This window comes from Miscanthus floridulus, chromosome 4 (genome assembly GCF_019320115.1).
Source record: "Miscanthus floridulus cultivar M001 chromosome 4, ASM1932011v1, whole genome shotgun sequence".
Taxonomy (NCBI): domain Eukaryota; kingdom Viridiplantae; phylum Streptophyta; class Magnoliopsida; order Poales; family Poaceae; genus Miscanthus; species Miscanthus floridulus.
In genome coordinates, this window is record NC_089583.1 from 95,933,727 (window position 1) to 96,005,815 (window position 72,089).

General features: G+C 45.0%; 2 protein-coding genes across 2 annotated transcripts in view; one reads left to right on the forward strand and one right to left on the reverse strand.

Moving 5' to 3' along the window:
* The first annotated feature begins 35,869 nt into the window (after positions 1 to 35,869).
* Positions 35,870 to 38,176, forward strand: LOC136552203 (thaumatin-like protein 1). The gene is made up of 3 exons (XM_066543739.1): positions 35,870 to 36,198; positions 36,315 to 37,005; positions 37,455 to 38,176. Exons 1-3 carry the CDS (start codon positions 36,123 to 36,125, stop codon positions 37,630 to 37,632), a joined length of 945 nt encoding a protein of 314 aa, XP_066399836.1. The 5' UTR covers positions 35,870 to 36,122; the 3' UTR covers positions 37,633 to 38,176.
* Positions 38,177 to 71,664: 33,488 nt separating this feature from the next.
* Positions 71,665 to 72,089, reverse strand: part of LOC136552204 (protein NUCLEAR FUSION DEFECTIVE 4-like) — a 3,548-nt gene continuing 3,123 nt past the window's right edge. Inside the window, exon 2 of the mRNA XM_066543740.1 lies at positions 71,665 to 72,089. This exon is cut by the window's right edge and continues 223 nt beyond it. Coding sequence (XP_066399837.1) covers positions 71,835 to 72,089 — 255 coding nt within the window. The 3' untranslated portion in view covers positions 71,665 to 71,834.

Below are 72,089 nucleotides of genomic sequence, written 5' to 3' on the forward strand. Positions count from 1 at the left end.
CATAAGTATGATGCTCATGCAGTATTTTAGCAAAAATAGTACAATGTAACTCTGGGGTGTTACAAATCTATCCCCCTAAAACAAAATCTTGACCTGAGATTTCGTGTGCCTAGTGTGAGAAGGAGATAGAAATTACATTTCAACGCAACAACTAATTATCAGAACCAGAGAGAAGATGGGGGTAATGCTTCAATAGGTAACTCTCTTGCTCCCACGTGGCTTCACCCTCAAAATGGTTTTGCCACTGCACTTTGTAAAACTTTACCACACTGTTCCTGGTTACTCTTTCTTTCTCATCCAAGATTTTTACAGGGTGCTCAACATAAGTCAAATCCGGCTGGAGAGGAAGTCCTTAAATTTCCATAGCTTCATCAGGAACCCGCAAACATTTCTTCAATTGTGATATATGGAATACATTGTATACTGCAGATAGAATATCTAGAAGCTATAGACGGTAAGCAACTGGGCTACACTGCTTCAAGATTTTGTAAGGACCCACATATTGGGGAGCTAGCTTGCCATGGATACCAAACCGATGCACCCCTCTCATAGGAGACACCTTGAGGTACACATAATCTCCAACTTCAAACTCCAAAGGCCTTCTACGCTTGTCTACATAGGCTTTCTGTCAACTCTGAGCTGCCTTCAGATGACTCTGAATACGAACGACTTGCTCATGAGCCTCCTTGATAAATTTTGGCCCAAAGTATCCATGGTCTCCCACTTCAACCCAACTAAGTGGCGTCTGACATTTCTTTTCATAGAGAGCTTCAAATGGTGCCATGCGGATACTTTCTTGGTAGCTATTATTGTAAGAGAATTCTGCTAGCTTCAAGCAGGCATCCCACTTCTCAGGGAAAGAAATGGCACAAGCTCTTAACATATCTTCAAGCACATGATTTACCCTTTCAGTTTGGCCATCAATCTGGGGGTGATAAGCTGAACTACGGAGCAGCTTGGTCATTGGCTGTGCTATCTTGGAGAAATCTGAGATGAAATGCCAGTAGTACCCAGCAAGGCCAAGGAACTGACGAATCTGATGCATAGACTTGGGAGACTTCCAACCCAACACATCTTGCACCTTGCTGGGATCTACAGAAACACCTTTAGGTGTCAACACATGCCCAAAAAACTACACTCGATCTAACCAAAATTCACACTTGCTGAATTTAGCATACAGCTTGTGCTCCCTTAGTCGAGTCAGTACTATCCGATGGTGTCGAGCATGCTCTTCATCATTCTTGGAATAGATCAGGATGTCATCAATGAAAACTACCACAAACTTATCTAGCTCCGGCATGAAAACTGAATTCATCAAGTACATGAAGAAGGTAGGAGCATTGGTGAGACCAAAAGACATCACTAGGTACTCATATAGCCCATACCTAGTAGAGAAAGCTGTCTTTGATATATCATGTGGCCTGATCTTGATCTGGTGGTAGCCTGATTGGACATCAATCTTTGAGAACACCTTGGCATCGGCCAGCTGGTCGAACAAGGTATCTATGCGAGGCAAAGGATACTTGTTTTTAACTGTTACCGCATTAAGGGGATGGTAATCCACACACATCTACAGAGTACCATCCTTCTTCTTCATAAAAATGGCTGGGCAATCCCATGGTGAAGAAGTAGGACGGATGAAACCTTTGTCCATCAACTCTTCTAGCCGCTTCTTCATCTCTGCTAGTTCCCATGGAGCCATGTGGTATGAGCGTCTAGAGATAGAGGTAGTACCAGGCTCTAGCTCAATGGAGAATTCTACCTCTCTGTTCGGTGGCAACACATGAAGATCTTCAGGGAAAACATCTGGGAACTCACATACTACCGGAATAGAGGTAAGATCAGGAGAGGCTTCAGCATGGGTAGCAACAGGTAAGACTGGATCTAAGGGTATAATAAGAGACATCCTATCCTCAGAAGAAGGAAGTCATAACTCCACACTTCTCTTCATATGCAAGACTACCCCATACACCCGCAACTAGTTCATTCCAAGAATAGCATCAATGCCTTGCCCAGGCATTACCATGAACTATAGGCGGTAAGTGTGGGTGGCTAATACCAAACTTACTGTATCTGTGTGGGTATCGATGAACATTTGTGAACCCACTGTACGAATCTTATAGGCATAAGACATAGCAATAAGTGGTAAGTTGTGCCATTCTACAAACCCCATGCTCATAAAGGAATGCGATGCACCAGAATCGAACAACACATAAGCTGGATGGGAGTCGATGGTAAACATACCAACCATCATTGGCTCCTGCTACAAAATATGTTTAGCATCTATGAAATGCGCCTGGCCGGATCTGCTGGGCACTTTCTTCTTGATTATGGTCCTCTTGACAAGCCTAGAGTTCGCTGATGGTTGAGTAGACTGAGCTGGCTAGTTCTGGGGACAAGCTCGGGCATAGTGGCCATCTTTGCCACACTTGAAGCAAGCACCTGGCTTGTTCCCAAACCCCTGATGAGGTGGGACCTACTATCCCTGAGACTACTGGGGCTGCACCTGCTGCGGGTATACTAGCTAGCGAACCTCCTCCTTGACCACACCTATTTCATCATCGCCTATGAAGTACATACTACAAACTCTATCAAAGTTCACATAAACATGCTATAGCATTTTTGTTTGATAAAAATTTGCTTAGAATACTAAACGATATTATGCGACATGAAACGTAACATTTGTTTCTTGTTTCAAATAAATGTTTCAAGTGTCAAACATTGATTTATACTTCATGTTACACACTATTGCACATAAGTATGATGCTCATGCAACGTTTTAGCAAAAACAGTACAATGTAACACCGGGGTGTTACAGAGCTCTTCCTTGGCGAGCGTCGTCCCATCAAATGATGCCTCAGGCGCCATCGCATACAGGGGAAGCATGCTCCTCATTAGTGGTGCCACCCTCCTCATGTGGTAGGCACCGATGATCCCTGACCCCTTCACACCCTTCACCTTCAGGATTCGAATGGCGATGAGATGGTCCCGAATCCTCTTCTTGTCTTTCTCTAGGACTTCCCACTTCCTCCATGAGTCCAGGACCTCTTCGATGAGGTGCCCGGTAAACTCTAGTAAGGGGGCGGCTGCATCGTTCTTGATGTAGAACCAATGCGAATGCCACCCCTTGTTGGAGGTCGATAGACGCATCAGCGGGTACTCGCTGACCCTAGTTGTTGCAGAGCTAGATGCCGGCACATCCCATCGGTGTGTTCAACTCCTGCTTCTTCTCACGCTTGTTCAGGAGGGTGACGGTGAAGAAGTACCACCACAGGTCAAAGTGGGGACTACTCCCTAGGAATTCCTCACATAGGGCGATGAACGTCGCAATGTGCTGGATTCCATTGGGGTTAAGGTGCTGCAGCTCTACCTTGTAGTAGTGCAGCAGCCCCCGAATGAACTTGTGGGCGGGGGTGGTGAATCCCCGCTTGTGGAAGTGAGCGAAGGACACGATGTAGCCATCGGGCAGCGATGGCACGTCCTCCTCGCCGGGCAGCCGCCACTCCTCAGCGTGGTCCGTGCATAGGGAAGACCGCGGCGGACAAGGCCTTCCATGCGCTGGATGGTGATGTCGGAGCAGCACCCTGGCTCCATTAGAAGATGGGGGTGGGAGGATTTGAACTCAACGACATCAAAGACATGGATGCGGGGGGCTTAGGCGATTGGCGATGGAGGTTGCAGATGCGAAGGCAAAGCATGAACCCTGGGGGCAAACCCTTTGGTTTTATAGGGGCGACGGATGCGAGGAAACCAACCGTCCGCCTGGATCTCCGCACTTGCCACTTTCTATCGCAACATCATGCCATGGGATATGCGCATACAATCCCTATCCTTTCGTAGTAAAGCTTACCCTGGTTGAATCCCTGCGAACCCCGGGCAGACCAGGACTCATTATGAGTAAAAGGAATATAGATCAAAAGCGCATCTATGGCCTGTCTGGGCCTATGAGTCCGACAGTTGGCCCATCAATGGGTCCAACAGCCGCTCCAAACACCCCTACAAAGGGTGGAAAGAGCTAGGCCCCGCAAACGGCTAGTGCCTAGGCGCACAAGTGCCACAGGCATATCGGCCCATGATTGAGTCTCAGTAAAGCTTACCCTGGCTGAATCCCCACGAACAAGATGCCAGGACCCAAATTGAACTATCCAGCTAAACAACCATCAAAACTCATGACCACACCCGCGAAGGGTCCAACTTTGGCAAATGGGGAATCACCATCCCTAGGGAATGTCATGGGCGACAAGAGAAAGCCAAGGCCCAGAGTCCTCCCTTTCTAAAAAACCTCCAAAGGAGTATTCTACTCCTCTGTAGGCTCGGGGGCTACACCCACCAGGTGCACTCGCGTGCACCCGCTAGCAAGTCAAAACATCCCCTAGATGATTCTACTCGAATCGCCTGGGGGCTCAAGGGGTACTATCGGGGACCAAAAGTAGGGTACCCAAAGAAGAGGAGTTGATACCTATCAACGCTAATTCATTAGAGCGATCAAGAACGCAACTATGTTTCCTAGTAGGTCCCGCCTCGTCCAAACCACCAAGGCTGCAGGCTCTATTTCGTTCAACGTCCGAGGGCTGGCTCCACCTCACTCGACGTCTAAGGACAAACTCCATCTCACCCAACCCCCGAGGGCTGGCTCTGCCTCGCCCGACGTCTAAGGACTGGCTCTGCCTTGCCCGATGTCTAAATGCTGGCTCTACCTTGCCCGATGTCTAAGGGCAAACTCTATCTCGCCTGACCCCCGAGGGTTGGCTCTGCCTCGCCCAATGTCTTAGGGCTGGCTCTATCTCGCCCAACGTCTGAGGGCAAACTCCATCTTGACCGACCCCCGAGGGCTGGCTCTGCCTCGCCCAGCGTCTGAGGGTTGGCTCCATCTCACCCAATGTCTGGGGACTGGCTCCACCTCGCCTAACATCTGGGGACTAGCTCCGCCTCACCCGACGTCTGTGTGTTGCTCCTTCATAACTACGTGCATAGATAAGGCAGGGCACTCAAGTCAACCACAATACCGAGGACCCTACCCTGCACGCCTGCAAGAAAGTATCATCAGGATGTGACAAGACGGGCACTTTAAGCCCTTGCAGGCATGTCAGAGCCCGAACAGTGTTGTAGGCACCGAGATTTATCTTATGGTGTTGTGGGCGCCGCCATTTGTCCTCGGGCGTGGATCTTGATGGAAGATCATGACAACCACTATGGTCCAAGAAGAAACTCGCATCACCTAAAGTAATGGACATGCGGTCTCTACACTGTCTGCTCCCTGTATGGTCACGGATCAGCACCGTGGTCCGCCACGCCACCCGCTAGGGCAGGATGGGATGTGACAACTTGCTGACCACGCCAGGACATGATAGGATCAGTGGACATGCTCCCAGCGTGGGGCTATCCCTAGCATCGCCTACCATGTCACCAGGGCTCGCACAAAGGAAAAGGAAGACCTAGTACCTTTGAAGGATCTCCTTTCCCTCTAGTTTTTCTTCTTTCTCCCATATGTAATCCCTGCTCTCCCTTGGCCTATAAAAGGGACGGCAGGGCACCCCACTAAGGGATCGATTCAAGACACCATGCATCACATCACACATAGCTGAGTAGTGACCAATCTCTCAGCACCCATTCGACCTTTCCATCAAAGACTTGGGACTTGTCCCTCTCTCCCGTTTGTAACCCCTACTATGAACTTTTTAGTGCTAATAACACGAACAATAGCCACGAACTGGATGTAGGGACATTCTGCCCGAACCAGTATAAACCTTGTGTCTTTTTAGCATACCATCTAGGCCAGACGTGCAATAACACAAATTTACTCGTTGGTGTTTACTTGAAACACCGACAATATATTTCTAAATTAATTGCTACTATCACTACTTGTCGGTGTTTTATAAACCGGACTAGTGAACTTATACGATTGTTATGCTGCTCTAGGAAGATGATGGTAGCATCCAAAGGACACGAGGATTTATACTAGTTTAGACAAGAGCCCTACATCCAGTCTCAGAGATGATCGAGTGCGTGTTCCTCGCTTGAATGCTCTGAAGTTCTTATAATGGGGGTGCAAGAATGAAGGAAGAGGTAGGAAAGATAGAACTAGGAGATGGGTTGCCCTGAAGGGAAGCTTTAGGAGCCCTTCTATAGTGTAAGAATGAATGAATGAATATTGGATCAATGTCACACTACTACACTTGCACCTTTCACAGCCACGTCGTAACCCCATCGCAGTCCAATTTCGTCCTCGGTAGTAAGCTGTCGGTAGTGATAGTCGTAGTCATCACCGTCCCTATTTGAGACCATCTGTGGTGTACACCCTCACCACCATATTGGCTTGTGATCCGTCCATGATAAGGTCCTTACTTCCATCATATTGGAGCCCAACTCGGCTATGTTGGTATACACTAACACCACCATATTGGCTTATGATCCGTCCGTGATTAGGTCAGTGTTTCCATCGCATTGGAGCACGATCCACCTGTGTTGGTGTACACTAACACTGCCATGTTGGCTTATGATCCGTCCATGATCAGATCGTTGTTTCCATCACATTATACCACAACCCGCCTATGTGGGTGTACACTAACACCGTCATTTTGACCAATGATTAGGATCACAGTCGGCTTGCACAATGACCTGATTGTGTGTAGTGCATGTTCACCATCGCTTTGGTGCCTGATGCATCTATGTTGAGGTGGACATCACTGTCACTTCAGCGTATGAACCATCTGGTCATAAAAAATGGTCATCATCGCATTGTAGTATGATTCGGCGGTGATACACTATTGACCCCTACCGCATGAGATGAATAGAGGCGGTGTTGGCCATCTGCTTCACCAACGGCGAGTGTTACAGTGGTGATGACAAAATAGACAACGACCCTTACATCCGACAGTGATAGAATTACATCTGGTTTTTACAATTTATTTATGAATTCAGATGGACCTTAATAATTTACTGAATACACACCATACATGTATAATCATTACACACCATTCATCATGTCCACAACAAAGAGTAGTTTTTATAATAAGAAGCGATACTAACATAACAATTGTGACAACTCAAGAATTAACACAAGCGGTACATAGATAGGAGTATAAAGGTTCTGCTCCCTATAGACTTACATAACAAAAACGAGGTAGATGTGCTCCCCTTTAGATTGGCACTCTTGCTTGCAAGGCAAAACTTCCTTCAGCTTGGTAGCCAGTGCACCATGGAACCCCTCTTCTTCTACCCTTAGCCATTGTAGAAAAATCATTCAAAAGCACTTAGACTCCACAACTTGCACAAAGCAGCAGCATTAATAATATTCAACATACAATTGCTTTAGTTACCAAGGTAAAATTGGATTGTATATAGAATCAAAACAACTCCCTACCTATAGAAAGAACAACATATGCAACTTTACTACTCTCCACTAACTCCATGAACAAGGAAACATAAGGAACATGGTGAGGTCCCTCCAGACATAGGCACTAGGTAGGTCTACGATACCACATGCCCTGGGTAGGGAGGACAAGAACTTTTCTAAGGTTCAAATCATATGCGATCAGTTTTTTGTCCTCACCAACAAGGGAAATCAAATTCTATTCCAGGTGAACTGCAATCACTCTATAGTCTGCATTGCAAACATTGTAACCAAATTGAATATTGTCCTGTCCAAATATCTCTAGCATGGTCACCGTATGCTTCAGTGTCCAGTTATCAGTACCATAGTCTTATAGGATCCATAATGAAAGCCAATACTTTCTGAACATACTAGCAATACATAAACACAACTGACCCTATGCCTCATAGATGGAGATTTCTTCACCATGTAGCCTACAAAGTTTTCTCCATGTCTTTCCCTGCATATCAACAACAATTATCTAGGACAACTCTAGCTAGTGCATAGAACCATTAAGGAACACACTTGTCGAATATGTGCATACAACACCCTTGCCCCATTCAGATTCCTTAAACATCCATGCTGCACTCTTAGATGAGTAGATGCTCACACCTATGGACTCACCCACCCTTTTCTTCCCATATTCAATCACATGGAAGTGCGAGGAGACTGTCGAATCGAACCCCAAGCAAGCTAAACCAAAAGAATCGTTGTTATCCGGCAGTAACAACCATTTGTTAGTCACCGGATTACAGACAACATAGCAAAACCCAACGCACTAGCATAGGATGAGTCCATGACAGCAATCTAAGATCACAACATCCTCAATGGGGAAGGATAAAAAGGTCAAGGAGGGGTATTCACCGTCTATGCTGATGACTTGCGTTTTCCTTTCCAGCTACAATAGAAGAATCCAGCGACAATCTGGGGTAGCTCCTTATGGTACTCGGATTTAGAGATGAGGCGGTTTCAGAAGCAACAGACACACTTGTAGCTAGACAAGGTGCGGGTGGTGAGGCATTGGAGGATGAGGATGAAGACATGGTCTATGAGGTTGGCCACTTTGTTTCTCTTATTGGGGGCCTCCTCCTCCATCTTCAGTTCTTAAGTAGGATCTGGTGGAGCGGGGCCGACAATGGAAGCGGTTGTGCTATCGCCTGAATCAGAGAAGGAGCGCCTATGAAGATTGGATCATGAGCTCCTTAGTAAACAGATGAAAGCTTGTTTCGTACTCAGATGAGTGAAGTGGGGAATAAAAATCCAATAAAGATGGAGGGAAGTGTGAAAGAATTACCATTGCCTTTGGACCTTGCGGGATTGGTGGCCATGGCGGTGACTAGTAGCAGCCTAGTCACCGGTGGATCTGTGCGGGCCCTACCAATGAGACATACTGCCATGGGGTACTAGCTTGTCGATGGTGAGTCACACAGTTCAGCACTGGGGAGCAAGGATTGACGGTGAGTAGTGGCTTGCACCACACTGAGTAGGGGTGGTCACGCAGTTCATCACTATGGAGCAAGGAGCGATGATGAGGAACAAAAGCTATGGGTGAGGAGAGAGACACAGGGTGGGGAGCATGCTTTGTAAGCAACCCTTTTAGACATAGGAATGGAAATTGTGCACAACTTTGTAAAAAATGCGCGGGCTTGGAAATGGAAGAAAGTATTACCAACCAGACCATATGCAGGCAGTGGTGAAGGCTACCGACAGTGGTGAATGGGTCCTGCAAAGGTGTTCCAGGAGCCACCGTGCCACTATCGCCGTGGACGACGGCGACTACTGCCTGGTTGATGGCGTCACTCGTTCTACCTGATTGTAAACCATCACTCGTTCTACCCGACTGTAACTAGAAAAATATTAGATTAAGGGTCTATTTGGTTTCCTTGCTAAAGTTTAGAATGAAACTCTCCATTGAGAAAAGGTGTTTCATCCATATTTAATTTTATTCTACATGACATGGCCATCTTGGAAATAATGTAATGAAAGTCTCCACTGAGACTGGTCTAAGTATGAAATAAACTAGAACTGAGTACAACATTAAACAAAAAATCTTCCATTAATATCTTATACCCTACATACAATCTATGGGTCTAGGAATTGAAATACAACATTCCAAGGATCCTCATAACTTGCTTTGCTTTGGATAAGGGTCATTTGCATCTATCTCCTTAATATGTTCAATCAATGATGGAGCTAGATGCAACAACATTCTTCCATTTGCAAAGACCTTACAAGTATGGGGGTAACCCATACCTGACTAAATTAAATAGGAGATTGGAGATGGGGAACAACCTCATGAAACTTCCTCTAACATCCCCTTAGGAGCAGTGGGAGGAAGAGGAGAAGCATAGCAACAAAGATATCTATTCCCACATCTAGATTGCATTCATGAGCCAAAACTACTCTGGCTCACGAAACCAATCTAGATGATGCTTGGGCCCTTGCTCCAGTGAAAGCTCCAAAAGATCCACCGTTGCCAGGGCCCTTGCTCCAATGAAAGCTCTCCATGGTTTCAATTCTGCATGCTCTAACCGTGGATGGCGATCAGTAGCGGGACCGTAACATGGAGGCATTCCTCCCTACCTTCGCGAAACATCCTCTAACACCCAGGATGAGCAGACATAGCCACGCCTAGGTGATGGTGGAAGCTAATCTTGAAGGACTTCTCCCTACAGCGCTGGAGTCAATGGAGGTCTAGGGTAGCCATGGTGACAGGAGACTAGGAGCAACTGAAGGGTTTCTCTAGTTTGTCCAATGGTAACTAATGATGGTAGTTATCATCCATCATAAATCATTAACTTAACTTGAATAAATGAATAAATAGGATCACCAACATAGATTTAGGGGTTTAAACTAACAATTTTCACAAGTTTTGGTGAATCTATGTGTTCAGCAGGGTTTATCTAGAAAACTATCAAGAGGGGTCAAATCATCAAATAAAAACACGCTTATCCACAACAAAAACTACCCTAGAAGGTTCTAGAAGACTCGAGAAGACACCACACCAAAGCAGAGGCTGAGGCGCTATCATGTGGTGCCAGTCGGCCCCACCTATAAGTCGGCCGCCCCCCTGTCCCTACATGGCAGTATCTCCTTTGTACGTTGGTTCTCCACCACCTTAAGGATTGCATCTACGCTGCTCTTTCAAGTCATTTTGATCCGAGGGCTCAGGATTGATGCTCCGGCCTATATAACCAGCCCCTACCCCCCCTCCAGAGCACGCTGCCATAAGTCAAGATCAGACCAAAAATTAGGGTTTCTAGAGAGAAGAGAGCTCTAATTCTTCAAGTTTCTAGTATAGGCTAGCTAGCAAGGTTCAAGTAGAGTATGGACTATTTCTCAGGATTCTGGATCTACCTTCTAGAGACTGTTATAGCCATTGTATCTCTAAATTTATGACTTTGTACTACTTCAATATTATGTTGCTATTTATTATGTTCCTAGTTTGCTCTAGTTATATGCTTAACATAGTTATGATTGATGATGAATTTATGCATATGTTCGCAAAGCTCTTAGCTCAGTACTCGAGTGAGTTAAGTGGTCAACACTATGTAAGCATGGTGCTTAGATATTGTTTGCCTGTTGATGCATTCTACACTCTAGGTCATGTGATAGATTGTGGATGTGACACTACCATTGAGTGCTTTGTAGTCCACTTCCCACAAGTAGAACAAGGTTGCAAAGGGAGACAAGCTTTGTCCTTGATCTTCCTTAGTAATGTTCCTTATGCATAGATCCAAAGTTAGTTATGCTATAGATGAGAGTGTATATACTAGGGTGTACAAAAGACTTAGTAAATAAGGAATGACTTAGGAATATTTTACTCTTTAACGAATCTCCTGTTTAGCCGTACTATATTTTATGAGTCTCTATTTCTATCTCTATAATACCACTATTATCTTACACTTATTATTTATTTATCATTTGTCTTTTCCCTGCCATAGCATGAGAGTGGTTTTATCATAAGTATATATATTTGTCAATATCTCTATGCCAACACAACTCCATAGCTCCTCCCTATGGATAAAATATAGTAACAATACCTAACATACTCTCAAGTGAAATGCTACAATGGTATATTATTTGTGCGCTTGCAGATACTTTAATATATATATATATATATATATATATATAATTTTCCTCTAAGTTTTTAAGTGTCATTTATTTACCAACAATGCATTTCTAGCATCATGCTAGGGATGACAACTTAGTAAAGAGTGATGCTAAGAAATGTCAATAGTAATGGAGGTAGAAGGTTGGGATCAGAGTGCGCATAAGAGGCTCGACTTACCTTTGGTTAAGTATCCCCACCTCAAGACACAAGCGGGGAAGGAACCATCAAGATCCACGACTTGTGCGGTTACCCACGTGGGTCATGAGCGATGGCGCGGTGAAGATGATGGGAAGTGGAAAACGAGGCAGTTTACATTCACCTGCACATTTCAAACTATCCCCGCTCATTGGATCTCGAGCGATCTTAGTGGAACATTCATTTTCATTAAATAGGCCGTGTCTCAGTGGGACTTTCATTTTCATTAAATATGCTGCATCTCCCATGCGATCTTAGTGGAGCACACTTCTCCCGAAATGATGTTGGAAGTTGGATGGAGAAAATTGACTGCACCACGTGGCTAGTTGCGAGTTTCCTTGCCACTTCGCAGAGGGTATTTAGCTCCCCACTCGGCCGCCTCCCCCACCTCCTCCTCAATCAACATACTACATCGATCGCTCTGCTTCACCTCTCTAGCCCTTTGGCTCACCACCATCCACATGCCATAGCTCCATCATGTAACCGCGTGAGCCCTTAGTTGGTCTCGTCGTGCTCCACAACGTGCGACATCGACACCGGCAATCATGGCGATGAAGCGGCACCGCATGTTGCTGATAGTGCTCCCTACTGACCTAGCCATTGAGATCGTCGGCCACCTTGCTATGACCTCGGAGTGACCCATGGATGACCTCCATAGCCTAAAGGCGACCTGCTCATACAAGTGCAGCATCTACAGCAACCCTATTGTCGGTCAGCGTCTATCACTAGTTTGGTTCAGATGCAGGATGACGTGGGGTGACCCCATCGACTACAAAGCCCTCCTTGCTAGCCTGACCTAACTTGACAACCCACAACCCCCAGTGATTCCTTGATGATCTCACCCACGACACCGATGGCGGGCACAATATGGCAACCTATTTGATCGCCCTATTGCTCTATAGACACAATGGCATTGCCGACGACATCGACACTGTGAGGCGATACATGAGACGGGTCAAGGGCAAGGAAGGGTCATGGGCAGCAGTGGCGGTGGTAGTCCAACTAAGCAATAATGGGTGTGTGCTGTGCCACCGCCCGATCACCCGACCATCAAGCTGATCTACCAATCGACGTGGGGCATGTTGTCATTGCTGCCGATGACACAGGTGCGCGGTGATCTTCCGTGCGTAGGTGGTGTCTATGACAATATTGTAGATGAATTAGAACTAAGGGCTTTGTATTGCAGCGAGGACTATAGGCTTCGCCAAGAAATCCATTTTTTGAATGCGAATTTTGATTAAGAGACTAGTAATAGAATTCACTCTTTAGTGTATTCTGGCATTTGAAATTTGTCCTCAAATATAGTGTATTCTGTAGCTTTTGATTTTCTGTTGCTTTTCCTTAATTAATGGATAGAATAAAAATAGGAATGTGAGTTGCATGAAAATATCAACTGTTAGAAAAATGAAGTGATACACGTGGGACTCACGCGCGGGCTTAGAAATTAACATAAAAGTGTTACCATCCACACTGTCTGTACGCGGCGGTGAAGGCTACCGACAGTGGTGAATGGATGCTATGAAGATGTTACCAGTACCTAATAATGACGGTCGTGTCATACAATATCATACGTGTCAAAGGTGCACAAATGGAACATTCTAGGCAACAGTAAACACATATATGTTCAAAGTTCAAACTGATAGTAAATAGTAGTAGTATGAACAATTTTTGTACAGGATGCAGAGGCAGATTACAACCCAACTACTCATGGGGAGTGTTGAGAATGATGTCTAGTACATGCATCATGGCCAAGATGGCCATGGCCGCAAGCTAAAAGTAGATGATGAGGTCCTCTCGATCATGAAAGGACGACCGTGGCGGGAACCTTGGCTCCAACCCTCGTAGGCCCCCACGGTGCGGAGACACTCCTCCATTGTTGGTCATTTTGCACATGGATTCGGTGGCCAATTAGCCTCGCCAGTCACATCGTGGCTTAATGGCACCCACACACCTTTTCTATGATCACTTCACCTACCTAGATGTCCATCACGGTTATCAATACATTAGAGTGGTACGGTGAGGGAGGCATTCGCTTTAGGTCGCCTGCTCCACCACTTCCTCGTTCTTGTTCTTGCGCACTTGTAGCTACTTCTCCATCCACTGAGATGGATCATGGCAAGCATCCTCGAGAGGAGTCACCAAAGGCTAGAGGGACACTACCATGTCTCCGAGGCTACCTGTGCGGGCAAAGGTAAGTTTTCGAGCAATGTTTTGAGATTATGATTGACCTACACTGATTAATGATGTTTCCAGGGCTGTTTCCCACACCGCATCAGGAGGGGCTGCCAACACCCCCATGTCATGACCCCACCGATGGTGGGGTCGAGTTTGTCCTTATCGTCGTCTTCCTTGAATAACCAGTAGGAGTTCTGTGAGCTCCTCTGCATGGCAAACATCGCATCAGGAGGGGCCACCAACACGCCTGCCAGCACTACTCTGAGGCCACCCACAAGGTGGGTCGGCTAGAGCACTGCCTCAATATTGTTGGGGTGGTGCTCACCACCTCGGAGGTGGAGACTACCACCGCGTAGGCGGTGACCACTGATGACTAGGCCGGTATTGTGGGTGAGGGTTCTCTCTAGCTTGTCGTCTTCCTATCTGACATTCATAGCTTCTGATTTTCTCGTTGTCTTGTTGCTAGCGCTGGAGGAGCTACTAGCGGCCTCTCGCCATCAGACAGAGGAAGCCCACCTCCAAGAGTTTCTCTTAATATAGTACTACAAGAAGGCTATGGTGGTAGGAATCTAGTAGGGAGCCAGCATCACCCTTGCTACCATGCAGCTTCGCACTGGCCAAGACTTCCACCGGGTAGAGCTCGGGTTGTCAAGCCATGCCCAGCAGGCGGTGCGGGCCGAGCTAGTCGATGACTTTGCTACCACGGCGACTGCCATCACGGTCATCATGAATGTGGAGGACATCCTCCATGGCAGTGACCAAGGGTCTTAGGTTGTACCTAGCTAGGGCCTTTTTACAAAGAAATCTTCTCAGCTCATGTTTCTTGATTTATTTTGTTTTGTGCACCGCCATCTTGCTGTGCTTGCCGATGATCTGATCGTTCGAATGCCGTAGTCACGTGACCTTGCCTGGGGATTGACCCGCAAGGCTGAGCCCACTGCAACTCCATTTTCATGATTGAAGTGTCATAGGACAAATCCAGCGGCATCGCGCCCTCCATCGACCTCTTTTCTTTAGGTTGACCTGCCCGAGGGAAGGCTGTTGGAGTGACTTGACGCTGACCAGCGTCCGATCAACATCCACCGGACGCGTCTGGTCAGGAATTTTGGTCTCTGGACCCTCTCTGATGTTGACCTAACGTTGCAAACTTAGCGTCCAATCATTTACTGTTCAGCATCCGGTCCTCCCTGATAGCGAGGCCCTACTGCTATAGACACGACTAGGGGCGTGTCCGATTCCAATCACTGTGTAGGATCTAGTTGCTCCTCGGATTCTACTGTGTGCACTAATCACTGACCGGACGCAGCACATGTGAGTCAGGTCATCACTAAAATAGTGTTCAGTCAACATTTGACCCTCCATTCACTTCCAATTCAAAATCCTTTGTGAATGAGGTTGACTCCAAATGATCTTTGGGCTATTTCTGAGCTACCTAGTGCTAAGTTGATAAGTGTGCACCACACCTAACCCATTAGACTCACCGAGGTCAAGCTCCTAGTTCATACCCCATTAATAGTATAGCCAAATGAAAAACAAAGTCCTAAACTACTCTAAGTGTCTCTCCAATGCCAAACAACACTTAGAACTAGTCTGTCCTTAACCTTGTCGTCCATCCTTTAAAAATCGAAACAATTTCCATCGATAGGGGCATGAAAACCCTAATTACCCAAACAAACATCATTACTATGAACTAACTCAAGTTGTCTCTATAAAACACACATTAGTCATAGTAATCTCATGTCATCATTAATCACCAAAACCCAACTAGGGGCCTAGATGCTTTTAATATCTCCCTTTTTGGTGATTGATGACAATACAACCTCGAGTATGTATAGGAGATGAGTGAGGTTTTCAACATGCTTGGTTCATATAAGCAATTGACAATAAGAACAAAGGGGGTTAGGCATGCTTATATGATCCAAGCCAACGCAATGTACTCATAGGATATGAAATACGTATAAGTACACAAAGTAAAGCTCATTTGTATCAGAGTAAAACGTGGAAGCAAAGCAAATGAGCATAACAAAGTGACATGACATATATATCAAAGTAGAGAGCACACATATCACATAAGTTCCACAATCACACATGTCATACTATTGGAACTTTGTAGTAGCACCACTCCACTCAGCCACTGTCTCTGGGGACATATGTGAAACTACCTATAAGATAAGAAATGTGATCCACTGAGCATATGACAACTGACGATGGCCTCTAAAACCCTCTACTAAGGTGCCCTCCATCTCTAAGAGCATCACATTCCAAATATCAAACACAGTCTCAGATATCAAGTGGTGGACTAGCCAAAGGTGAATATGTGTCAACCCCTCATGATAGCCACTCCTCGGGAGCAAAGACCTCATGACTGCATTAAGGATACGAGCTATAGGTGTAAGGTCTTGCGGTGTGCGGCTCGATCCCTCTCCAAATGGCTTAGTGAAGCAAGCTCTGACCAAGTCTGTGGGTGGTACCAGTCCACCATGAGGGCATCTCGGTGGCTCTGTCTCTCCATAACAGATCTCATGAATCCGATTAGGAGAATCTAGAATCCTCAATATCTCTCTAGCCCTTGAGCTCTGTAGCCTATAGTCATGGCCTTTGAAAGCAAAGTCAATATACCTGTGCCTCAGGTCAATCCATAAAGAAGCATAGAACTCTCTGACCCATGATAGGACGTATCAACTAGTCCATCCTAGGAGATCAGCCAGACTTGATAGGTAGCTGAGGTGGGGACAGATCTGCTCTCCTACAACTACAAATATAGCCTCTAAGGAGCATACTCTCTAAGATCTGAATGCCACACCACTATTGAGGTAGGCATTGTAGAGGTCCTCCTGCAGCACTGTGTAGAATTGTTCTGAAGCACGCTCATCCCGCCTCGATAGAAACTCCACAAAATGGAGTTGTTGTACCTGTCTAGCTGTCGTTGCCTACAAGTCCAAGTGTACCACTAGAGGCAGACCATGTGGTCTAGGAGGTGGATGAGAACCACATCTTTGTGTCTCAAGCCTTAGTGACACCTAGGTGCGAGTATGACGGGAACATCGAAGATGTGGCTTCTCTGCCTTCTTAGGGTGCTCTACCTGCTCCTAGTGTTTCTTGGTATCCTCCTGAGGCTCAATCTCCTCCACCTGAGCACCCTCTGGTGCATCCTCTAGAGATACATGCTGACCTCCGAGCATGATGGTACCATGTGGACTACCAAGACTGGCCTCAAGCTACTCGACTGCGGTCCTCTGAGCTGGTGACAATTGATCATCAATGCGAATACCACTGCCTCTGTCAGCTCTCTCAGCATGCTCTGTGTCAGCGACCACTCCTGCTACTCTCTCTACATCTATGTCACCTCTCTTGTGCTTCTTCTTTGTAGTGGTCTTCTTTGTCCCTTTCCCTTTTCATACTTTGTTAGGCGAGGAAGACGCCTCTCATCATCGCCGGGGCCACCCCTGACATTCTTGCAACGAGCCATAACTGACACTACAAAGAACTCAACTGACTAGCAAAGGACCACTACCGCTAGGCAAAGGACAACTGTTAGTGACTCCCCTTAGCACTGAGAATCACTGCCCAACTAACACTTACTGAGGCTTGGCCTCAATCCTTACTCATAGGCTTGGCCCCGAGTTTATCTATCACTACTCAACTGCCACTACCTCAATGCCCAACTCGCTGTACAAGATAGAATACAAAGTATACATAAGCAACACTATATTCTAGAGGTAAGTGAAGCCCTACTCGAAGCAAAGCATATAGGGTAAGAGAGTGAATGGCATGGTTGGCTACCTGACAACGACAGACCGATGACCAATCAGCACAAGAAAGAAGTCATGAGGGCTGACACGTCACCGCTTGGTTAGGACAACATCTGACCAAGGGACTCATGTAGGAGAGCACTGGAGGCCGAGAGGATAGCCCATGAGGTCGCCTGGGCCAAGAAAGCTGATGACAAGATCGGTTCTATGGCCTCTAGTGGTGGCGGTGCCGGTGGTGAGCACTACCCAAGTGAACATGGCGCAGCAGTGAGGCGAAGGTGGCATGAGCGTGGGGGAGCGGGTGGCCATGGTGGCGGTGCTATGCGTGGGTGCGTGGATGAGGCGACCAGAGCTAGTGATGATGCACAGTGGCCTAGAGTGCGTCATTGATGGCATGTCCATGGCGAAGTCATGGCATAGCGATGCGAGCGTGTGCACACGGGCATAGGTGGTCGTGGTGGTATGGGCGAGAGGTGGCCCAAGCCGGTGATGAGGTGGTGGACGATGGTGGTGCGACATAGAGGTTTGAGGGCGATGTGACATACGGATGAGGGAGACATCGGGCACAGGCGGTTGCCGAATGGATAAGAGGTGGTGCGGGCCCCATGTGACAGTTGAAGTTTTGAAATAGATCGCACGAGCACTGTTGTGACCGGACGCATAGATGAAAATGACCTAACGCTGTAGCCCCGGAGTCCGATCAAGTACAGAAAGGTACAGAAAGTCTCAAACTATGATCAGACGCGTTTGATTTCTCATGACCAGAAGCAAAGTTGAGTTCGATCAATCCTGTGATCCAACTCATGTTGATCGGACGTGGATTCAAGTTGTCACCAGACGCGTGTGGAACACTGTTCATCATCTGGTCTTTCTTTGGCAACTACATCTCCTCCTAATGTACTGACCAGATGTTGCAAAGGGTGAGTCCGGTCCCTGCATCTGATCTCTCTTTAGCTATAGTTTCTCCTCCTTTCTCCGCAACGCTTTCTCCCAATCAAGTCCCAACTTCGATAAGACCAAAATAAACACCAATTAGGACAGATATGAGTGACCTCTCTCAAACCCTCAAAATTTTCAAAATAATTTGCCTTCGGCTATAGTTCTTTCTAGAAAAATAGACAACAAGAGAGTCGAGGAGCAACATGTGGCAACTCAATAGGGTTTATAACCAATAGAAGCTTCAAATGCTCTCCCAATTTGTTAACGAACACAGCGGATACTCAAAAGATAACCGAAAAGAAATGACAAAGCAACACACATTCATATGCAATGCAATACTTGAAAAAAATCTAGTTGCTTGTCAAGTTTGATCCTAGGTTAAGCTTTTTCAGACGCTTTTTGGTGGTTATCTTAACCATGTTAGACAAGCCCTAAGTGTATTACTAAAAATTAAACATGTTTTATATTACAATGCAATGCAAGAGACAACACAAGCTCATTTTTTAGTGAAGTTACTTAGGTCAAGCACATTGAGCTCATTCCTCAACCGACAAAAAGTAGCCTCATCTAGCAGTTTTGTGAAGATATCCGCCAATTGATCCTCAATCCTTACACCTTATAGTGATATATCATTTTTAGCAATATGATCTCTAAGAAAGTGATGACGGATATCTATGTGCTTGGTGCGAGGGTGTTGAACCAGGTTATTAGAAGTTTTTACCACGCTCTCATTATCACATAAAAGAGGTACCTTTTCTAGAACTACATCATGGTTTAGAAGAGTTTGCTTCATGTAAAGGATTTGTGCGCAACAAGCACCCGCTGCAAATGTACTCCACCTCGACGGTGGATAAGGCCACACTATTTTGCTTCTTAGAGGTCCAAGACACTAGTGATCTACCAAGCAAATGGCACTCTCCGGATGTGCTTTTTCTATCAATTTTGCAACCGGCATAATCCAAATCGGAATAGCTAACTAGTTGGAATCTAGCTCATTTGGGATACCAAAGACCAATGCTTGGTGTGTGCTTAAGGTACGTAAGGATTCTTTTAACAGCAACCATGTTAGCCTCCTTAGGATTAGCTTAGAATCTAGCACACATACACACACTAAATATGATGTCGGCCTAAATGCGGTCAAGTATAACAAGCTACCAATCAAAGAACTATAGAGAGTTTGATCAACCGATTTACCTCCCTCTTCTAGGCCAAGATGTCCATTAGATGGCATTAGTGTCTTGATTGGCTTACATTCATCCATTTTAAACCTCTTGAGAAGATCCTTGGTATATTTTTCTTGAGAGATGAAAATCCCTTCTCTCATTTGCTTGACTTGAAAATCAAGAAAGAATGTAAGCTCTCCAATCATAGACATTTCGAACTCCTTTGACATCAATTCACCAAACTCTTTGCAATAGTCTTCATTTGATGAGCCAAATATGATATCATCAACATATACTTGACAAATAAAGATCTCTCCATCAAGCTTCTTGGTGAATAGTATAATGTCGACCTTCCCAAGGGTGAAGCCCTTCTCAATGAGAAAGTCCCGAAGGCACTCATACCAAACTCTTGAGGCTTGCCTTAGCCCATACAATGCCTTGGACAACCTATATACATGATTAGGATATCTAGGGTCTTCAAACCCAGGAGGTTGATCAACATAGACTAATTCATTTATGAAGCCATTTAAAAATGCACTTTTAACATCCATTTGATATAATTTCATTTCATGATAAGATGCATAGGCAAGAAGGATATGAATGGCTTCAAGTCTTGCAACCGGTGCAAAGGTCTCTCCAAAATACAACCCTTCAACTTAAGAGAACCCCTTTGCAACTAGCCTTGCCTTGTTCCTCACAATAATGCCTTGATCATCATGCTTGTTGCGGAACACCCACTTATTCTAATGACTCTTGCATCTTATGGTCGCTCTTCAAGTGTCCAAACTTCATTACGGGTGAAGTTGTTCAATTCTTCATGCATGGCATTTATTCAATTCGGATCTTAAAGAGCTTCTTCTACATTCTTAGGCTCAATGCAAGAAACAAACGAGTGATGTTCAATAAATGAAGCAAGTTTTTTAGAACGAGACATTACACCATTTGAAGGACTCCCTATGATGAGGTCTTATGGATGTGCTTGAAGTATAGGAGAGTTTCTTCTATCAACCACTTGAGGAGGAGGTTGTGGAGCATCAACATCTTGAGTTTGTGCCACCATTTGGTCATGAGAGACATGAGTATCTTTATTTTTTACTCTCTCATCTTTATCATCATTTTGTGGCACATTTGATGAAGAGAGTGGATCAATCACTTGAACATCATCTTCATCATCTTTGGGCTTGATGTCTCCAACTAGAATGTTCTTCATGGCCTCCCTTAATGGTTCATCACCTATATCATCAAGATTCTCATGTGCTTCTTGGAAGCCGTTAGATTCATCAAATTTCACATCATATGTCTCTTCAACCAAGCTAATGGCATGATTAAATACTTGATATGCTTTGGACTTTGATGAGTAACCAACAAGAAAACCAATATCACAACGTCTTTGGAACTTTCCTAGGTGTTGCCGCTTCTTGTAGATGTAGCATTTGCAACCAAACACCAGAATGAGATGTCCGACTTCTTCCCATTAAGCAACTCATAAGGGGTCTTGCCAAGAAACTTTTAGAGAAATAGGTGGTTGGATGCATAGCATGCGGTGTTGATGGCTTTCGCCCATAGATATTGCGGTGTATTATACTCATCAAGCATTGTTCTTGCAAGGGTGAATAGTCTCCGGTTCTTTCTCTCTACTACACCATTTTGTTGAGAAGTGTAGGTTGCAGAGACCTCATGCTTGATCCCAACTTCATCCCAATATGCTTCAATATTTGTGTTGTCAAATTTTTTCCCATTGTCACTTCTTATGTTTTTTAGCTTCACTTGAAATTCATTTTGTGCCCTCTTGGCAAACTTCTTAAAACATGCAGCCACTTTGATCTTGTCATGAAGGAAGAACACCTAAGTGTATCTAGAGTAGTCATCAACTATCATAAGACAATATAGGTTGCCTTCCAAACTCTTGTAAGTTGTTGGTCCAAAGAGATCCATGTGGAGAAGCTCTAGCACTCTTGTTGTTGAAATGTAAGCTTTGGTTAGATGAGTGTTTGCAACTTGCTTGCTGGCTTGACATGCACTACAAAGCTTATCTTTCTCAAATTTCACATCCTTCAAACCTCTCACCAATTCATTTTTCATTAACTTATTGAGTGAACTCATCCCAACATGTGCAAGTCTTCTATGCCAAAGCCACCCAAGTGATGTTTTGGTGAATAAGCATGTCTTCAAGTTTGCATATTTGGAGGTGAAATCCACTAGATATAGGTTGTTGTATCTAAATCCCTTGAATATAACTTGATCATCATCTTTCTTTGACACAACTACTTCCTTCTCGGTGAACAAACATTGAAAGCCAAGATCACATAATTGGCCAACGGATAGCAAGTTGAAGCTCAATGAAGCAACATATAGCACATTTGATATTGAGTGATCATTTGATATCACAACTTTGCCCAACCCTTGTACTTTGCCCTTTGAATTGTCACCAAATGTAATCCTTTCTTGACCATCTACTTCTTGATCTAGTGAGCTGAATATACGAGGATCACCGATCATATGTTGAGTGCAACCACTATCAATAACCCAATGACTTCCACCGGTCTTGTAGTTCACCTACACACACAAAAGATCAAGCTTGTTATTTAGGGACCCAAACTTGATGAGAGCCCTTGACTTTCTCAACTAGTGACTTAGCAACCTAAATTTGCTTAGGCCTATTCTTGTTGGGTGGACCTAAGAACATGACTTTCATCTTTTCTAAGCATGCAGTGAGCATTGAAGGCAAAGCGTCTAGCATGTTTGGGCAAAGGTTGTGGTGGTGGAGTTTCACACTCATGAGCAAAGTGACATTCCTATCCACACTCAAAGCATTTCTTTGGCTTAGGCTTTGACTTTGTATTGTTGTTGGTGTTGAGCTTCAGCTTTCTTCTCTTGATTTGCCAAGAACCCGATACCACTTCTATCCATCTTCATCATGGTGTTCATAAGTAGCTCACTTTGGAGATATTGGCCTCTTGTGAACTTGCTCAAATTGGTCTTGAGATGTTCTTTCTCCAACTAAAGTTTCTTGTTTTCTTCTCTAAGTTCATCATGATTCTTCTCTATCTTGAGTCTCTTGTTCTCTTCTCTAAGCATTTCATTCTCAAGAGCCATATCATGATCATTGTCAAGATTCTCTATCACAACTGTGTTTGTGGTTGATAGTTTTTCAAGATCCTTCTTGAGCTTTTCATTTTCATCCTTGAGCTTGACATAATCATCATAGTTGTCGAACTCAACCACCTTCTTGCCTTTGCTACTAGAACCTTGCTCGATGCTCTCAACAATCAAGTCATCACATGATGTAGCTATATCAATCTTAACAACATTATTAGTAGCATCATGCGGCTCATTTGACAATAACTCATGAGAAAGAACAAGATTATCATGGTTAATTATGAGATTGATGTACTCTTCTTTTAGCAAGTTGTAACTAGTGGTGAGCTCATTGTGTATCTCCTCAAGTTTGTCATGTTTTTCTCTAAGCTCCCTTTTAGAGGTTTTGAGCTCCTTGAGTTTGGATGACACAATTTTATTTTCTTCTCTAAGCTCATCACTAGCTTTTTCGGCTATATCATATTTTGCTAAGAGTGAGTCATTCTTAAGTTCTAGCTTCTCATTTTTTGCTCTTGTCTTTCTAATGATTTTAGTGTATTAGTTTAGTAATTTGACAAGATCATCATAAGAAGGTGACTCAAATTCTTCATCACTATCACTACCATTCTCATCATCACTAGCATTGTCATCACCACTACTATCATCATCATTTTGTACCTTTTGTTCACCCTTGGCCATGAGGCATAGATGTGTAGAGGATGATGATGGCGGTGTCGGTGGAGATAGTGTGGAACCAATCAGGAGAGCAACCACCTTCTCCTTCTCATTTTCACTTTCATCATCGGATGAGCCACTTGATGATTCGATGTCCGTGAGCCAATTACCAACAATATAGGCCTTTCCATTCTTCTTCTTGTGAAATTCTTTTTTCTTGCCATCCTTCTTCTTGTATGGCTTGTTCTTCTTTTTCTCATCATCATCATCACTTGAGTCATCTTTTTTACCCTTTTACTTCTTCTTGTACTTGTCTTTCTTGGGTTTGGGGCATTGATGAGCTAGATGACCAAGATCTCCACAATTATAGCAATCCATTTAGGAGATGGGCTTCCTTCTACTAGTAGTGAAAAAAATTTTCTTCTTGCCATCAAACTTGACACCATTCTTGTTTAGCTTCTTGAGCATCTTGGCGGTTCATCTCACCATAAGAGCAAGGCTTACATCATCAATCTCATCATCACTTGAGCTATCATGATCAACTTTTGCTTTGCCCCTCTTCTCTTGGCTAGCCTTGATTGCTAAATCTTTCTTCTTGGTGGAAGAAGAGACATCTTATGGAGTGATGTGCATGTATATCTCATGTGCATTGATCTTCTCCAATATTTGAGTTGGCATAGTGGTAGGAAGATCACCTTGATGAAGCACCGTCACAATATGCCCATACTTGTCAATGGGGAGGACACTCAAGATCTTTCTCACAACATCAGATGGTTGTATTTGAGTGAGTCCAAGCCCATTGACCCCCTCTATAAGAACATTCAAGTGTGAATACATTTCATTAGCACTTTTATTAGAAAGCATTTAAAATGAATTAAGCTTCTTCATCACAAGGTGATAGCATTCCTCACACTCACTCTTTGTTCCCTTATGGAGCACACAAATGTACGACCATAGTGAATGGGCGTCTTTATGGTTCTACACATGGTTAAAGACATCCTTGCAAAGGCCTCTAGAAAGGGTGTTTCTAGCCTTTGCATTCCACTTCTCAAAGTGAACCTCATCACTTTGAAGGTTGGTGGGATCCTTAGGTTTTGGGAAGCCTTGTGAGGCGCTCTAAGCACTCCAACATCTAAAGCCTCTAGGTGCGCCTCCATGCAAATTTTCTAATAAGGAAAATCATCTCCCTTAAAGAAGGGAGGGGTCCATCCCCATGGGGCATCTTGTTCTAGGCAGTTAAGCCTAATTTAAGGAGCACGAGGCTCTGATACCAATTGAAAGGATCAAGATACCTAAGAGGGGAGGTGAAGTGGGCTAATTCTAAAATTTCTTTCAATAATTAAGCCCTACACTTAGCCCATTTCACCCCCCTTGTGCCTAGAAGTGTTTCTATTGTTCTACCGCATAAAAATTTTGCACCCTAGGTTCCAATCCTACTCTATGATGGCAATTCTAAGAATGTAAAGTCATGAATTGAATTGCTCAAATATAAATGCTTAAAGTAAATAGAAGGAGAGGAACACGGTGATGTTTTTTTGAGGTATCGAAGAGTTACCACTCCCAACTAGTCCTCATTGGAGCACCAATGGAAGGGTGTAGCTCCCCCTTGATCTGCGCAAGGATCAAGTGCTCACAACAGCTGATTCTTTGACACTCGGTCATGGTGAATCACCCACAACCACTCACACCATGACTTGGGTCATCCACAAGCTCCGCCGAATGATCATCAAGCTTCCAATCACCACTGAGCCATCTAGGTGATGGCGATCACCAAGAGTAACAAGCACAAACTCTCACTTGACCAAGATAAGCCTAATGAGAAAGGTGGATGCACACTTGCTACTCCCTATGCACTAATGAGGTCCTTAATCTTGGATTATTAAATTTCAATCACCCCACTAGGCTCTTGCTCTCCCTTGCACTCCAAAGGTGTTTCTCAGTTGAACAAATGGGCAAGAGAGCTAAGTTGGACGAGTAGGAGAAGTATATATACCCCTACTTTAAAACATAACCGTTATTGTCCAACTCAACAGTTTTTTGGGTGACCAAACACATTGGTCGAAGTGACCGGATGCGTCCAGTCAGTAGCCAACGGCTACGTGGCGTCAGCCTATCAGGGAAGGCTGTTAGAGTGACCTAACACTAACCAGCATTCGATCAACATCCACAGGACGTGTCCGGTCAAGAATTTTGGTCTCTGGACCCTCTCTGATGTTGACCTAACGCTGCAAACTCCATGTCCGGTCATTTACTGTTCAGCATCCGGTCCTCCCTGATAGTGAGGCCCTACTGCTACAGATATGACTAGAGGCATGTCCGGTTCTAATCACTGTGCAGCATCCGATCGCTCCTCAGCTTCTGCTGTGTGTGTTGATCAATGACCAGACGCAGCACATATAAGTTCGGTCATCACTAAAACTACGCCCGATCAACATTTGACCCTCCATTCACTTCTAATTTAAAATCCTTTGTGAATAAGGTTGACTCCAATTGACCTTTGGGCTATTCCTGAGCTACCTAGTGCTAAGTTTGACAAGTGTGCACCACACCTAACCCATTAGACTCACCTAGGTCAAGCTACTAGTTCATACCCCCCTTAATAGTATGGTCAAATGAAAAACAAAGTCCTAAACTACTTTAAGTGTCTCTTCAACGCCAAATGACACTTAGAACTAGTTCGTCCTTAACCTTGTTTTTCATCATTTGAAAACCAAAATGATTTCCATTGATAGAGGCATGAAAACCATAATTGCCCAAACAATCATCATTACCATGACCTAACTCAAGTTGTCTCTGCAAAACACATGTTAGTCATAGTAATCTCGTGTCATAATTAATCACCGAAACCCAACTAGGGGCCTAGATGCTTTTAGAGGGGAATGGCCTTAAGTTCGGCTATAACTCTGTGAAATGAAGCACCGGCTGTCGAATGTGGTTGGAGTGATCCTTTCTGTGGAAAGTGATCTCAATCTCCGACCATTTCAGGAAAGTTGGGACGGCGTCACCTAGGGTGGCCTCATTGACCTTCCTATCCGTGAGCCTTTTCTGGTGTTTGGACTCATGTGCCACTGGCCCACCAATGATCATGAGGCACCTTTTGGGTCAAGATACGCAACCCTTTTATCGAAGGATATATAGGCGAGCTAGGCATCCGTTGGATTTCTCTATGATTGCACCGAGCGAGAGCAGGAGTTAAGGCGAGGTCACACCTCCCATGATCTTAGTGGAGCACACTTCTCCTAGAAATGGCGTTGGAAGTTGGATGGAGAAAATTGACTGCACCATGCGGCTCATCGATCTGAAGGGTCTCGTCCACCCGGTCGCCCACCGCCGGAGTAGAATAAAAATAGAAATGTGAGTACCACAACGACATTAGCCAACATTTCGTTAAAAAAGTAGTAAATCTTTATTCATAAGTCTAGTAGGTTACATAATACATTCGAAAGGTGTACAATAACAAAGATGTGTATCGAAGACTACTGGATGTACAATAACAAAGACCTATCGAGTACATAAAACAACCTATACTCGACTGCAACGTCGCAAAACTTCCACTAACATCACCTAAGAAGGGGCATGGAGCGAAGTTTGAAACGACAGAGTTGTAGTCGTAGGCTACTTCGATGAAGAGAGTTGACATGACACCCACCTTGCAAAGCTTCCACTTGCATCCCCCGTGTAGGCAAGGGTTGCAGCAGAAAGCACAAGGAGACCTACCCGCATGTCCGACTCCTCCACACAAACGGAAGAGAGGATCACCCCCGGACATACCAAAGGCGGCGATCCTCCCTATATCTTCGCAAAACTTCCACTAGCACCGAGGATAGACAAGTGTTGACATTTCTTAGCGTTGCTACTAAGAACAGAGTTTTAAATCTAGTCCCCAACGACAGCAACAGAAATGTTTGTTGGTATTTATTAACTTGTCATTTGTTTTAATAGCCACCTATTATAAACCTATATCTCCTAACATTACTTTAATAGGTTGTCAACCCTAGTGATGATGTCAAAGATGCTTGTTGGTACTACATAGCATTACTACTAGAATAATGCTAAGTAGTTCTTTATTAATATATATGATTAGGAAGAATATATAAATATATGAATGAAAAGGGTCTGCAAGCGCATAAATAATTATACCATTGTAGCACTTCACCCGGGAGTATTTCATGTATCATTATTTATATTTTTACCATAGGGAAGGTCTGGCACGGACGTGTATTGATAACTTATACTATTGATGGAAAAATAAACCATAACTAATGTTCTACTCATAATAGGGATAAGTCATAGGATAAGATATATGATAAGTATTGATCAATGATAATAACAAATCGCTCAGAGTACTCCTTTCTATGGCATTAGCATGGTCAGGTAGAATATTAGAGGAATAATTCCTAAGTCATTCTTAATTACAAGTTAAAGCATACATTGATTAGTGCAATTATACCTAGTAGTCATTGCTGAGATCATCTTTAAATCTACACATAAGGGATATTACTAAGGAAAATTAAGAACAGAGCTTGTTCTTCCTTCGTAACCGGACCCTACGAGCGCCTATATTCGGGGAGTGGACTACAAAGGACTCAACGAGAGTGTCACATCCGCGATCTACCACATGACCCAAAATATAGGGTGTATCCGTAGGTAAACAATGTATAAGCACCACGCTTACACAATATCGACCACTCACCCATGGTTCCTTAGAGTGAGCGCTATACGAACTTATGCATGAACATGATGATAATCCAACTATACTAAGCATATAATCAAAGTAGATGATGAATATTATAATGAAGAACATAAATAAAATGAATACTAATATTTTCATAACAATTGTATCTAGCATAAAAATAATGGGGGTACAAAAGAGAGGTGGTACAAAGATTATACCAAACCACGCTCTTGACAATATCGGGAATCCAAGCGAAGCCTGCTTACCTCCCTCTAGATCTAGCCTAACTAGCTATATCCTAGAATATGGTGGAGCTCTAAGGATGATTAGGGTTTCTATCTTCTCAATTGACTTGATGACTGGAGTTATGATGGCTAGGGGTGGTAGGGGCTGATATATATAGCCTAGAGCGTCCAACATGAGCCCTTGGATTAAACTGACTTAAAGGACGACATAGATGCAACCTAGGAGGCGGTGGAGAACCGACATTCGAAGGAGGGGCTGACATGTGGGCATAGGAAGTTGGGCGGCCTATAGGTGGGGCCGGGCAGCCTCTACCTCTCTGCCTCAGCGCGGAGTCCTCTTGATTCTTTAAGTCTTCTGGTGTCTGTTTTGCTGTAGATAAGCGCGATTAAATCTGACATATAGGTCCACCTTGACGGTTTTTTGAATAAACCCTGCAGAAAATACAGATTCACCAAAACTAATAGAATTTGTTAGTTTAAACCCCTAAACCTTCATTAGTGATTATATTTATGCCCTTATGCATATTATATTGACGGTTTATAATGGTTGTTAACTACCATCAACAACAAGCAGCCTTGCATTGCTGCACCCCAACGCGGAAGAAAGCTAATCTTCAAGGCCTTATCCCATCGCCTGTGCTGCCGTCGGAGAAGTTGAAGAACAAGCACCATGGTGATGAAGATGGATGATAGGCTCAAAAGCCTCCTTTCACTAAAACTAAAGGCGGTTCTTGGAGAAAGAAGGTGTGTGGAATGAGCACAGCTGATGGCAAACTGGCTTACCTTGGCTTAAATAGCCCCACCTCAAGACACACACGAGGAAGGCAACAGTCAAGGTTCGTGACATCTGTGGCTACCCACGCGATTCATGGGCGACAGAGCGGTGAACACGATGCGGTTCAGATTCCCTGGCACATTTGATTCCCTATCACATTTCATCCTCATCTAAAACTAGACTTAATGACAACATGTACTCAAGCATATGATATGACACAAGCAGGAAAGGCAATAGTCAAGGTCCGTGACATCTACGGCCACTCACATGAGTGGGGTGATGTCACACTAACACTGAATCACCGTATGAAACAGTGAGGGGAGCTGTAACACCACCATAACATACTGTTCGTGCCAGAGAAATAAACCAATTTGGAAACACAACAAATTAATTAAGATGGTACGCTAGTTTAGTTGCAATAATGACAACATCCATCCTAGATGAAATTAACATGGTCATAGACAATCAAACAACATTGGTCCATTTGAACATGTCATGACACAAAGATACATCAAATGGAGCTTTATTCACTACTACGCTAATGGCTCCAAGAAAAGGAACAAGGGAACATAAGGAAGAAAGTAAGGTCTGCTCATGAACCGTGCTAGGACTTTACGTCTACCACAGCTACGATCGACACTGGCAGGGATGACATGAACTTTTCTTCGGTCCATGTCATACGCGATGATTGTTCTTTCTGCCCCAACAAAGAAAATTAAATACCATTCTGGGTGAACTATAATCACTGTGTAGGCTGAATCATAATCCATGTAACTAAATTTAATATTAGTCTTTCCAAACACCTTTAGTGTGCTGACAATATGCTTCAATGTTCATTTATTAGTAGCATAGTCTTCGATGATCCAGACTGAAAGCTGAGACATATTATGACCACTAACACCACCAACAATACATACACACAAGTGACCCTGAGCTTGATGGATGTAGGATAGAGTACCACAAGGTCTAGGAATTTTTCTCCATGTCTTTTCCTCCATATCCACAACAAGTATCAGAGAGTACCCCATAATGCATAGACAACCATTAAGAAACACACTTGCTAACCTTGAACGTATCACATCATCAATGTCCTGGCCCCATTCAGATTCCTGATAGATCCATGCTGCAGTTTGAGATGAGTAGATCTCCACACCTAGGCACTCAACGTCCTCCTCCTCCACAAATTCAATCACATGGAAGTACGAGGAGGCTATCGGATCGAACCCCAATCGAGCCTGACCAACAGCATGGATGCAAGGCGGCAGTACCCGCAAATTCTTGGTTGTTGGATTACAGATGACATAGCAGGATCCAGCAGCCTCAACGCACAAGCATAGAACGAGGCCATTGCAGCAATCTAAGACAGCTACTTTGTCAATGGGGAAGGGCAAGAAGGACAAGTCGGGGCATTCACTGGTGATGCTGGTGAAGTTTTTCTCGCCTTTCTCGCCGTCATAGAAGAAGTCGGCCATAGTCTAGGGTAGCACCTTACGGTTGTTGGAGATGAGGCGGTTCTAGGAGCGATAGACACATTTGTAGCACAGCAAGGAGCGGACGGGGAGGCGGCAAAGGATCTATAGAAAAAGATCCTTTGTGAGGTTGGTCAGTGCGTTCCTGTTGTTGGGCACCACCTCCATTTCAAAAGAGCCTGCGATCGTTATTATGCAGTAGGATAAGAGCTTCCTTAGTAATGAGATCACTAAAGAGGAAAATAATCTGACAAAGATCCATCAGTGCAGTGCGAAAGCATTACCCTTGCCTTTGGATCTGGTGGCAGCACGGCACGAGGCATGCAATGGTTCACACAAATTGCGAGAGGAACAATGCACCAGACGTGCAATGGTTCACATAAACTAGGAGAGAGGAACAATGCGCCAACCTTGTTGGGCCGTATCTGGACGGTGGGCTCTGTACCGGCCGTCATCGCCTTGGGCGGTGTTGTCTTGTCCGTGCAGCGTGACACATGGGTGGTATTTGACCGGACTGAGGTGACCGCTGTCCCCTCAGTCCTTGCGGGGTCAGTGTGGCATGCCTACTCTTGTCAGAGCGGGCAGGTTTGGCTGGGCGTGACCTCTCCCCGTTCTTCCCGGGGGTCGGGACGACGGAGAGGTCGTGAGTCTCTTGCACGTCGTGCGGCTAAGACAGAAGGGGGGGTCGTGGCCAACCCTGGCCTTGGCGTCATGCCTGTTCTGCCTGGCTCAGTTGGGCCTCGGTCGCTCGGGCCTTCGCTAGCTGATGCGTCGTAGGGCGCTCGGCCTGCTAGTTAATCGATGCCTTGAGATACCCGGGGATTATAACCATGACACTACTAATTTAGAATAACTAACTTAATGACGCTTTCATGATGTGTGTCATCATATCTACCATCATATACACATATACATAAAACAAAAGTGATTAGCATATTAATTTTCAATTCGAACACAATAGCCAAACATAGGTTTCAACTAATAAGCACGCCAAATACACATGGAGGTGCGATACAAGAGGAAAAATGAATAGGGATGGGGAAACATATATAGAATAACCGGTAAGTAAAGTCTATTAGAGCAATATAGAAAAGAATGCCTACATGGTATATATGAGTACTGAGTGTTGTAGAAGAGTGGTACCAAATAAATGTTAGGTTTGGTCTCATAACATTAATGTCTCTTTGATCTATTAGCCCGTGTACTGTGTGCAAGTATGGACTATGGTCTATGGATTGATGGACGAGTACCTGAAATGCACCAACAACTCCCCGAGATAAAAAGAGCCAGGCACTAAGCAAAAGAGTAGCTAGCCAGGGGTCCCTGTGGTGGATCAGCAGCATCTTGCGGGGTAAACTAGATTATCTGTTGCCAGCGTCTATCCACGGCAGGAAGGAATAGCAAGAAAAATGGAGACACCAGATAACCAAAAACTAACATGCTGACACCCCCGTAGCCCCCGCCATCACCATCACCTAGAACTGGCTGCGACCAGGGCTGGCCAGAGATCACCGGACGAAATTGAAAAGAGGATGCACTGAAGCGCAGATGTGCAATGCCGACATGGCAAACGTAATCTCTTTATATCCAGGCGAAAAAAGTGCCTTCCAAATCTTTCTGCTTTTCGTTTGGTCCATGCATATGCACACTCTTTTTTTTAGGAGTTGTACAGGAGGAGGGAGATGTGAGTTTGGAAGGTCAAGTAGTGCCTAAGAAGGATACATTTCGGTATCTGAGATCGATGCTACAGAGGGATGGAGATATTGACGTGGACGTTATCCATAGAATCAAAGCAGGGTGGATCAAGTGACGACAAGCTTCTGGCATTCTCTGTGACAAGAGGATACCACAAAAGCTAAAACGCAAGTTCTATAGAACGGCGATTAGACCGGCTATGTTGTATGGAGCAAAATAGTTGGCCTACAAAGATTCGACATGTTCAACAACTGAGTATTGCAGAAATGCGTATGTTGCGATGGATTTGCGGTCACATAAGAATGGACCGAGTTCGGAACGATGATATACGTGATCGCATAGAGGTAGCATCGATTGAAGAAAAGCTTGTCCAACATCGGTTGAGGTGGTTTGGCCATGTCCAAAGGAGATCTCCAGAGGCACCAGTGCATTGTGGAGTCCTAAGCCAAACTAATAATATAAGGAGAGGTAAAGGAAGACCGAAATTGATATGTGGGGGAGACAATAAAAAGATATTTGAAAGCTTGGAATATACTTATAGATTTATTTTGAATAGGAGTGCTTGAAAAGCAGCTATTGAAGTGTCTGAACCATGACTTGGAGCTCTTGATGAGTTTAACTCTAGACTACCCTAAGTCCCTAACTTACTTGAAAGACTAGGTTGTCATCGTCGTTGTCTTTCTTTTTCTTTTTTTTTCCAAGGATGCACACCCACACTTTGATTTGTTTAATTAGTACACAACTTGACTTGGTTTATCGCTTTGCTTGATGACATGGCATCGATATATGACGCATCGATCGTCGTCGTCTCGATCGTATACTGTCATCATCTCACCAGAAGCTGCATTCTACTCTACCAGATGACGCGCAAAAGCCTGTAATAATTCATCTAGAAATTGAATGGCCAATCGCGCTTTCTGCTGTTCTTTATACCAAAAATTACCTGGTGCTCTGCTCGAAGAAGCGTATTTGCCTTGCCGTTGCCGCAGTCATGTGAAGATCGCGTGGACTCCACATCAGCAGCGCCGGGGCATTGACTTGAGAGGTGAGATACGTTAAAAGCTTAAAGGCACAGGTGAAACGGTGGTAGGGCAAGAACCTGTGCTGGCGATAAGATAGCAGTGATCCTCTTTTCAGCGCCCTCTTTTTGACGTGATCTGATCCGTTGATACTTTCCCCATGCAATGCGCCCAAGAACACAGGAGGAGCATATCTGTCTAGCTACATGCAGCATCGTTAGCAGCAGCATGGGCAACTATTTGCAGGTCAAACGAATCTGCCGCATTTCTGACTTCTCCTCCTCGACAAGCAAAGGATTTCCCAGTGCTTAGTCCGTAGTGACAGGTTCTGAGGGGACATAAAACGAGCCATATGCAGAGAAGATAGAAGATTGGGGTATGCAAAGTTGGGACCTGCTTCTTGCCAATTTGCCATGGTGGACGCCTGACTGGACTTTAGCAATGCCAATGCAGTTCGAGAACAGTGGAGACTGACACACGAGATGTCTCCTTTCCCCCATTTCCTCTTTTCCTTTTCGATTTTTCGTTCTCCCTTTTGTGTGACAGAAGAGAGACGAAGCCGGAAAAAAGGTCCACGGAGATAGTATTAGTGCCTAATCTCTTATCCGATATGTAGATCATCTTGGGCGCTTTACACGGCAGCAAATTGTGTGCCGAGGTTGGTGTGCCCGTGTGCTTCCTTTTGCTTCCACCTGAAGACAAAGGAAATGCTGTAGTGTACACCGGAGGCCCAGGGCCAGGGGTTAAAAAAGACAGACAAAACGAGGATTCACTAAGCACAGCAGGCAAGTCAATTCTTACTTGTGTCATCTGCTGGCTGCTGGACACGGAAATGTTCTTACGAAACTGAGAAAATGAACAATGTTCAGCTTAGCATTCTTGGCCATGCCTGAATGGTATTCTTGCGCTTTTCGGCAGGCAGGCAGGCAATTGGTTCACCACTATTAGGGATTTATGCCAATGATCTTTGAAAAGAAAAGGGATTTAGGCCAGCATCCAAAGCATAACTTGAAATTTCCGTAAAGCCTAGATTCCAGCTTGACTTATTGATGAGTAAATGCTAGAGTGACGTCTGAATTCCAAACTGGGCATCGAGAAGCAGCAGTCGAAAAAGGAAGATGATTTCTGGCATTCCAAACTGGGCCTCAGGATTGTACATTTGTAATTGTAAACCGTAGAAATCTGTGAACTGAAGTCGGTCGCGAGTCGCAACCATCCTGTGTGTGCGCGCGCGCAAGGTGAAGGTGGGAACACATCCTTCTCACGCGAAAAGGTACGTACCCTGCTGAAATATCTGGAACGAACGAGCTTTTCATGTTACTGAGCTGCCACACACGGTGGAAACAGCAGCAGCAAGAAAACAACACGCGGTACGGTGGAAAGAGCTAGCTCCCGGGCGTAGCTGTCGCTGGAGCAATCGCGCAGCTAGCGTTACTGCTGCTCTGGAAACCAGTAGTCCGGCGGCCGGGACGCACGAACGACGTTCAACGAATCTTGGAGACTGCTGTTCCAGAAAAGCACGCAGCATCCAGCACCGATCCAACGTTGCACGACCACGACGTACGCCACGTCGCCACGGGTGCTCTCTGTCACATGTTCGTACGTGTACGTCCCGAAAACGATGCTCGCTCGCTGGTGCTACCATGCCCTCCTGCAGCCGACACTCCACCCAAACCACGTATACTCATCCACAGCAGGCAGTCGTGCAGAACTGGTGCTCTGACGCCGATCGGAAGTTCAGAGATCAGGCTCCTGAGCAAAGCCGGAACAAGGCGCCTGCTCAGACGGAGGCTTTGGCGTCACTGGCGCACTTCGCAAATGGGGCGTGCCGGGCCGAATTCGCCATGGGATGGGCGTTGCTCCCGCGCGACAAGCCGACAAGGCAACGGCAGGGCGAAAGCAGGTGAGCCGCGAGCGCCACGACGGAACAGCAGACGCCAGACGAGGCCCGCGGGGTGAGGTCACCGCGCCGAACACGAGCATTCACGCACGCGCCTGTCCACCGACGACAGACGGACGGACGGACGGACGGAGGAGGACTCGTCGCTCGTCAGTATTGCGCTGAGAAAACGAAGGCTCGTTGGGGACGTCCAGACGAATCTGTGTGTGAGTGCCCCCCACGGAAACGAACCATCGTGGGATCGTCTTCTGCCTGCTGAAGTACGATTCGTCTTCTCGTCTGCTATGCTGCTTCGTTTGTATGGTTCTCCTATCTACCACGTTACAGGCATGACACTCCTAACAAGTCATCAGTCCCCCCCCCCCCCCCCCCCCCCCCCCCCCACACCCCCCTACCCCCTATAAAAAATAATTTTTTGAAAAAAAATTATAAAAAAATAAAATAAAACAAAATCGTTAGCTTAAAAAAACGGCCTGCGAGGCCTCCGATGCGTGCATCATATTATTATATTGCTCGCCCATGAGGACCGTCAAAAGGAGCTCGTAGTGCCGTGGGCCGATGACGTCATCGTGATCTATAAATGCCTAGGTGTGCGATGGGGGTGAGCCTACACAAGTGCACGAGCTAACCAACCCTGCCCTACCACTAGGGCCGATTCCACTCTGCACGACCTCGTGCTGGTGGTAGTGGCCCACTTCCTTCTTCCTCCAGCTTCGCCTCCCTAACCACCGCTGCTTACCCCATATAGTTAGCTGCAACTGCCATTTCAAGAACTTCTCGGTCACCCTTGCCATAATTGGTCAGCCTCATATTCCTGGTTTTTGACACATACATACAATTAATACATCTATTGTTGGTGCAAATTGGGTTCGAGTTCGGCGATGGCTTCTTTGACGATGAGTTCGGCGGCTTCAGCTATTATTAGTCTGTCATTCGTGATTCTATCATTCTTTCAAGGTACTGTAGTTGACAATGGTGGATTGATCTTTCTTGTTGAGTTTTGAGTCGTATCGTATCGATCGATGGTTTATCGGACGCATGGTTTGCGCATGCATGCATAATTGCATATGCAGGGGCGGTGGGCGGGACGACGTTCACGTTCACCAACCGGTGCGGCGGCACGGTGTGGCCGGGGGTGCTGGCCAACTCCGGGAGCTCGCCGCTCCAGACGACGGGGTTCGAGCTGGGGCCCGGCGAGACGCGGTCGCTGACGGCGCCGTCGGGGTGGTCGGGCCGGTTCTGGGCGCGCACGGGGTGCGCGTTCGACGCCGCGTCGGGCAAGGGCGCGTGCGCCACGGGGGACTGCGGGTCGGGCGAGGTGGAGTGCCGCGGCAGGGGCGCGGCCCCGCCGACGACGCTGGCGGAGTTCACGCTGGGCGGCGGCGGCAGCAAGGACTACTACGACGTGAGCCTGGTGGACGGCTACAACCTGCCCATGGTGGTGGAGGCGGCGGCGCCGGGCTGCCCCGTCACGGGCTGCCTGGTGGACCTCAACGAGCGGTGCCCCGCGGAGCTGCGCGCCGGCGGCGAGCAGGCGCAGGCCTGCCGCAGCGCGTGCGAGGCGTTCGGCACGCCCGAGTACTGCTGCAGCGGGCAGTTCGGCAACCCGGACACGTGCCGCCCCTCGGTGTACTCGCAGATGTTCAAGGCGGCGTGCCCGCGCTCCTACAGCTACGCCTACGACGACGCCACCTCCACCTTCACCTGCACCGGCACCGACTACTCCATCACCTTCTGCCCGCCTCGCTCCGGCACGCCCAACAGGTACCCTTCTTTGCGTGTGCACCGACTCCAATCCTTTTGGTTTTGGTTTTGGTTTCAGTTTCGCTGCACAACGAAACCTTTCCAGCCAAATGCCAGCAGCCAAGTTCCAGCTGGAAATTCAAATACTTGACGCAACAACAGTTTTGACTTTTGAGGGGAGTTTTGTTTTGCAATGGGGATATATATGGCGTGCGTGGCACAAGCTCATAGTAGCTGACACAGTGTGACACTGACACTGACGGACATAATGGCCGGAGAATATGATACGAGCATCTCCCGGATTGCTTAGAAAAATACATTTTTGGCAAAAGAAAAAAAAAAGCTTGGAATCTCAGTCACTGCTGACTGATCTGTTTTTTGTTTATGAGAATGCTACTCTAGTAGACATGATTGAACTGAATCGTTCTGATCAGAGCCATGTTGTGGCCCGACATTTCTGTGCTGTGCAGTCAGAAGGCGACCAAGGATCCCTTGCCGACGCCCGAGGACGTGCAGCTCGAGGGCGACTCGTGGCTGGCCAGCCTGGCCACCGGCGAGATGGACGCCGCGACGTCGACAGCGGCGGCGTCGTTGCTCCTCCAGGCCGCATTAGCAGCGGCCGCAGTCATTGTCTTGCTTGTTGTATGACCGGATTGCGTGGCAAGACGGCGGCTCTTTGATCGGCAGCAGGAGCGGCCGGAGTTGTTGCTTTCGGATTTAAAAACACGATTGATTATTGGAGCAGCTAGGATGAGGACGGCGAAGCATAGGCAAGGTGGCCTTTTGCATGCCTTGTGGTTAGAGAGGTTGTTTGTTGGCAAGGTGGCCGTTATTAAAGCTAGCGGGACTGTTCGGCTAGTATTAAAGCTAACTGATAAGTTGACTGAAGTTGTTTTGTTGTGAGAGAAAAATACTATAGATTCTAGCTGATAACCCGGCTGATAAGTTCAAGCGAATAGACCCTATGCTTCTAGCGCTAGAGATGCAAGCGGCTAGCCCATGAAATTCCGCATATAGATTTAATTTTGTGTGTTGCCATGAACAACCCATAAATTTAACCCTATATAATATGCGGCCGGGTCCGTGAGCTGGTCCACTTACATCCCTATCTAGTGCTAGTGTGCTAGCGTCGGTCAACAAGCACGGTCTGCATTCATTTATTTTCCTCTCAATCAGTCTCAGCAAAACATGTCACTCCAGTTCCTTTTTGTGTATACATTGTTTCTTTACTTCTGTTTTTTAATATTTCTTGTCACACGCAGTATGCTAAGTAAAGAGCTATAGTAGTAAATATTCAGCACGTTCTATCGTCATGATGACCTTCCTGAAAGTTTTGAGATATATGAACGAGGGCAACTCCTTTGGACATTCCTTGGCATTTGTTTGGCTCACTTCTTATGCTTTACTTCCAATACCAAGAGTGAGGTATCACCGTATCAGTGACAGCCAGCATTTTCATGTTTTCAAACACAGAATCTCTTTAAAAAGGAGTGAGACTTGATCGATAATGTTATTAGGGTGATCACCACAATTCATTAGATATATATGGGGAGTCAGCAGAAAAGAAAACGGCCGCAGATCTTAATTTTAGAAGATTCGAATGGCCCACAGACACATGGCATCGGAAGCGGAAAAAAAAAACTTTTTTTTTAGGGAAGCGGAAAAAAAAAACTGGAGACGATCCCCAAGCTCAGGCCGGGCCCATCTCACGCTCGTCGCCGCAGCCCACCGTCGGCCCAATGGACCGCACGACATCCGCGCTTCGTCTCCGGCTACATACCACGAACAGCGAAGAGGAAAGGACAAACGAGAGGAGTCTTTAAGTTTCAAAAAGAAAAAAAAGTCTCAACCTTGAGCTATTGTATTATTTGGGTTCCTAAACTTTTAAAATGGTTGTCTAGGTCCCTAAACTCTGCTCGGGTGTCGAAATAGTCCAAATGGGTCTGGATAGAACTAACGGTTCGCTAGCATGTGAGGCCCACATGTAACTCTGGCCCCGTTCGGCTTATCTTAAATCCGATTTGTTCACTTCTTTTTTTAGCGAGTGTTTTCCTCTCGCACCCATTTAGTCACAACAGTGTTTTTTAGCCACTTTCGGCGTAGATTCGGCGAGCCGAAGTAGACAGCGCGCTGCGGCGGTGGCCTTCGCGCGGAGGGCTCCTCGTTGCGCGCCGCGCGTCCAAGACAGCCCCGCGCGGCTCTCTCTGCGTGCCGCAGCTGCAGCTCCCTTTTGCGTGAAGCCTGCCGGCCTCGCGAGCCTCGTCGCGCGCGCTCCCGATTCGCGTGGCCCGAGCTAGCCGTCAGCGCCAGTCGCCCGCGCCACCCCGCGCGGCCCCGCCGTGTCCGTGCGGCCCAGCGACACACGGATAAGATGGGGCAGCCACCGCTCGAGCACAGAGACAACTGCTGGCCTGCGCGAATGGCGGCGGCCGGGCGGACCACGATGACACTCGCTATGCGACGTACGACATCCGGCGCGCGCAAGGCGGCTGTCCGGCACGTCGTCTTCGTCATCAGCAGTGTTAGGATACCGTGTTGAGGTGCTGGAGTTCTCAGCGAGCCGTAAGACTTGGAGCTGAGGCCGCGAGTGGGCAGTAGGCTGCTGACTAGTGGTGCTCGGGAGGAGAGAGAGGGGAGTGAGATGGAAAACTGACAGGTGGCCCCCCTAACCTATGGGTACGGGTCTAACCGTTGGGACTATTTGACACCAAAACAGAGCCGAAGGACCTAAATGATCGTTTGAGAGTTTGGAAGAGTCGGGATGGACCACGTGGCAGAGCGGCGGCGGAGACGAATCTGCGAGCTGCGCTGGTGAGAGCCGCGTCAGCACTCTCTCGATCGCGTGCGATTCGACTCTTATTACCCCGCTTAAGTTGTTGGAGACCAGGCCAGCATGGAGGGCACGTTAAGCGTAAGCAGGCCACCAGGCCTAGTCGGAGGCAGCCAGAGGCCTTGGTCGGCGGCGGCACGACGGGGTCGGGGAGGGGCCGCCGCCGGCGTGCGTGGACGGAGGAGGAGCTCGCCCGGTACGCGGTGGAGCGCCGCCGCCAGTACATGTTCTCCCTGCTCACCACCATCTTGATGCCAATCATGACCCTGGTCTTGTTCATCGCCCCCTTCCTCGTCACCTCCTGGGACCGGGATGTCCGCATCACCTGGTGGTTCGGTGCGTTATTTGGAGTCTACGTCTCCTTTGTCTGGATCCGCTCCCATGACAGAGACTACGGCTACCACCCCGAGATCGTTACCGTGCCCCACACCCAATCCGCCGCCGATGAGGACTATGTTATTTAGGCTTTTTGATAATTAGGACTATGTTATTTAGTCAATAGGACAAAACGATAGGTTGATAGCTCGTTGCCAAGGCTTTTTTTAATTAAAAAAATCAGTAGTATGGTAGTACTTCCTTTTTTTTTAAAAAGATCCAGTTCACAACTTAATACAAAAGTTATTTACTCACTAAATTATTTGCACCTGCTAGGGGTCTCAGGACCCACCCTCCAGCACTAGCCCACAAGGAGCAATCATCTCTGATCACTGCAACCACCTGCATCGGCGAGCATCTGGAGCTCGTAAAAACCGCGGCGTTTTCCAAATGCAACATAATGTCAAATTAGAAGCAATGCTGCCACTGAGTTGGATATTGTAGGCGGACTTAGCAGTGTATTTTCCGGAGCTCTCCAGCATCCACCAAATTTGGTCTTCCTCTGTAGCACGGTAGACACAATAGCTAGCCAGCAAGCCGTTCTCATTAACTAAGCTGAAATGAAAGCGTGGTACACCTGCCATCAGGCCATACCCCACAAATTCCCAGTGCTGCGTTCTGGGAGCACACCAGCCAAACACTATCCTCCTGCTGAAATAACAAGCACGACTCATTAACAAATCTAGCTGAACCGGTTGAAGACCGGCGGGCACTGGCTCTATCCTAAGATACATTGATCAGAGCAACTGCTGCTGCACCCTCTGCATCCGCAAATCTAATTAAGGAACCTCCATCTCTGATATATGAACCATCGACCCTTCTTTAAATTAAGTTGTTGTTTGGCTCACTAATCTTTTCCTTTTTTAGAGTAGCCAGACGGGAAAAATTGACTAAACAGTCGATACGTAAAGAAATCGGCTGTTAAGAACTGTAAAGCTCATGGGTTGCGATTGATTTTATAATGACAAGTACAATGCACGTAGATGTAAGTAAAATCATCAGCTAAGTGGATATTACCAGTGTAAAGCATTGAGTCAATGAATCTAATGAGAAATGATACAATATACGAAAAAATCGACTGTCTAATACAAATAGATCTACAAACGCTCCGAATCTAATCTGTTACTATCAGCAGTGAGGTTCGACCGGATCGATGGCAGCTATAATGATAATAACAAACTAAAACCGAAGAATTCATAAAATCGTCTATACATTGACAGATTTTCTGAAAGACATGATATATGTGTGAAAGCACAAGCGAATCGGCTGAAATAGCCGATTCAGGTAGAAAAGAGACTACAACATATGAACAATCGATAATTTAACATGGACAGATCTATGAACTCATCAGACATAACCTGTTATCTTTAACAGTGGGGTTCGACCGGATCGATGGTAGCTGTGATAAAGACAACAAACCAATCCTTTAAAGTAAACAGATCTATTCATATTTAACAGAATCATGTAGACACACTGTAGGCGTTAAAGCACAGGCGATCGACTATTTAGCCGATGAGGACATAGCAAACAGCCAGGGTCATGCCTGGTCGAAAGCAAATCTATCAGCTAGCATCCTCCGATCTAAAGTACTAATAGTGGAGGTCAAACCGAATCGATGCATCTATAATAACAAGCTATGAACCAGATTCAACTAGCTAGTAAACCTTCTCAAGATTAAACATGCCTTGACCGCGTACTATGCACGACCAAGATCGAAGCAGAACGGCCGATGAAACATAATCCGTTGTTTAAAGTAAGAATCGTTGCAGTGTAACAAAATAAACGATGGATTAAAAGGATGTGAGGCCGATCTAGATCGATCTCGATCGGGCAGGTTGATATCGCTGAAACTAATGACAATAAGAACATCAGTAAGATTGGTAACTTAATGAATCTACCAGAAGGATGCCACCCTTAGGTAGAGCCGATAATTTGACCTTAATCCAATTCGAGCAGCGGAGGTCGAACTTAACCGATGCAGTCATACTTGAACTAGATAAGAATTGATAACTAGCTTATGTTAGAGCTCGCATTGGAGGTCGAACTTAACCAATGCAGCCTTATGAGTAGAAGTATAAGTTATGACGATACTCATAGACAAGCCAAAGGTCGGCCGGACCGATGCAGCCCTGCTTGTTGAAGAACTCGCCGAGATCTACACTACTCCTACTCCTAAGGGTTGGCATGAAGCTAAAAAAAAGTAATTTGTATTGATTGATTGGATGTCCTTTCACAATAGCCGGGGTCTAATATTTATACTCGGAACCTAAGCATGAATCCTACTCAAGTACGACTCATTATAATCTTCGGCATAAGAGAAAACATTTCTAACTTAAGATAACTTGGACCCTAATCTTTTTCTTTTTTAGAGTCCGACATGTATTTCCCGATGCCAACCGTAGCTCATTAACGCTATCTGCTGATGTCATCAGAAGAGAGCTAATCCCAGTGCCACATCTGAATCAGCTGATATCGATCCTTATGCAATAGATTCCTTGATGACTCAATCTTGAAAGTTTCGAGTTCCCGCGTTCTTCTTCTCAAATTTTGGTGTAAACACATGCCCCTAATTTTGGGATAGAAATAATTTTATTTCAAAATTTCTATTTATCTGTTCACCATATCGCAACAGTTTATTCCAAGACATACGCGTGACCCCTGACTTTTCAGCTCGAGTTTTATATAATATCCCAACAGTATCATTTTCAACTCACTCGGTCTATTCGCTTTCCCCTTCTTTCTCGAGCAAATCGTAACAGCCGACGCAGCCATCGACAAGGCCTCAACCCTAGCAAATCCTCTGCTCTATCAAGTTGTTATTCAAGCAATCTTTCTTAGATTTGGATCTATTTTGGCTGCAATGGCGACCAGTGACCACGTCCCTGAGGTATGATTTCAAGCTCCCATTTTCTAAGTACTAGCCTGTCGATGCGGGACCCACAGGATACCCTGCAAGAGAGAGAGAAGATCTAGTCCAACTAGGATTCTCCTCATGTAATCTTAGTAGTATAGCTATTAAGTAATCCTACTAGGAAATCTCATTGTAAACGGACTAGGACTCTGGCCTCCTGACTATATAAAGGAGGGCAGGGCTCCTGAGACAAACAACAATTGTACAACACAACACTCGATAATCAATCCAACGCAAAGGCTAACGCCGACTGGACGTAAGGTTATTACTCGATCTACGATCGAGGGCCTGAACCAGGATAAATCGACTGTGTCTTGCGTTAACCGTCGAGTTCGGCATACGCCGAAGCCCGAACATACTGCCCCGGGTACCCCCGTGGCAGGCTATCGGTGGTGAAACATCGACAGCTAGCGCGCCAGGTAGGGGCCTTCGGCGATTTTGCATCCGAGAACTCGATGGACCTCGACAACATAATCTTCCCGACGGGATCAACTTTCATCTTCGGCTCGTGGATCTGCGAGGCGGACAACAACGGCAAGCTTCAGGGCCATCTCCTCAAAGATCCAGATCGTCATAAAGAATTTCATATTTCACCAACTACAACGGATCAGCTCACCAGAAGATTCGCACAACTCACAGTATCCGATTCAAATCAGATCTCACAGCCACTCATATCCGATTCGAATTCAAACATCAAGGCGAAGTTTTATCCGAGAGCTTTCAAAAAACCGAGTTCTTTTTTGGCAAGATTCCAGAGCACAACCCAAAACAACTCGGATTACCCTCAGAGTTCTTCCAAGAAGTCGAGTTCTTTTCCATTTGGGCTCGACAACATGGCAAAATCCTATCAGGGACAGTTCGAAAGATCTTTCAATCCAAGATGCGGGATACCACTGACAGGAGCTCAGGAGGGTCTCGTGCTAACAATAACATCCCAGGACTGCATCATCCACTGGCTAGGTTCTGTTCCTGAGGACAGCGGTACCCAACTAGTCGGCACGACGACGACAGCAATTCTACCCTACCAAGAAGGAGACTCGATCTACGACACCGAGGCATCCACTAAAGTTATTAACAACTCCGACAGCATGAAAACTAATGCTAATAACAGAACGGCTCATGCGCGAGAAGTGCTCATGGTTCGACGACCGCGGTCACCATTAAATCCCCTAGAAGTACCCGATGTCAGATCATCAGATGAATCAGAATCCAACATATCACCTTTTGCCCAAGGCTACGACGGAGAAACAGATAGTCAGAAACAAGCTAGAGAAAGAAAAAACAAGTTGAAGCAAGGGCGTCAACACCGTGCTAGGCAGCGCAGGGAAGCTTGGATCAGATACGAGTCAGAATTGGCGGAGTACGACAAAAGAAAATCGCAACGAGAAGTCGAGGGGAGACGCACGGCGAATACACCTTACGATAAGATTCGAGAAGCATTAGAAGAACTCGGAAAAACTTCACATCCCAGTGAGAAGTATGAACAGCTCCAGGACTTGCTCCGACCGACGATTCCGAAAACGCATGAAGAGAGAGCTCGATCAAGACTACCCGCCAGATCAACAACCCACAGGCAAGAAGATCAAAATCAAAGGAAATCCGCTTTCGAAAGACTTGGGCCGGGTGGAAGCCATGACGAAGGAAGTAGGAAGGAACATAATCAAGGCCACCGATTTAAACCACCAAAGAAGACCAGGAGTAGGGTACCTACCCAGACAATCTCGCAAGATTATTCCTGTCAGAACGACAGTTGGCCAGAAGAAGGTGCTGAATCCGAATTCAAAGAAACCAAGACGCACGATAGATTCCCTTGTTTCGCGAACAGGCTTGCATTGGTACGATTACCTCACAAATTCAAACCGTCTAACCACTCCAAGTATGATGGCAAAACTGAACCAAGGCAATGGCTCAGAATATATTCACAATCAATTGAACTAGCCGGAGGAGACGACGATATCAAAACCCTGTTCTTTCCCATGGCACTGGAAGCCATGCCTCTCCAATGGTTCGACAAACTGAACCCAGGATCTATCAGAAATTGGGAGGATTTGCAAAGAGCTTTTTGTGAGAATTTTGCAGGAATCATTACACATCCAATCACCCATGCAGAATTAAAAGGACTCAAGCAAAAGGGAGGTGAAAGTCTCAGAAATTACTATCGACGATTCGGCGAACTACGAGCTCAAGTGCATGACATAACCGAACGAGAAGTAATTGAAGCTTTCTCTCACGGAATCATGGCTAGGTGGCAATTTCAAGACTTCTGCAAAAAAAATCCAAGAAACAATGAAGAATTCAGACGAACAGTAGAAAAGATGATTACTACAGAAGAAAAAACACGAGAAAGGTTCCCGGACAGAAACAACCAGGACAACTCGGACAAGCAAAATCATCGAAATAACAGACATCAAGAAAGAAAACGTAGGCCAGACAATACTGTGGCAATGGCCAACAAACCAAAGAAGTTCAACAAACCCAGAAGATATGATGACATTGAAAACATACGTTGCCATTGCACCCTAGTGGGAGGCACACCATCGGAAATTGCTATACTTTCAAAGATCGATACACAAGAAAAGATAGTAAGGAAGACACCAAAGAGGACAATCAGAAAAGAGAAGAAGACAACCACGAGGACAAAGGATTCCAAAAACCTAGGGGAACGGTAGCAGTGATTTTCTCAGGGGCTCCGGATTGCAGAAGCAAACATCAAGAAAAACTAGCACTGTGGACCATTATGACAGCAGAACCGGCTACACCAAGATACCTCAATTGGTCACAGTATCCTATCCAATTCACCAGAGAAGACCAATGGACTAGCGTGGGGAATGCAGGCCATTACCCATTGGTTCTGGATCCGACTATAGCTGGCATGACCGTCACCAAAGTACTAATCGATGGAGGAGCTGGGCTTAACATCATCTTTTCAGAAACTCTAAGGAAAATGGGACTACAACTCGCCGGGATGATTACACCAACAAGCACACCTTTTTACGGAATAGTACCCGGCAAAGCAGCCATGCCACTTGGACAAATTACTTTACCTGTTACCTTTGGAACTCCTTCAAACTACCAAACAAAGTTTATCAAATTCGAAGTCGCCGACTTCGATTCATCATATCATGCAATCCTAGGACGTCCAGCACTGGCCAAATTCATGGCAATACCACATTATCCGCACTTACTGCTTAAGATGCCAGGACCCCACGGTATCCTTTCTCTTCGAAGCAATTTAAAGCGCGCTTTTGACTGCGACGTTCAGGCAATCCAAATTGCGGCTAAAGCACAAGCCGACAATGGAAGAAAAGAAATAGCCGCAATCGCTGCAGAAACAAGCCAAGAAGAATTAGAAATACCGGCTAAAAAACCCAGTATCATCGCACCACCAAAAGAAGCCGACGTCAAGCAAATCGACTTAGGCACAGGCGACACCTCCAAGACAGCAACTATCAGTGCTCACCTCTCGGCAAAATAGGAACTCGCGCTCACCAACTTTCTTCGGGACAACAGAGATATCTTCGCCTGGAAGCCAGCCGACATGCCAGGAGTCCCAAGGGAGTTGGCTGAGCACAGAATTGATGTTAACGAAGGATCCAAACCTGTAAAACAACGGTTACGACGATTCTCACCCGACAAGAAGGCAGCAATTAAAAAGGAAATAACAAAACTGATGGCAGCCGGATTCATCAGGGAAATCCTTCATCTAGATTGGCTAGCCAACTCGGTCCTTGTACAGAAGAAAAACACGGATGAGTGGCGTATGTGCGTCGATTACACAGATCTCAACAAACATTGCCCAAAAGATCCATTCGGGCTACCACGCATTGACCAGATAGTTGACTCAATAGCAGGATCTGCGTTATTATCTTTTCTCGATTGCTATTCAGGGTATCACCAGATCGCACTAAAAGAAGAAGACCAGAGCAAGACATCTTTCATCACCCCGTTTGGCGCCTACTGCTACAAGACCATGTCGTTTGGACTAAAGAACACAGGCGCCACGTACCAAAGAGCTATCCAGACTTGCCTTGGGAATCAAATAGGTGAAAATGTGGAAGCATACGTGGACGATGTAGTGGTGAAAACAAAGAACCCAGACACTCTAATTGAAGATTTAAAGCAAACCTTCGAAAACTTGAAGAAATGGAGATGGAAATTGAACCCAAATAAATGTGTATTTGGAGTTCCCTCAGGACAACTACTCGGATTTTTGGTTAGTCAGCGCGGGATCGAAGCCAGCACCAAGCAAATTCAAGCTATAACAGAAATGGGCCCACCTAGGAGTGTCAAAGATGTGCAGAAACTAACAGGATGCATGGCGGCCCTCAACCGTTTCATATCAAGACTCGGCGAAAAGGGGTTACCTTTCTTTAAACTACTAAAGAAGACAGACAAGTTCGAGTGGACAATAGAAGCCGACGAAGCTTTCAAAAAACTTAAAGAATACCTCACTTCATCGCCCATCCTGATACCTCCAAAGAAGGATGAAGACATGATGCTATATATCGCGGCAACTCCCACCGTAATTAGTACAGCAATAGTCATAGAAAGAGAAGAACAAGGGCGCGTGTATAAAGTGCAACGTCCAGTATACTACATCAGCAAAGTACTATCAGAATCCCAGATCCAGTACCCACACATACAAAAACTACTCTACGCTCTACTCATTACCTCACGGAAGCTTCGCCACTATTTCGAAAGCCACAAGATTACCGTAGTGACAGATTTTCCACTCAGAGACATCCTACACAATAAAGACGCCACAGGGCGCATATCCAAATGGGCAGTTGAAATTGGAGCTTTTGATATCAATTTCACCCCACGGAAAGCAATCAAATCTCAAGCCCTCGCCGATTTCATGGCCGAATGGACAGAAATTCAACAGCCCTTATCAGATACAATCCTCGACCACTGGAAAATGTACTTTGACGGATCACTCAAACTAGGCGGGGCCGGTGCAGGCGTCCTCCTCATTTCTCTAGAAGGAAAACAACTCAAGTACGTCCTTCAGATATTATGGCAAGCTACAAATAACGAAGCAGAATACGAAGCCCTCATCCACGGGCTACGAGTCGCGATTACCCTCGGAATAAAAAGATTACTCGTATACGGCGATTCAGCAGTGGTCATCAACCAAGTCAACAAAGATTGGGACTGCACCAAAGAAAACATGGGTGCTTATTGTGCTGAAATACGGAAACTTGAAAAACACTTCCAAGGATTAGAAATTTTACACGTCCTACGCGATTCTAACATTGCAGCAGATGTCCTTGCCAAGCTCGGATCAGACAGAGCAAAGGTTCCACCCGGCGTATTCATAGAAGAGCTATCAGTTCCCTCTATCAAACAACCCGGTGAAACAACAAATGAAATTCAGGCTAAAAGCGTTCAGATCTTGACAATCAACACATCATGGACCCAAGATTTCATTGAATATATCAAAGAAAATAAACTGCCAGCAGATAAAGCAGAGGCCACACAAGTTGTTCGCAGAAGCAAAAACTACGTTTTAGTAGGGAATAAACTCTACAGAAGAGCAGCATCATCAGGAGTACTACTAAAATGTGTCTCATTTGAAGAAGGCAAAGAAATCCTAAATGAAATACACTCAGGTTGCTGTGGAAATCATGCCGCCTTAAGGATACTGGTTGGCAAAGCATTTCACGCCGGATTCTACTGGCCAACCGCTTTAAAAGACACCGAAGAGCTTGTCAGAAAATGCAAAGGTTGCCAAATGTTTACAAGACAAGCCCATATACCAGCTCACAATCTTATCTGCATCCCACCCGCTTGGCCTTTTTCCTGCTGGGGGCTAGATCAAGTAGGACCCTTGAAAAAAGCAAAAGGCGGTTTCGAGTACATCTTCGTAGCAATCGACAAATTCACCAAGTGGATTGAATACAAACCGCTCGCAAAGTACAGCGCAACCAAAGCAGTTGAGTTCATCCAAGACATTATGCACCGCTTCGGCATGCCCAATCGAATCATCACAGATCTAGGCTCCCCCTTCACGGCTACGGAATTCAAGAGCTGGGCACAAGACTGCGGTTTCAGTATAGACTATGCGTCCGTTGCACATCCAGAAGCCAACGGACAAGTAGAAAGGGCTAACGGACTCATACTAGCCGGATTAAAAGCATGGTTATACGAAGAACTAGTGGACTATGGGTCCAAATGGATTGAAGAATTACCGAAAGTAGTATGGGGGCTACGAACTCAGATAAGCAGAGCAACAGGCCACTCACCCTTCTTCCTAGTTTACGGGTTAGAAGCCGTACTACCCGCCGACTTGATCTGGACTTCCCCAAAAATAGAACAATATGATGAAGGAGAAGCAGAACACACAAGAAGATTAGAACTCGACAGCTCAGAAGAAGTCAGAATAAACGCTACCCTCCAATCAGCCAGATACCTACAAGGTTTAAGACGGCACTACAACAAGAGTACCCAACCGCGATCACTACAAGTTGGAGACTTAGTACTAAGAAGGATACAAAAGACTGATGGACGACATAAGCTACTCAGTCCATGGGAAGGCCCATTCATTGTCACAAAAGTCACCGGACCAGGCACATACAAGTTGATGACCGAAGATGAAAAAGAAGTCAGCAATACATGGCACATCAGCCAGCTAAGAAGATTCTACGCGTAAAAACAACTCAAGAAAAAACAGATATGCAAGCCACAAGGGACCTACAATCAACGAAAGACAATACTCTTCAACAACATATGTATTAGTTTATACTCATGATCAATAAAGATGATATTCATCCACAGCATATCTTGTCACGAACTACAACGAGTTGTTTTCACGAAAAAGCAAAATGGCTGAAAACATACCTGAGCATTCCGGCCGAGAGCAAAATAGCTGAAGAGACGCTTGAGCCCGCCGATGAGGGTAGCTAAAAGCTAACACCCAAAACAAAAAGCAAAATGGCTGAAAACATGCCTGAGCATTCCGGCCGAGAGCAAAATAGCTAAAAAACGCTGAAGAAACGCTTCAACTCGCCAATGAGGGTAGCTAAAAGCTAACAAAAAGCAAATTGGCTGAGTCGACCGAAATTTAACTTCAAAAGATCCTCCAGCACTTTGTTCCGAAAAGCAAGAGGCTCGGGGGCTACATCCAGATAGGAATACTTTTTCCTCACAAAAGCACAAGCGCCACTCAAGAAAGCACTCAGACAACGAAGTTTGTCGAGGCAACCTTCTATACCAAGTCGTTTTACACAGCGCAGGCAAAAGGTTGTTAACACAAAAGATCTACATCTAACAAGTCATAGCACGGACAAAGCACTCGACGAATCACAAAGGAAAGAAGAAAATAAAAGTACTCGACAAATCGAGGGGCCTCGTCAGGATAACGCACAGAGTTTGTCTTACAGAGCAGAGACGGGAACAAGACAAGGTACTCAGCAAGTCAAGTAACTTCAACCACACCCATGCAAAGAATACATCAACAAAGATAAAGAATCTTCATTTAAAAAGAAGTGTAATATTACAAGAGGACGCTCAACCAAGTCAGGCATTGTCGTCAGAAAGGGAAATATCAATATTTAGACTATCTACAACCCTACTGGCTAGATCTTCAACCTCGGGTTCCATCCTTTCAACGGCGTCAAGATATTCTTGGCTTTCAGCTTCTTCCGCTATTTTGGAGAGAGGCGCTTCCGGAGCAAGGACCCGGACCTGGGCCAGCACATTCTTGGTACATACTTGGGCGCACCTCTTCGCGAACTCTTGGAAACGAGTCAGAATCCGGGGAATGAACTGCGCCCAAGATTGCCCGTCATCCGCTGGAGTCCGAAGGACATCGGCCACCGAGCGAAAAGATTTCCACAAGGCATTCCAATTCTTGGTAGCCGTCGCCAGCTTCCCGGACAAGCCTTCAATGGTTTTTTGGGCCTGCACAAGATCTCTGTCAGCTCCACGCCTAATCAGCCTAGCAAGGGCGAGTTCTTCCTCAGCATGAGTGTTTACCTCCTCAGCTCTATTATGACTAGAACGGACAAGGGCCTTCATTTCATCAATACTCTCCGAGAGCTTTTGTTTCTCAACTCGGAGAGCTAGACAGAACACCAAAGAAAAAGTCAGCGGAAAAAGAAGTCAAAATACAAGAAGAAACAGGCAGAACCCGCAGCACCTTTGCATTCATTCTTCACAGACTCCACCGCAACATCTCTCTGTTTCTCCGTCTCCACTACCCGGGCGCGAAGGGCTTTCTCCTCCTTTTGGTGCAATTGACGCTCCGTCTCCAACTCAACCCAGAGAAGGTCAAGATCGGCTTTCAGAGCATCCACCTCCGAAGACAACTTCCTCTCATTTTCAGATGAGAAAAAGAAGCCAGAATGATCACGAGAAAAAGACTGGGCAGAAAGAGGCAAAGAGAAGCAAGGCGTAAGGATAGAAGAAAAACAAGTATGCAAAAGAGAAGTGGCAGTAAAACTTACATGGAGCTTTTCACCAAAAGAAGTCGCGAGAGTCGACAAGCTCCCCCAGGCTGCGGTCAGCTCCGATAACCGATGAGTGGCATCGAACTGTTGCACCACGTCATCAGACAGGGAGGGGCCGCCGGAGGCAAAAGAAGGGGAAAGAGAAGCCGGCTAGGGTGACGCAGGAGCGACCAGAGCAACCTCCAGGGAAGCCAGAGCCAAACCCCCAGAAGAACTCGGTGCGACGGCCACAGTTACCTCCGGAGCGACCAAGTCAGCAACTCCGCTAGGTAGCTCTGAAGCCCCCGCCGCGACTTCATCAACAGAATGTTGTGAGTCTCGAGGCTCAGAACTCGTTGGCACGGCGGGAGGCAGAGAAGAAGTCGATGAAGAAATTAGAGAAGGCGAAGCACTAAAAAGTGATAAAAGGAAGCACCAATAAGAACCAGAGGAAGGAAGATAAAAGCCAAAAAGATGAAGCAAGAATCTACTCACCCGACTACTTTTTTCTTTGCGAAGCCAAGAGAAGGCCTCGCAGGGGGAACCACGACGGCGAAGACGTCCCCGCCACCCAGCGACGGGAGCGGGACAACCGACAGCGGAGCCGCGGAAGAAGCCAGAGCTAGAGCCGTGGAAGAACTCCGCACCGGAGGAGCAGTACAACTCAGGGCAGAGGTAACCAAAGAACTCAACCCTGGAGCTTCGGAAGAAGTCGGTGCGAGAGCCTCGGAAGAACTCACACCCGACCTCCGATTACTTCAAAAAAAAAGTTCAAGACTAAAATTAAGAACAAAGAGGAAAAATTCAATGCGACAAGAATATGAAAAACAACTCACCGCCGCATGATGAGGGGAACTTCATCATCCTCTTCTTCCTCAGCCAGCGAAACCAGAGCACCTGCTGAAAAAGAGATGAAAAGTACTCGGTTCAAGAGAGAAACATGAAAATAAAAGAACAAAGAGTACTAAATGTGCTCACCTAAGAGCATGCTAGCAACAACTGGAGTACCTGAGGGAGTACTTGGTTTGCGAGGCTTCTTGGAGGCAGGCAAGCCAGATGAGGACCCGTCCATTCGCCCCCTCTTTGGGACACTGCGAGGACCGCGAGGGACTAGACGAGGAACATACTCTTCATATACATCATCAAATCTGAAAGAAACCCTAGGAAGGGCTGTAAAAGTTTGAGACTTACTAATTGCAGAAGTACCGGCTAAACGATCCCCAGTCTCCGCCACAGCAGGGAGAACTTCAAGGGGGATCGGATCAACAAAGTTACGCCCAAGCTCCTGCGAAAATAGACAAAACACCAAGACAAGGAAAAGCTAAGCAAGAACGGAAGCAGCAAGAGTACATAAAGAACTCAAATAAAAAGAAAAAAGGAAGATAGACAACTCATAGCTGGGGGCGGGTTGTTGGCCGAGTACTCAGGGACGGTAGGAGGAATGACGCTCACTCCTTTCATCATCTTCTAGAGACGCTCGAGTACCTCCTCACCGGTCAGCTCAAGAGCTGGGACCATGCGTGAAGGATCCTCGGCCCCAGAATACTCAAAGCCGAGATGTTCCCGCTCTTTCAAGGGCTGAACCCGGCGACGAAGAAAACTTGAGATGATACCAAAGCCGGTCAATCCCTGCTGTTTCAGCATGCTAATCCTATCAAGGAGTGGCTGGATCGCTTGAATCTCAGCAGGAGACTCAAGCTTCTTATCCCACCGGTCATTCGCCACAGGACCGGATCCGGAGTGAACAACAAGAGAAGGGATCAAATTGGCAGCATAAAACCACTAGGCGCGCCAATCCATGACAGAATCGACCAGGTCATAATCAAAAAACTTGATTTTGAGACCCTGGCGAAACTGAATCCCACAACCACCGAGGGCACTGGTTTCCTCGCGGCGGGGTTGAGGTTTCAGGCGAAAGAAAAAATGAAAAAGAGATAGAGAAGGAGGGATCCCAAGGAAGGCTTCGCAAAGGTGAACAAAAACAGAAAGATGGAGAACGGCATTGGGGGTTAGATGGTTCAAACTAACCCCGAAATACCCAAGAAACTGATGAAGGAAGACGGAAGCAGGAAGACAAAGACCAGCGCGGACAAAAGAAACAAAAAGGACAATCTCACCAGGACCCGAGGCCGGAACCCGATGCTCGCCAGGAACTCTCCATTCAGCGATGACTTTGCTTTGGATCAAGCCATCGCTAACGAGCTCGCGCAGCTGGTCTTCGCTGGTTGTTGGAGCCGGCCAAACCTTCTGAGCTGCCCTCATGGCCACGAACTCCTGGTTTTCAATCAAAGGCAGCGATGACTCCTCGTCCACGAAGGTCGCCTGAGATTTGCTTGCGGTCTTCTTCTTTCCCATGAACTGGCGGAAGCAACAAAGGCGCTAAGGAGGATGAAGCTAGAATGATGGTGCTCGGGCGATAACGACAATGACGGCGGTGGTTTTCTGAGAACTAGGGTTTAAAGGCAAGAGCTGGGTGACAAGGGAAAGGAAGATAAAAGGTCTTTAAATAGATTTCTCAGTGATACAAATGGCCCATAAGGCCCGTTAAAGCACAGCATGGGAACGCAACGGTCCATTTACCGACGCAGCTAAAACGACGGAGGGCACGAATCCACACAATGGTACAAACCAACGGGCAGATTTCAGACTTATCCGCGCAGCATCACAACAGGGTTATCAGATAGCCACAAGAACAACTCGTTGAACCAAGAAGAAAAAAAAGGGATACCTCACGAGGAACAAAAGAACCCGGTTATGTAAGAAAGAACTCGGTAGACTCATGAACGACAGGGATCACAACAGAAAAGTCATAGACAACTCAGAAGACAAGATTCGTTACATTACAAGTTACTTCAAAAATAGAAGATTACAAATCATACAAGACCCAACGAACTCGGCACCACAAAAAGCAAAGTAGCAAAGAGGAACACGGACATGACTAGGCTCTAGAACGACTACGTGTCCCAAATTGCTACTCGGAAGGACAGACCGCCATCAGCTACACTGTTTTCTTCAAAGGACGAACGCAGTGCATCCAAGGCGGAAATCGGCAGCACGGCAGGGCAACATGGAGCAGAGAAGGCCGGCGGGCATCTGTCTACCCAAGACCGATGTGATGCTGGATATGGTGTTGATCTGCACCGGACGGTCTCAAGACAGGCGACGAGGATCAACCCAGAACTGCCGGATGAAGGAACAAAGCCCACATCACAAGACTTCCTCCAACTACCACCACGTACATCCTGGCACAATGCTGTCGCGGGATTAGCCTACCTCTAATCCCTATCACAAGACTTCCTTCAGCTACGGCAAGACACACAGAAACTACAAAACATGCCCGGGGGCTGCTCTACTTCACAAACTACCATATTCATGACCACCAAGGCTTCAACAGAATATCCAATGAATGAAAACAAGCACTCCGAGACAGTATTTATAGACCAAAGGATCGGCGCACATGGACTAGGAGTACCAACGAAATAAGCCTAACAAAGGACACAGTGAAAAGACAGGACACAATAATGGACGACTCAGGCGAGAAGAGGCAATACTCGAAAACGGGCATATTCGGAAGAATATACCAGCACAGTACAACCCGTGAACAAAAGGCATTTACACTCAACCACCACCATACAACTGCATCTGACAACAGCAGACTATCAAAGAATACGCCAAGACCCCGCATCCGAGTTCTTCCCGAACAAAACAACATGGATATACGCTCGGGGCCTCGGCCAACATCATAGCTTAATCAACACTAAGCTAGGGAGCTCGGCCTTTCATTTCAACTGACAAAAGACCAAGAATACAAGAAGCTCAAGACTACAACGACGACAACACATCAAAACTCTCCATCCGACTTCTTTTCTAAAAAAGAAGAACACGGAGAAAGCAGGATACATAGCCACAGAATTTTTCGAAGACAAGAATCAAGACCCTCCAACTTTTTGTTCCAAATAGCAAGAGGCTCGGGGGCTACACTCAGTGAGTGCACTTTTTTTTCAAAAAAGTGCACGTCACCAAAAGACTTCCTCAACGCAGATCACTTCAAGACACTACGACAAAAAGAACCCGGAACGAGCCATATTCGAGTTCTTTTTCATAAAACTTCAACAAACAATCAGAGCAACTTCAAGACAAGATCCTCCAGCTCCTTGTTCCAAATAGCGAGAGGCTCGGGGGCTACAACCAGGTGGATGTACTTTTTCTTCAAAAAGCACTCACCACTCGAAGATCCCAAGAAGCGCTACAAGGTTTCGCTCCAGAAAGCACTCGGATGACATTTTGTTCCTACTCAACAAAACTTGAAGAAGCAAAGCGAGACTTTCAGAGCTCAACCATGAAGTGCTCGGGGGCTTGTCGATGCGGGACCCACAGGATACCCCGCAAGAGAGAGAGAAGATCTAGTCCAACTAGGATTCTCCTCATGTAATCTTAGTAGTATAGCTATTAAGTAATCCTACTAGGAAATCTCATTGTAAACGGACTAGGACTCTGGCCTCCTAACTATATAAAGGAGGGCAGGGCTCCTGAGACAAACAACAATTGTACAACACAACACTCAACAATCAATCCAATGCAAAGGCTAACGCCGACTGGACGTAAGGTTATTACTCGATCTACGATCGAGGGCCTGAACCAGGATAAATCGACTGTGTCTTGCGTTAACCGTCGAGTTCGGCATACGCCGAAGCCCGAACATACTGCCCCGGGTACCCCCGTGGCAGGCTATCGGTGGTGAAACATCGACACAGCCGTTACCCTGCATTTCCTTTCTTCTCAAATTTATTTTATCCAGTTTTTAGGAAATGAGGAACAAAATTCTGATTCCATCGGTTGTTGCTCCTAATGTCTATTTTCTTGGGTCTATGGGTGACCCTGATCCATTTGACTATATCTGTCAAGAAATCAACCGAATCCCCTTCAAACAATCTGCAGTAGATTTGTCCTTCTGAAACACCAAAACTCTCTTTAGAAACTGGTCTAAAATGCCCAGGGGATGGAGAGATTAGTTCCGCAGGGTATCGGGGAAAAAGGCTGGAGATTGGAAGATTTATGACTTGAATCAATGCTTGACACTCTCGTTATCTAAAATAGAGAGGAATGATTCACTCCTGATTTCTACATCTTATTTCTAGTCTAACAACCTAAATGCTTTTATTTTTTGTCACGACCTAATGACCATCACTTTGGCCGATGTTTATATGTTGACTGGCCTTAGAATAACAGGATCAATGCAACCTTATGACTTCTTAAGTGCTGGATCTAAGAAATTAGCCAAAATATCAGACTACACAGGATGGGCAAGCTACATTCTGAACTATATTGGAGACGGATCAACTGTTAGCGAGAGAGAATATGTGGCTTTCCTAAACATGTGGTTATAAAGATTTTCAGCTTCTGTGGGTCATCTTGTGGTCCGACTTACAATCATAAACTCATGGCAGAGCATCTGGCAGTAGGCATTGAAATTCCTCTTAGAAAGTATATGTTGGGATCGGCTTACCATTTGATGCATCAGTGATCGCTCAGCTATTGAAGAATGAAGCAGTGCACACCATCAGTGGCCCTTGGTGGCTAATACAAATATGGTTAAATTTGTATATGCATAAGATTGTAAGGCCAAATCTCTAGAATTTAAGCTTTCCCTCCTCCAACTTTGATGAGGAATACAGAGGCGAAGAAGGAAGAACCTGTCAGTGCATGAATTATGGAGAAGTTATATCGGCTATAATAATTGTTGTCGATATTGGTCATCTCTTTAAGAAGTTTTATAGAGGGTTTGATGTAGATATTCTGACTTGGCTACCCTATGATCAGGATGAGAATAATGAATTGGTCTTCCCATTCAAATTCTAATTTTAATCAGGCTGCTTAGACAAAACGACGGCTGCAATCTTCAATTCCTTCATCAAACCTTGCATCCTTCCAACCGAATTTCGTCATGGCTATGGCAAAATATCTACATGTTCCTTCCTTCTAGGCAACCTCCCAACCTATGAGTTTTACAACTCTTCCTTTATAGCTCGTCAGTTTAGTCTTGGTCAATTGCCTCCTCAACTGTTCTTCAAGAATACACTGAAGCTAAGAGAAGGTATCAATGAAGTAATGGAAGCCTCTAGAGTTTTTCAACTTGGATCAGATCTTCCTTCCTTTTTCTTGCATGACTGGACAAGAGTCAACTTCTCCTCCAACCTTTTTGACTCCTGGTGGCAAGAATGGAACTTCCATCTCTTCTGTGGGTCAGTCCACCCTAGACGCATAGCTCTGGATAGAGATTTTACTTCCGACAGTGTGGTACCTTATAATTCCTTTTTTTAGAAAAATTATTCGATGAATTCCCCTGCCAACTGTTCTAACAGACCTCTTCAGGACACCAAATTCGATCCCCCAAGCTTGGACAGGAAGGGCATCCTATAGATTATCATCCACCATGTCCAGCCTTAAGAATAGGATCAACTGCACCTCCATTGAAGAAGCTAATGAAAACTCATGCTACCTCTACAATTGTTATGTATCAATCTTCAAAACGCAAGGTGACCCAAGGGACAACCCAGAAAACCGTTACTGGGAAAAGACTTCATAGAACGAGACCATCAAATGCCTAGGTAAAACAATTCACCCTCTTCTCAAAATGATATTTAGCTTCTAACCCGGTTCCTTTCTTCACAGTTATCAACCATTGCATCACAATCTGCTCTTGGTACTGAACTATTGTCTTAGGCATTTAAATCAGCACCAACTAAACCTTCATCGGTCGATCCTCAAAAGGAGCCAATTTTGATTAAAACAACCAATGCTTCCAAGATAGCAAAAGACGAGAGTCCTTCCATGTCACCCCCTGATGCTACCAATGTATTTCTCTCAAAAAAAATTATTCAGTTTTCACCCTTCTTTGACCATTTACCATACCAGACACTCTCTGAGGAAACATTCATGCAAGGGCAGAAGTCTGGCAGTCTATCCATTGAAGGTGACCCTATTGATGTTGACACCCATAGTGTTGAATCTCTAGTCCATCAAACAATCGATGGTAAAAAAGTCATATGATCGGTTTAACTTTCTGCAACAAATATAAACTAAAAATCTTCCTTGATGTTTGCGAATACCAATATTGAGAGTTTAGAGCCGATTCAACTAGACACCATCGGTGCATCATTAGCCATTCCTTTTTCTCAGATGGAAGCTATCTCAGAAAAGGTATTGTATTTATTTTATCATTTATCTTATTATCAACTGATTCAATCCACCTAACAAGATTTTCTTATATATAGGTACTTAATCTTCTAGCTCTAAGCTACTCTTTCAACCTTGAAGAATATCTAGATGAAGACAATATCAGCTCATCAGCCATGTCTTTTAAGGAAGCTTTATCAGAAGAGATCAGAAATTGGCTAAGGGATATATTGCCAATGCTTGAGAAGAATATAGCCGATTTCATCCAAGATGCAGATTCAATGCAAAGAGTCTTCTTAGCCATTAAGGATGATTTATCCCCAGATCTTAGCAAAGTCTTGTCATCTTTATCCATTATTGAAAATCAAGCCCCAAAGATGAAAAAGGCTCAAACGAACTTGTCTAATCGTGAAGTTTTATTGGCCAAGAAGAACTCCAACAGACAAGAGGCTAAAGAGCTGGCGTAGCTAATTGACAATTTGAAGAACCCCCCTAGGATCGAGCCAGAGCTAAACAACCTAGAAACCAGGCGTGTAGAACTTGAGAATGAGCTAGAGAACATGAAGGCTGCCATCAATTGCCACAAGTCCAATATGGTTCAAGTACCCAATGACGTTAAGCAGAAGAAACAGGAACTGCTAACGAAGGTCAGAGAAGGCAAGGCCATTTGTAGCAGCCTTAAGAATATACCTGGATCAGCCGAAGAAGACAAGCAACAAATCGTAGAAGTCGATGCTATCAGGCTAGAACCATTAAGAGCAATCCAAGATATTCTAAACTTGTAATCTGCACACCAATATGTATTTTGTGTGGAACCAATAACAACCATGATTTCTGTTAATCTATTATCTTTCTTGTCTTGGCTAAAGAGCCGATTTGAAAATAGCCAATTCCAGACCTCTGTCCTTAATCCAATTAAGTTTGAAAATACGGCCTTCATTAAGAAAACTTCTCAATCTTTTGTCCTCAGTTATCAATGCCGCATTCTCTTTGGCATTAGTGAGGTGGTGCTTCACCTTCTATTAATTGCGGTTGCCTTTTGCACTTCCTGAGATATCTACCACCTCGCTTCATAGCTACAAATATCAGCCGAGGGCTTCGGCCTCGAATACATCTATACTCACAACTTCTCTTGTTCCTTTTGAAGGATCGAGATGGCGACTAGAGGGGGGGTGAATAGTCTTTTCTAAAACTTAATCGCGTCGGCTAACCGATATAAATACGGAATTAAAACTATCGGTCTAGCCAAGACTATACCCCACTATATATGTTCACTAGCACCTTGCAAAGATAACAATTATGCAACAAAGGTGCCGGGCTAGCTAGAACTCTCCTAAACAATTCTAGGAGCAAGGTCACACAAACCTATGCCACTAGTACTTTAAGCAACAAGGGAGCTCCTACACATGCTAGTAAGCAAAAGCACAAAGCTAACTAAGCTCACTAGCAATGCTCAATAACAAGGCAACCAATGCCTAATTAGAGAGCGCAAATACTTAGTTACACAAAGTAAGCAATGTGACTAACAAGGTTACTAAAACCAAATTAGCCACGCAAGGAAGCTACTTCTATGCTACACAAGCAAGAAGGTAATTAGCAAGCTACACAAGCTATCTAATTACAAGAGCAACTACACAAGCTTAATATGTATAAAAGTAATTGCAAGCTTGTGTAATGGGGATACAAACCAACGGGAAGAATAAGGTTGACACGATGATTTTTCTCCCGAGGTTCAAGTGTTTGCCAACACGCTAGTCCCCGTTGTGTCGACCGCTCACTTGGTGGTTCGGCGGCTAATTAGCATCACCCGCTAAGCCCGCACGTCGGGCGCCGCAAGAACCCACCCCGATAGTGAGGGTAGCTCAATGACACGCTTTACTAAAGTTGCTCTTCACGACTCCCACGGGGCGAGCACAAGTACCCCTCACAAGCACTTCTCCGGAGCGCCGCACAAGCTTCTTGCGGGCTTCCACGGAGACCACCACCAAGCCATCTAGGAGGTGGCAACCTCCAAGAGTAACAAGCACCACCGGCTTGCAACTCGATCACCTAGTGCCACTCGATGCAACCTCACGATGCAATCGCACTAGAATCGCTCACTCACACAATCGGATGATCGCTATCAAGTATGTGTGAGATGGAGGGCTCCCAAGCACTCTCAAGCATGGACACAAAGTCCCCCAAGGTGCTCCACACCAGCCATGGCTGAGGGCCACTTCTATTTATAGCCCTAAGGGCTAAACTAGCCGTTACCCCTTCACTGGGCAACAGTCGGGCCGACCAGACGCTCCGGTCGTGTTGACCGGACGCTGGACCTCAGCGTCCGGTCGCCCGTAGACGGCCACGTGTCCTGGTTCCAACGGTCACTTGACCTGACCGGACGCTCCAGCTTCAACTGACCGGACGCTGAACCCCCAGCGTCCGGTCGTTTCCAGTAAGCTCCCGAGCATGACCGGACACGTCCGGTCGAACGCGATCGGACGCAGCCAGCGTCCGGTCACACTCCACGTCAGTGCGACCGAACGCAGCCTGCCAGCGTCTGGTGCATTCAGATCCAGCGTCCGGTCAGTTGACCAACGCCAGCATCTTCTCCATTCTCTTCACCCTTGCTCAAGTGTGCTAACCACAAGAATTTGCATCCGGCGCAATAGAAAATAGGCATTCCATTTTCCCAAAAGCTCGGCGGGAGGGAGAGAGGGACCCAAACCCATCTCAACCCTGCAAACACCACCTCCTTTGTAAATGTGCCAACAGCACCAAGTGTACATCACCATGTGTATGTGTGTTAGCATTTTCACAATCATTTCCCAAAGGATGTTAGCCACTAAACTTGCCACGCCACTCGATCCTAGCGATAATGCAAAGTTAGATCACTCAAGTGGCACTAGATGACTGATATGCAAACAAGTTTGCCCCTCTTGATAGTACGGCCATCTATTCTAAACACACCTATGACCGGTGAAATGAAATGCCCTAGGTTATACCTTTGCCTTGCGCATTCCATTCCATCTCCTTCAATGTCGATGTAACACATGCACCAACACGATCAACAATGATATGATCTACTTTATATCATCACATGATCATATTGGTTCATCGATCTTGACTCTACTTGCTCTTCACCGTTGCCATCGTCCATCGGCGCCAAGTCTTGCTCAAGCTTCACCGCCACGCGGTCCATCACTCCAAAGCCTTCGACTTGCCCTTCACGCTTGCAACCGGTCCATCAAGCCAAGTCTTGTCTTGATCTTCTCCACCTTGATCACATGACTCAATGTCATGTCTCATGTGCATTTAAGCTCCTTCATCATCACATGTGTGAGCTTTGCAATATCTCCAAGCCATTTTCACCTTCATAGCATATGTTGCTCACACACATGTACCTGTGGACTAATCACCTGTGTATCTCACATAAACATAATTAGTCCACCTAGGTTGTCACTCAATTACCAAAACCAAACAAGGACCTTTCACCTTTACACTTCTCCACCCTCGCAAATTCTGTAGTGGTTTTCTTTCCCCTTTTCATAGATCCAATCAACCTTATGGCTGATAAGGATAATCGGGGCAAGCATGCGGCAGAGGAGGTTCCAGAGAAGAACCTGCTGATGAGCCAGCGCCTCCATCGTATGAGGTGAGATCGATATCTTCTGCTCATGGCAATAAACTTTTCTAACTTGTTTATAGGTTCATCTTGAATGACAGCCTTCGTCCTCTTTCTAGGGCCGGCAAACCCTCTAATGTTGTATCCGATGCTGCCTCCGCGCCGGACTCGTCATCGGACTCCTCTAATTCCTTCAACGGTGACGATGCCTGGCGTTTCCTCCATGAGTGGAGGGTGGCCTAGGACTGTTACTCTAAGGTTACTTGGGAAAACGATCAGCTTGAGATCCACCTTGGGGTCTCTCAAGCAGCCCTTCACGCCGCCGAGTAAGAGGCCAGCGCTGCTCGGGCGCGGCTGGCCGAGTCCGATGCCATGGTGGTGAGTAAGATGGATTCCAAGAACATCTTTATTTTGATTTCTACTATCTTTATTTTGATATCTCCACTGCTTCTGTGATCGCTAGCCTTGATGGTGAAGTTGGAGTTCCTCCAACAGGCGGCGAATGTGGCTACGGCGGCCATCAACGCTTGGGACCCCTCATCAACGCCCGCCTCCACGATGTCTCAGCCTGTGTCCGGAGATCACCCTTCATGGCATCCGTCGTGGTGCATCGATGGCGCTGGCCGCGATGTAGGTCTAGACCTGGTATGAGCTCCATACCATGGAGATCGATTTCTCGATGGGTGACGGCCCCGAGGAGTTGATCGAGGAATTCATCGATGCAGCGGAGGCCATTGTGGACATCACATCCGTTGAGGATGTGATAAACAATGTCTTTGATTAGTTTGTATTTAGGGCAAACTAACCAATGAATAAAATCCTCTATTTTCATGATCGTATCTCAGCGTACTTCTGCAATGTCTTTGTATACATCATGATTATTTCTATGTTTGTTTTTGCTCTATAGGCGATACATCTCGTATTGGCTTTCCCCTGTTTTGGGTTAATTTTGAGCTAAAGGCGATGCCCTTCTGGTACCAGCTATTAGAGCCAATAACTGAACAAATCAGCTATCAAATATTGATCCAAACACTAGGATAACATTCCTTCAAACATTTTCCATCGATCGCTTCTTGATAGGTTGCACCAGAACTCTTTAGACCAAAGATTAAACAATTGACCGATCTAGATCGAGCATCTCATTAAGCAAAACAATCTTTAAATTTTCTCTAATAAATCTATCAACTCTGGCTTGTACTCAGGATTCAACTTAGCGCTCACATACATCGACCTAGGCCTATCTTTAGGACCAAGGTAAATCTTCTTTAATTCACCAGCCGACGTGAAGCCATGCCCTAGCTTACCACATGTACCATCCATTAGATTATCCATTAAAACAAACTCTCAGAGCCAATTGCTTGGATCGGCTGTTGGCTTTCATCATTGATCTTAATGAAGCTTCCTTTCGATAGCTTGCTAGAAAAACACTCAAAGTCTTCCAGTTCCCAATATGCTGGATCGGTTGTTGCGATACTTATAGAATCATCAGCGTGAACCAGCTCAACATCATCTCCATGCCACTGAATCAAGCATTGATGCATAGTCGATGGTACACAATAATTTACATGAATCCAATCATGACCAAGGAGTAAACTGTACGACCCTTTTCCATCAATGACGAAAAATATGGTGAGCAAAGTTTAACTTTCGATTATCAATTCGACGTTCATTGCCCCCTGGTCTTGGATGCAATACCCCAAAATCCTTAAGCATCATGTTAGTCTCAATCAAATCTCTTGGTCTCTTGCCATGTTTATGAAAAGTAGTATAAGGTATAAGATTGACAGAAGCACCTCCATCCACCAATATTTTGCTCATCGGCTTCCCATCAACGAAACCCTTTTATATATAAAGTTTTTAAGTGCCGATGCTTAACTGGCTTATCGAATATAACTTGATGTACAACTGTCAACTTGGCAACTATATCCTCATACTCTGATTCATCAAAATCTGAATAGACTTCTTGGTCCGCTGGAGCTCTAAATTCTGATGACAACTGAAAAGCCATTTGAATATTAGCCGTTGGTTGACCCCTATCGGTTGTTTGTTTAGCATACCACACCTGAGGTCTACCAGATGCCTAAGCCTGTTCTAGGTCTCTATTCCTTAGGCGTTGTACCCATCTTTTCTGGCTTCTTGTTAAACCTCCTGGACACCATTGCCCTTCCTACCAAACATACTCTTCCTCATTATCTTCTTCTTCATAATCAACCCAGTTTTGATCAACAACTCGCTTTCCAAGCCGATCATGAACACTTATATTTTTTAAGCGCCGATCCATATTGTTATGATGATACTCATCTTGAGCATGGACAGACCGGTGGTTGGCTTGTGATTGCTTAAACTCCCAATATTGCTCCCAGCATTCTAGGCAATTATTTTTAGTAGGCAATTTCAAACCTTTATTCCAATAATGTCTAAAAAAAGGATAATTCCAATGTGATTCAGCTTGCTTTCTTTTATACCTCTCTTTCTCCTGCTAACTCTGGTATTATTTCTCTTCTAACCAACACTGATAATCATTTTCTTTCTACCGCTGCCATATATTTAATAAAATTCAAGATGTGACACGCGGCCTTATCACCCCAATTCTTGATGTCTCTCCCTGCTCGTATCGGCTCTTCTATTGGTCACGACGCCTTTTAATCTTTCTATATTCATCAACTGATATTTATATTTTAGGATCGACTGTTCCAGTTTCTCTTGCTCTGGTTGATATCAGGACCTTAGTCTTTCCTTTGAGCAACATAGCAACAACCATGTTCTGATCTCTTGGGAAAGGATTATCATCGACTTTCATCTTCTGAGGTGTATCAAATTTGAGCTTCCCTTGCTGAATAGCCTTCTATATTTGTTGCCGAAAAATTATGTACTCATTAGTAGAATGAGAAGTAGCGTTATGAAACTTATAGAACTTTTTATTCTTCAACTAATCAGGAGGCAACATAACAAGATTGACGGGCAACTTGATCTGTTACTTTAAGCAAGAAAGCAAAGAGCTTATCTGATTTTGTGACGTTGAAATCATAGCATTCTTCAACTCCTTTTTCCTAAAGATTTGGCATCATTACTGTCTTCTTACCCTAATTCCATTCGGCTGCAACAATCTCTTCTTCACTGTCTCCATTGCCATCATCAACTGAATATGGGTTATAGGCTTCAGCAATTGCGACGTTCTTCTAGAATTGGGTATCCCTTCGCATACTCTAGAATATGCTATTGAGTGCTGCCACTTATTGAGCTAACTAACCTAAATTGTCAAACTCTTTCCCCAGCAACTTCTCTCTCTACGTTGGCAATATTCCTTGAATAGTCAAAGCAGCTAGTTGATCATTAGTTAGATTCAATGAGAAGCATAAATTTCTGGTCTCTCAGAATCTCTGAAGAAACTCGGTGCCCGATTCATTAGTTCTCTACCTTATGGTCGTCAAATCAGTAATTTTTTTTCTCCTGTCCCAGTGTAAAAATATGTATAAAACTTCTTCTCTAGGTTAGCCCAATTGGCAATAAAATTAACTGGCAACGATGAAAACCAAGTGAAGGCTGGTCCTGATAGGGACAAGGAGAAGAAACAAATTTGATGGGCCTCTTCAAAGGATGCTTCGCTCAACTATGTAAGATACCGACTGACATTTTCTATTGTGCTTGTGCTATCTTGGCCAGTGAACTTAGCAAACTCCAGAAGTCTATAATTTGTAGGAAGAGCGACCAAATCATACCACTCTGGATATGGACGATTGTACGAAAAGGTCTACCCTTTTGGCTTCAAACCGAACTGATTCTTTATCATCTCAATCACTCTGAGCAACAACTCATCAGCACTTGAATCTGGATTTCTTTGCAACTACTGACCCATCTGCGGATTAAAATTCCAGGTACTTTGATAACCAAGATTTAGAATCAGATGAAAGGTATTGTAATCTGTGTCGTAATGATATCCTTGTGGAATCTCTATCTATTAGGTCTTTTGTTGGTTTGCTGCTTGGAGTTTCTGGTTATAAATGTTAGGATCTATATTTCTACGAATCCTTTGAACTAATGGAGTTATTTTTTGAGCCAACGACGGTATCTGACCTGCTGTGTCAAAATTAACCATTTGATTCTGAACTTGCCCCGTCGGCTATTGCACATGCTGCATTGACGATCTAGGATTATACTGCATCTGATTAGTAGTAGCACCCCGAACTTGCTCAGATGAGCTCTGAACTGCCTGGACATCATCATTACCAGCTGGCGCTGCTTTTTGATGGCTAGTACCGGCTTGATTAGTCCCCTAAGTCAACGAATGTGGAATATTGTAGTAAATTGGTCAAACCTGATCAATTGGATATCCATGAAACACCTCTTTCATGGTGTTATGGAATGTGTTCAAGAAAACTGTATTATGTTTCAATATGGCATCATAAACAGATTTGTTTATGGCCTCTACGAAGAAACGCCTATTCTCAGTTTTGTCTGTATCTGACTGCCCATGCAACTAAACTCTTGGTAGTGGATATTTTTGAACAATTTTATTGTCACGTGTCTTGGTGCAGGACAATAAATACTTGTTCTAAAATTTTTCTATAACTTTATCGATGACATCTTTATCCTCATCAGGTAGGTCTTCATAAGGCACCATAAGAATAACATTGTTGTTGCCTTGACGATTGTGGTGTCCCATCGGGCATGCCAGAATGTGTGACGGCGCAAAAACATATCGATGCGCCTGGCACACAGTAAGCCAGAAGGATCAGCTTGATGAAGCAAGGCTAGAGATCCACTTGGCTTCAACGTAGGGCTAGCCGATCCTACGAATTCCTGAAGACGTGCCAGTCAATTTAACCTACAATTGACAAAGAGAGAAAGTTTATCAGTAATTTAAGGTGAAACATGCCGGTCTTGCCTAGACAGTTTCAAGTGTGCCGCTTCAGGAGCAGACAAACGGGAAAATCGACTAAACAACCGATACATGAAAAAATCGACTGTTAAGGACTGTAAAGCTTGTGGATTGCGATTGATTTTATGATGACAAGTACAATGCACGTAGATATAAGTAAAATCATCAGCTAGGTGGATATTACCAATGTAAAGCATTGAGCCGATGGATCTAACGAAAAAGGATACAACATGTGAACAAATCAACTATCTAGTACAAATAGATCTACAAACGCTTTAAATCTAATCTGTTACTATCAATAGTGAGGTTCGACCGGATCGATGGCAGCTATGATGATAATAACAAATAAAAACCGAAGAATTCATAAAATCGTCTATACATTGATAGGTTTTCTAAAAGACATGCTATATGTGTGAAAGCACAAGCGAATCAGCTGAAATAGCCGATTCAGGAAGAAAAAGGACTACAGCATGTGAACAATCGACTATTTAATATGGACAGATCTATGAACTCATCAGGCCTAACCTGTTATCTTTAACAGTTGGGTTTGACCGGATCAACGACAGCCGTGATAAAGACAACAAACCAGCCCTTTAAAGTAAACAGATCAATTCACATTTAACAGAATCATGGAGACACACTGTAGGTGTTAAAGCACAGGTGATCGGCTATTTAGCCAATGCGGGCATAGCAAACAGCCAGGGTCATGCCTGGTCAAAAGTAAATCTACCAGCTAGCATCCTCCGATCTAAAGTACTAACAGTGGATATCGACCAGATCGATACATCTATAAATAGCGAGCTATGGACCAGATTCAACTAGCTAGTAAACCTTTTCAAGATCAGACATGCCTTGACCGCGTACTATACACGATCAAGATCGAAGCAGAACGGCCGATGAAACATAATCCATCGTTTAAAGTAAGAACCGTCGCAATGTAAAGGATGTGCAATCGGGCAGGTTAATATCGCTGAAAAATAATGACAATAAGAACATCAGCAAGATCGGTAGCTTAATGAATCTACCAAAAGGATGTCACCTTTAGATAGAGATGATAACTTACCTTAATCTAATTCGAGCAGTGAAGGTTAAACTTAACCAATGCAGCCGTACTTGAACTAGATAAGAATCGATAAATAGCTTATACTAGAGCTCGCGGTGGAGGTCGAACTTAACCGATGCAACCTTACGAACAAAAGTATAAGCCATGACGATACTCACAGATAAACCGAAGGTCGACCGGACCGATGCAGCCCTGCTTGTTGAAGAACTCGTCGAGATCTACACTACTCCTACTCCTAAGGGTTGGGGTGAAGCCAAAAAAAGTAATTGATATTGATTAATTGGATGTCCTTTTATAATAGCCAGGGACCAATATTTTTACTCGGAACCTAAACATGAATCCTACTAAGTACAACTCATTATAATTTTCGGCATAAGAGAAAGCATTCCTAACTTAAGATAACTTAGACCATAATCTTTCTTTTTATAAGAGTCCGACATGTCTTTTCCGACGTTAATCGTAGCTCATTAACGCTATCTGTTAATGTCATTCGAAGAGAGCTGATCCCAGTGCCGCATCTGAATCAGTTGATATCGATCCTTATGACTCAATCTCGAAAGTTTCGAGTTCCTACATTCTTCTTCCTAAATTTTGGTGTAAACAGATAATATATGTATAAAATTGAACCCAAAATGTAAAATTTAAGGATTGAAACGATTATCTTAATAGTTGTAGGATGAAACTGAGCCTAAAACTAAAGTTTAATGACCTAAACGGCCGTTTTAAAAATTTAGGAACAAAATTGAACCTCGAGTAATAGTTAATGGACCAAAATATCTACTGTGCCTAGATAAAAATAGTGAACTATCTATAACATCCTTCTCATTTTCCTTTTATTGCTTTTTATTTTCCTTTATTATTTATTTTCTCTCCTCTATTTATTTTTTTTTTCACTCGACACCCCCTTTATCCTCACCGATCGACATCAGTTTCTCGTACTTCGATTTTTTTTTCTCTCGACGACCCTTCACCCATCATCCTCCCCATATAGGCATCCGCTTCTCTGACTCTGTCCGCATCATCCCGCGCGCCGCCCTGCACACCGATGGCACTCGCGACTCCCCTGCCCCGCTCATCGACGGGACTTCCGATCACACTTGCCCACTTCACCGCTAGGACTTCGACTCCGGCCGTCCTAGCCAAGCTGCTCCGCTTCGGTCCGCCGCTATTTCACTCGCTCCAACGATTCCGTCCCTTGACGACTTCGCACAACGATTCCGCCTCTCAACGAATTCACGCCGCCATGGCGCCTCCGCGACTCCGCCCCTTGACGACTTCGCACCAGCGCCTCCGTCCGCTGATGCAGCTCCAATAACGACGACAACTTGACATCTCCGTGCGAGGCGACATACGGATAGAGGCGACTGCAACTCGGTGAGTCGGTGACACAAAAACACGCTTGCCTGTCTGTTGTTTTTTTATTGGTTATTTGGTGGATTATATGGCTGTATATATTTGTGCTAAAATATAGAGCTCGGTTCTGATCCGATCCATGCTTGCTATCCTTGCGTCGCTGGGTTTCATAGTTTGGATTTAAGATTCAATTCGATTTCTATCATGTATAGTTTAAACCGGACCGATAACAATTTGGTCAAGATTTTAGTCTACAATTTGATTGGTTGGACAAAAAACTGAACCATTTAAAAAATTATAAATTTTATTATTTATTTTAATTCTTTATAGAAAATCGGATAAAAACAGAACTGGAGATCAATCAAACGAAAAAAGATTGAGAAGAGGAAACATAACGTGGAGAAAAGAAAAAGTAAGACGCAAAAGAAAAGAACGGAAACCAAACATGAAAGAAAAAGACACCATATGTGAAAAACAAAACTGAGTTGGTTTTTGTTAGTTGAGTAGACGCGACCAAGCTACGAGTAGTGACGTGAGTTATGACAATTGTTCAAAAGTTGCTAGAATGAGTGGAGCACTTTTCTGAGTTTATGGTTTTTGGACCTAGTTTTTGCTCAAAAAACTAGGTGGGCATTTGCCTTTTTTTTTCTTTCATCGTCTAATAGAAATCGTGGCAAATGCCATCCTTTCGGAAAAAAAAACTGAAAAGAGGAAACCTGACGTGGGGAAAAATAAGACGCAAGGAAAAGAGAAACCGAACATGAATAGAAATAAAAAATCATACGTGCAAAAAAAACACTGAACGAAAAAACGAAACCGAGATGGACGCGGTACCAGGACTCAGTTGGAACTAGGTGATAAAAAGGAGAGTCTAGAAACTATTGGTTGTCTTTTATATGGATACAACATAAGATTAGGGCAATTTCTATATTTATTATCATTTTCTATTTGGATTTCAATTTGATCTCTATCTCTATTCAACCTATCCAGGATTGGAAGTATCTATTTGGAGTAGGATTAAGATTCGTCGGACTTAGTACCGAGCTGTATAAGAACTATTCTAACTCGTATGAGCACGTGTTATTATATATAAGTTCGGACGGATGAAACTCTCCATTGTTAGAGGGAGACGTTCAAAAAAAATGGACGGACAAAAAAATAGGCTGAAATTTTGCATTTTTATTAATAGGTATAGATATAGAAAAGATTAGTAAATATTTGATAAGGTTTTATGCCTATATGCTTTTAAAATTTCCAAAAAAAACTAGAGAGAGATTGGGATAAGTCAAATCAAAATAAAAATTTAGGGCTCACAAAAATATCTCTAGATGCTTTAAAAAATAGATTTAGCTCTACAAAAATGGTAAAATATGCATAAAAATCTAGAAAATTCCACAAACATTTTAGTCAGTGTATAAACTCATCAATTTTTTCTTGGCAAAAATACAAGATGCAACTAGCATGAATTCAACATACGTTAATGTTGAATGTATTCATACTATGCATTTGTGTTGGTTGTTTATTATGATTTTTATGAGTTCTTATAACATGTTTATACATCGATTAGAATGTCTTGAAAATTTTCTAAGGTTTTGTTAGATATTATTTCCATTTTCTAGAGATAAATGTATTTTTTGAAGCATCTAGAGATATTTTTCATGATCTCTAAATACTTTATTTGGGTTTGGTATATCCCAATATATCTTTTAAAATTTTGAAAATCTTATATATACATTTTACGTGGTTAAAAATCTTATCAAGTAATTGCCAATTCTTTTTAACCAAAAAAGATAAGGCCACCTTTAAAAACACCACAAACCAAGGCAGAAACAAACCAAGGCAGAAAGGTAATTTGAATGGTTTTAAGAGTTTATCTGGTAAAATGATTGGTTTTAAAGTTTGAGGAGGGAATCAGACTATGGTGACGTAAGAGACTATCGCTAAGAGCTGGTACTTATATAGGCCATTACACCGTCCAATCTTCCGAATGCGTTATATACACTTCAGAATAAAACACCATACTGAACTCAAGGGGTACTACCAATAAGCCTGCAGCCCTCTCAATCAATACTCAGTGGTAACCAATCAAATTGATATGCATCCATCTTTTCCAAAGAATAAAGACATGAATGGCCCCTTATTCACACACAAAATTGCGGAGGTGCTTCAGAGTTCCAACGCTGATGATGCGAGCTGTTTTTCTTGAGCTTCCACAGAGCTGCGTGCGTAGCTAACCCACCCTCTGCGCCACGGCTGACTTACTCAACCGCTTGCTCTCGTGGATCTTGGCGTACACCCGCTTCGTCCGGACGCAGAGCAGGACGTCGAGGCCGAACCCGACGACGCAGGCGAGCGCCATGATCAGGAAGACGAGGCGGTAGCAGTGTGCGCCGACGCAGGTGTTGCCGCCGCCGGGCACCGCGGTGGCTTCCGCGTCGTAGAGGAGTCCCGCCAGCAGGCCCGAGAAGAGGAATGAGCCGAGCGG

Bases quoted from the DNA above. Each gene is read 5' to 3' on its own strand.
- LOC136552203 (XM_066543739.1), top strand. From the start codon at position 36,123: ATGGCTTCTTTGACGATGAGTTCGGCGGCTTCAGCTATTATTAGTCTG. The intron at 36,199-36,314 runs GTACTGTAGTTG...TTGCATATGCAG, and splicing joins GATTCTATCATTCTTTCAAG to GGGCGGTGGGCGGGACGACG. The intron at 37,006-37,454 runs GTACCCTTCTTT...TGTGCTGTGCAG, and splicing joins CGCTCCGGCACGCCCAACAG to TCAGAAGGCGACCAAGGATC.